The following is a 72,089-nucleotide window of genomic DNA, read 5'->3' on the forward strand; positions in this document are numbered from 1 at the left end:
ATCAGGAGTAGCTTCTTTTTGCAGAAGCAGACAGTCTGAGCTGAATACCTTGTAGAGACTTCTAATTTTGGCAGATAATGCATAGTGAGATAAAAATATTTGCCCGGGAGCACACACTATGGTTAAGTGGCTAAGCCTGGACTTAAGACCCGTCTGCAATTCTGACACCTGAATACATCTCTTCCCAGATGTAATTGGTGGAAATATTATTTGCAAAAGGTATTTTTGAAATTTTGCTTTGAAAACAACATCTGACTGTGGAAGGAATTGCAGAAATATGGTGACTGTGTTTTGCTAATTGAAACTAACTACTGTTGTTGCAGAAATATCACAATTGTTTTATTTTTATTGTGCATATATTTGACATTGCACAATATACTTTTTATTGCAGACGCTACAGATAAGGATTATTTTTACTGTCAAAGGAAATAAACTCCAAACAGTTTCCAAAGATGTCATGTCAGGGCAGGGATTGAGCCTTGTGCAGACCGGGCAGGTTTTTGGTGTCACTGAGCCTATTTACCTCGGAGGTCTTGCGGCAGTGAGAGTCAAAATTAACAGGGCTCTGAAAAAAGTGCGAGGATCAATAACATACACATAGTAGCTGAGTATAGAATGGCAGTGGCACCTGTTATCCTTGAACAACGGGGGAAGTAGTGTCACGTTTCCGCTGTGGGGATTCTGCAAAGGATTTGCATGGGGTGACCAAAAGCAAAACAAATTCCAGATTGAGTGCAGTGCTCTTTTATATCACTGTCTCCTCTTCTGCTGGGTTCAGACTTGTTGGCATGTTAGCATGAATCTTGCCAAATGATCAAGTGCTGTTCGCTTCAAAATGAGAAGGGAGCCTCATCAATGTACCCCTTGAGCCTTGATTGGAGGGGGTGATCAGGCAAAAACTGTTTGGTGGGCGCTGTAATAGCAGGGTAAAGGAAGCAGTTGATCCTATAGAAGAATTCTGCAAAAGCAACTCAGCAGGTTAGGTGACTGTTGCTGAGATGTTATAGGTTTATACCTTTGTGTAAATTATATGGCTTTTTGCCTATTCCGGCTGTAAATATGCTGTAAAATGGGGTGTCTCAAAATGGGGAATGGGTACAGCTCCCTCACTTGATATTGTGTAGGAACTTCTCTCATTGTGAAAATCAAAAGCTGGCACCCAAGAGTATATGCACAATAAGTAAGCATACCTTAAAGTGAAAGACACACATTTAGTTCAATTGACCTTTTCCCTTAGAAGAAAGTTTACGAGACAAAAGTGCATTGCCCTTTCCAAAAAATGAATTGTAAGTGACTTCAATCTAGTATTCCAACTAAGTCAATGCCTAGTATGGGATGTCCAATTGAAACCTTTATTTATATATTTTTATGTCAAAAGTTCTTTAAGTCTGGATGATGAACCCTTATATAACGCCCCTCTCTTTGAATCTCCCCGACCTCACTGAGCCAAGAAGTAGGTTTGTTTTGCAAATTAAAAGGTTTATTTTAAGAATTGAACAATATATATATATATATATCACACTTTTATGAAAAGAAGAATATCTGAATAGCACACTTATGAATATGAACGGTGATCAGCAATGGGTAATATTACAACATCAACAATCTCTTTAATCAGTTAGGAGTAGGAATAGGAGAATAATGTAGCAGAGAATACTTTGCATGAGTTCAAGGAAATGCAAGATAGGAAAGAATGCAACACAGAAATAAAACTGGATATGATTTCAACAAAAGACAATATAATCACTTTTTCCCCCTGTTACTACTCACTCCCCCCAGTATGCAATATGAAGAGATGGAAATGAGGGCACACAGGTTTCAGGAATACAATCAATAATGCAGTTCAATCCCAGTTTCCCCAGCAAGCTTAGAGAGAATAGGTATGATTTTAAAACAGGCAAAAATGCTTTTGAATGTGATTGGCAATGAATGGGAAAATATGCTAAAATTATATTAATTCACTAAAGGAGATTCAGGATGAGTGAGAGTTACTTTGGATTGGTTCAGGTCAACACTAGCAATGATTCATGAATGATTATCAGATTGAAAACGAATTTCAGCAGTTGAAAACAAGAAACAGATATTTTGACATGTGGTGAAATTGAGCTAAATTGAAATTCGCTGCAATTTTTCCATGTGCGTGAAACGCGATTACGGAAAAACTATAAGGAATTGGAATGGCCGTTGGAAAGCTTAGGATCTCAGCTTCAAAATGACAAATGTGCGGTTCAAAATTTACAGAGGTTCTTGTGAAGGTAGATTTTTCAGAAACAGAATCAAGATTTCATAATGACAGATTGCGCTTTAAAGATTCGGAATCAATATGGACTTATACTAAGGGGCTATGCAGAAGCAAGACACTCAACGGGCAGCCACCAGAACAGCGGCACCTCCGATCTGACTTCTGTCTGTCAAAACACTTGTCCCTCTTCAGAAAAATATCACCGCAAAGATTATTGCTAGAATTATCACAGACAATATAATGAGAAGAATTCAGGATGGACACAAGATTCTATAATGCAGTTATGGATAGGTTGGAATGGATGGAATAAGATTACTTTAAACTAAGAGATGACTATGTTCAGTTCTAGACTAGATACACACTCGTATGGCTTTGGGTTATAGTGGGCCCGGTCAAAGATCTGGTCAAGGGTTTGGCTGGGATTCTCTCGCCACTGGACAGGTCTCAGGCACTGGGTCTGCTCTCCGCATGGCACTAGGATCTGCGCGGCCTCTTGGACTGGATCTGACAGGTTCTGGATACAGCTCTGCTCTCTGGGTCTGGATCTGGGTTCTAGCACAGGGTTCTCAGCTAGAATAGCAAAACAGCTCAGCCAGGCTGTTGAGTGGTTTGGTTAGGCCCCTTGGAAGTTTAGGGGTTAGAAACAGGTTGCAAAAGATTCTGAAGGCCTGCTGAGAAGGGTTCAGCTTGTGGGTTAGGCCTCTCTGCTTCAAGGTTTTAGAGTTTGGTTCTAGAGCTTGGTTCTGGAGTCTGGTTGTGGATCTATGTCTGGATCTTCCTGCAGGGTGCTTCACCAAGAAATCAGTTGAGAAGTGGAAAGTGTGTGTTCTGCCTGTCCTCAGCAGTCCCTATTTATGTATTTCCAAAGTGGGTGGGGAGGCTGATTCTCTATGCCCAACCCTCTAAGGATCTTATAGGTCAGAGGATTCCCTGTACCCTGATTGGAGAAAGAAGCAGTGTGTCATCCTGTGTCATCATGTGTCATGTTTATGGCTTAGGGGAAAACCCTCCCCTTTGTCCCTGTACAGTATATCTTATTTTTCATAAAACACATATTTACAATATACACAACTTGTTAATTCTACATAAATTGCATGACAGATTGCCTAAGGTACATTTCTGTTCAACTCTCATCTTCCTAAGAGCTTTGGTTCAGAAATTACAACTTTTTCACGCTTTTGGTGTGTTTCTCAATATTATTTCTGCACCAATTTTTAGACATGCATGCACACCCCACCTGGGCATATTTCTGCAATTGTTCATGTTCCTAGCATAAACACAATAGCTACAATATGAATACACTCCGGGGTTCAGTCTCAGAACATCGCACGGATTCCAGCTTAGTCTTAAACTGTGAGCCAATTTTTCATTTTAACAATCTCAAGGTTTCACATTTTTGTCAGTTCAGTGCAATTTGCTATACGCATTTTTCTAAAACATATATTTAACTCAATATTAAATCCACATTTCAGTCTGGTCCGCCTCCAGAGCTGGGCTGACTCAGAGGGGCACATGTCCTTCTTCCTGCAAGCAGTTTGTTGTCAGTCACATCCGAATTAGCATTTCTTTTCAGCCCAAGGACTACTTTGTCTTTACTCAGAGCAACAGGCCAGGGTGCCTCTCCTAGTTCCTTTTAACAACAGCCTGTCAATCTCTTAGCCAAGGGCAGGGGGAAGTTTCCTTTGTTCAGGGAGAGGTGTGGAATTTGTTTGAAGCACAGTGTTGAAAACTTTAACTCATAAACCCAATGTCTAAAAATGGTCTTATAATATAACTCACAGTTTTAACACATACATCAAACAATTTCTTACTTCAAGCCCATTCAGAATATAGTTTTCAATTGTCTCCACCTCTTAGGCTTCTAATAGCAAGTCTTCCTTTGGCATAGTTTGGGTTCAATATACAACTTTACACAAAATGGTTTTAAATCGCCGGCTTCTGATAGAGGTGAGTAACGGTGCTACACCCATTTTGACAGATTTCTTCCAGCAAGCAATCCTCAAAAGTGGGCTTTGTTCAGATAACACATAGTTCTGTGGACCTTATATTTATGTAGATTCTTGAAGGAGAATGATGTTGACCACCCAACAAGGAGGTTGGATCTTTTTGGGTGGTTTGTGAGCCATGATTTTTGCAAATTTGACACCAAATAAAAACAGATTTTTGAAAACAGCTCTGCTTCTTTTGCAATGATTTTGCTCTGTGGCAGCCAAATGATGGGTTTTGGCAGTGGTCTCCTGTGTTACCACTGACATAGGCAAAAGTAGATGGTGGAATATTTTTCAGATATTCACTGCGCACTTTCTGGTGATTTCTAGCGAGCAGCATGCTTTCCTGTGGCCATTTCAAAGGTTTCTGCTGCCAGCAATGCACAGTGATGTTGCAGGGCTTGGATTAGTGGGTTGAGACATCCCACAGAATCAACCGCAGAAGAATAAATCTGAGAAAAGAGATTTTCCAATAACTACGCTGGTAAAAGTATAAACCTAACAATCTATAATAAAATATTCCCTGGAAAACAAAATCACAATATGAGACATGTGCTTGGATAACAGTTTTACGTGGTTTTGTGGGCAAGCGTCAGCACTGGGGAACATGATAACTTTGGTGAAATCTGGGAAGTCAAACACTGGAACAAGCTTGGCGGGCTCAAACAAACCCAAGGTGGGATGCGTCCACCCTATGAAAAAAGTGGACTCTGTTCATCCACATGTATCCTCTACTTGTGACCTGAAAAAGAGCACATGGCACAGGCAGGGAAAAGGACCTCTCGATTCACCAGGATTGCAACCTCCCTTCCCACATTGTGGCCAAATATTCATGACACAATTGCCCTTCAAAAGTACAGATCGCATAGTAGGGTAAATCCATATAGAAATATGTTAGACAGAAAGTGTACAATTGTGGCATTATTCTCCTCATCTTGAATAGACAACTACAAATACCAGAATGCATTTCAGCAGTTGGCCCAAAATGGCCTTTGGCTTTTGAAAATGTACTTTCAAGAGTTAAAGACTCATAACTAAAGCTAATGTGTGAAAAGATTACCTGTTACTGTACACATGTTTGACAAATGCAGGCTTCATATGTTATGTGATGACAATATTACACTCCACCAAAAAAGAAATGCTTTTTAGTGTGTTAAATATGAACATCTGAAAATAATGTAGCTAGTTGAAAACTGTTTTGTGTGATATATTTTAATTGGCCTGGAGGAGGACGCAGATTTAAGCGTTTAACTGGTTCTTGGTGTACACTTTCAGAATAAAAATGCACCTTTGCATTTCTTAACACCGAAGCATTAAGCCCGTCTTGTTAAACACAATTATCTCTTAAATGAGCCATCACTAATCGCTCCCACTAGAAGAAAGAAACGGATGAGTAGTCATTAAGGGGCCATCCAGCGTGTGTGTCTGGGAGAGGGTCGTCAAACTATGGGGCGTGCCCCCCAGGGGGCGCCTCTGCATTCTAGGAGGTGGGGCGCGGGTCATCAACCTGAAATTTAAAAATGGGTTTTTTTAAATGGAGGAAATGGCCAGGGGCGGCTTACAGTGTCAGACTGGAGCATACAATTGTCTCGGGCACCAATGAAAAAGTGGCCCACAGTTGCAAATGGCAATTAATTTATATAGTGACAGACTGTTTGAATAGTACCCAAAGGGGTGTTTTTTGTTAAAATGTAAGCAAATTGTGATATTTAAGGAATAGTTATCAGCAACAACGGTCAAATCTACAAGCTGCATAGTGAAGTAACTCATCAGACTGGCCCACATTGGCCAAAAAACTGCCCCATTTAGACCAAAAAACTGGCCCACACTAGCATTTTGTATTTTTGATTCAGGCATTGCCCTGTTTCGTCTTATCCATAATGGGTGAGAGGGCCTCGACCCAGTGGCCCCCTCACACATTATGGATGAGCCAAAAGGCCAGCCCAGTGAAACACCAAAAACTCCCTCACCTTCTTTTCCCAGCTGAGGGAGTGCTCCGGGGCTGGCTGGACTGTCAAAGGGAAACACTGTTTCGCTTTGACAATTCAGTTCCCCAGCCACACATGCTCACAGAGCCATGCAAGGCTGGGGGCGTTTTACTTCGCTAGCCTTGCATAGGTTATTGGAAATGCTGGCTGGGGAGAGGGAGCTATGGCACATCTAGGGAAATATTTATGCCTTCCACTTTCACAAGCCGCCACTGGCCCTGCAACTGTGGTGGGAGCATGGTGGGGGAGCCCAGGGACTGTGGTGGGAGCAGGATAGGCAGGAGCCATGAGATAGTGGTGGGAGCAGGGTAGGGAGTGCCCAGGGTCAGTGGTGGGGTGGGGGGGCCCAGGGACTGGGTAGGAGTGGGATGAAGGAGCCCAGAGACTGTGATGGAAGCAGGTGGGGTAGCCCAGGGACTATACTGGTAGTAGTGTGCAGTGACGGGGCGCAGTAGTTCATAGTCATTTGGACTTACTGTCCATTTGACATTTTTGGGAGGGCCGGTCTGCCCACATCTTGCTTGGGGGGGCAGCCTAAAATGTTTGAAGACCACTGCTCTAGAGTGTCGTAAGGACTGGAGGATGACATTGTTGCCTCACTCAGACAAACAGAAAAGCGAGCCTCGTACATGGAAGCAGCACAGCTTCTCTTTAAAACAATGATACTTGGTATAGTTGGGGCAGGCTCTAGTGCCTGTGCGGCCCTGGGCCACCTCACATGCCTCGGGCTGCCCCTGTTAACGGTGCATTTCGCGGGGGCTTGCTGAAACGATAATGCCCAGCAGAATACAATTCTGTGTCAGACCAGTATTCCCTGTCATGGTGACACGCACACAAAAATAAAATGCATTTCTATCCTTGCAAAGAGTAAATAAATGCAACTGGGACTGCAGCAGAAGGGAAATGTGAGATTTTTTGACACGTGGGAAAGTGCATTACTTCTGTGAACATGGGATGTGCTTTTTATGAACTGTAACACACCCAGTACTCGATAAGGCAATTGTGCATCTGTACTAAGTAAGTGCTATGGAGTGTGCTCCTCAGAGATGCCGGCATCCCCCCACCCCTGATAAATCACCCGCAATGTCCTCCTGCCTACCTGCAAGAGGCGGAATGCACGAGTGCATCTCATTTGCTGGAGAAAAGGTTTTAGAATTGGCTCTAGCGTGCGCCTGAGATACCTCCCTCAGACCTGGGCAGCATTTGCAGGTGTCATTTTTCCCTATAGCTTTTCTTCAAAGTATCAGGAAATTATCTGTTTTGGAAACATAAGTGCTAAAATGATCCAGCCATTGGATAGTGGCATGCGGTTTGCTTATTGATGTTTTGGGGATTGATGTGATCACCAATATATCACAATGTGTGACTTTATTTATTTATTTATTTATAACACGCCAAAAGCCGGTAGGCATCAGGGCGCCCAAAAACACATAGGACAAAACATCAAAGTCGAGACAGAGGAAGAGCCTGATCTGCGAGAATAGTGGTCCTGGTTTAATTGAACAGGCAGTTTTTTAAAAGTCTATGGAAAGAGGAGAAGTTTTCCTTCCGCCTTATATTCGGAGGTAGCGCGTTCCAAACAGGTCTTGAAACTTTTCGTTTGCTCCGTTTAAATCGAGGCAACGCAAGAGATTAGTATTGCAAGATGGCAATTCTCTCTTCGTTTCGTATTTGACCAACTTTCCCTGTAGATGAACAGGGGCTTTGCCATGAAGACCTTTCTGTACCAGGTGAGTCACCTTAAATTGCATTCTGGCGGCCGCTGGCAACCAATGCATGCCTTTTCTTACGTTGGAGATGCAAGTTCTGTAAGGAACGTCCTTCACAATGCAGATGCCATCATTTTGTAAGCCTTGCAGTCTGTGCAGACAGTTTTTATTTGCAACCGGTTAATGAATATCACTGGAAAAAAGTTCAAAGAGCTACTTTTTTTGCTACAGTTCAGACCCTCGAAGTTGCAATATTTTTGCAACAGAAAAACATTTCATATTGCAGTTTCATCTTTTGCCATTAATAAACAAACACTGGATGTTACTGTGGCAATAAGCCACAAGACTGCGGGCCAATACCGCCCCAGGTAATGCCCCCGGGGCCGTAGTTAGTTTAACGAAGCCTGGGCATTACCTGGGGCGGTATTGGCCCACAGTTGAGGGGCTTATTGCCAATAGTACCCTGGCCCATTAGACCAGGGTACTAATTGCTTTTTTTCTGTTCCCGAAACATGTTTCGGAACAGAAAAAAAAAGGCAAAAAAATGGCCGCCGGGAAAGGGAAAACGTAGTCCGTTTTCCCTTTCCATGGCAGCCATCGGGAGCGGGCGCACTGGGTACACTCTGTTCCCAGCGCGTCTGCTCCCGAGATAAGAAGAAAAAAGAAGGTAAGTGGGGTGGGGAAGAAAAAAAAAAAAAAACATCGCGGTCTCCGCCGGGGGACGATGGAAGCCTCAGCGATGTCGAGGCTTGGAGCGGGGATGGTCCCGCTTCGAGTCTCTAGGCGGCTGGAGGTTTCCATCGTGCCCCACCAGAGACTGCGAGATAGAAGGTAAGTGGGGTGGGGTGGGAGGAGGGATGAGGAAAGGGGAAAAAAAATTCTTACCTGAGTCCCTGGCGGGGACGAAGGAAGCCTCCAGCCATGGGGAGGCTGGGAGCGGGGATTGCCCCGTTTCGAGCCTCCTCATTGGCTGAGGGGCTGCCACGCCCCTCGCCGGGAACAGAGTAGCCAATCACCACACAGTATTCCTGTTCAGCCGTGCATCCCGGGTACTAATGAAATGTATGGGTAATTGTATGATAGCTGTTCCTGGACCCACAGTGCATGGATCTTGATTCACAGATGAGCTGTTCTGCAACTTTGTGAGCCTTTGCATATGCCAGACCCAGTGGTAGAAGTGTACAGCAAAAAGTAGTGCAACTGTGTGGTCTTGCAGGGGAGAGGGTAGGCGGAAGCATAGTGCAACATGAGACAAGGTTTTGCAGGCGGGGAATCGCAATAGTCTAAGTGACTAGTAACTAAGGCTCCTAATACAACTTTACACTTGCACAGGGACATGAATGGACAAATCCTCCATAGAGAATGGTGAATATGGTCCTAAAAAGTAGAGGAATGATAAACAGAAAAAATAAAAGTAGTGGAACACCGCTCTCGACCGTTCCCGCTCACTTCGATCACTGGCCAGCCCAGAGAAAGCCTGAGCGCTCGCCCAGCTGAGGAAATGCTACCAAGCTGGCTGTGTTGTTGGTGAAACAAGGTTTGCCTTTGCATGGCGTAGCCCAGATGCGCATGGCCAATGATCAACGCAAGGCCAGGGATGTTTTGCTTCTGCAGCCTGGCATGATCCATTGTCCATGCTGCCTGGGGTACCGCAGGCTGGAAATTCCTAGTTGATGCTTCTACACGTAGGTGTGCCTGGCATGGGGAGTTCCTGCAGCTCTGCACGCACCTCAGGAACCATGTGCGACGAATTGACTTCTGTCCTGCAGGAGTACAAGTACGAGTAGCGGGAAAAGCTCCTACTCAGCACTTACGCTTCTACCAACCAAGAGTGAACCCAATCTTAAAGGTAAAACAGGCTCAGTGAAGAGAAATACCTCACTCACCTTCTGCGGTATCGTGGGCTGAGGGCAGGCTGCACACTCAAGAGGGTGTGAAAGTGAAACAGTAGCAACCCAAACAGCGAAGCACACCTGTGTAAAATAAAGGAATGTCAGTGCCTTGCCTGCAGCGGGGCAGGCCTGACCTATGGCAAGGAGCCGCAGAGAAAGAACCACCCATTATGAATACAGTATGCCACCCAGAATGCTCCCCTGGCATGCCGTACACATGCAGACTTCATTTGAGGACCCAGCGTGCATGCACATAGGTATTTGCACATGTAGTTTCTTTCTGTGCTTGACTCATCGCACAAAATGCATGCATGTTACCCACTTCTATGCACGTTTTCTACATGAAAGTGGGCAAAAATGTTAGAGAATAGGGTGCCTGTTCTTTTTTAGCAAGTGCTTTTATTTAGCTTCTAAGACAATCAGTAATGTAACGTGGCTTGTTGCACATTACATGGGTTAAATAATAAAACCCTCCGATCAGCTTTACAGTACAATGGAATAAAATATGTATTTAGACTCCATTTTAGTTCTGACTTTCAATGGCACACAAGTGCTACTAGGAGTAATGTTTTCATTTGCGTTGCTTCGCTCAATGGACGTCAACCAGAGAACAGCTTTTCAGCAAACAAAATGCAAAACTATTTTGTTTCTCAATGCTTGTTTTGTTAATATCCCCTCAAAAATATCGGCATGCAAAAATATCACCATATTTTTGCGGCAATATTAAGCCATGGAACCTATGGGGGGCACCCCTACAACCGGATCACTTTTTTTAATGGAGCAGGCGATCACCCCAGCATCCCCCAGTCCCAATAACACCATAAAGTATCCCCACAAATAATATCGCCTATGGCCTTACCCCACGGCCATATAAATGGCGATCTTATTGGTGGGGATAATATTACCTGATACCATGTATACCAGCACAAGTTCAATTCTCTCTACAGGTGTCACAACAGAAATTCCACTTTACTTTATGCGCACTGATGATTGTGGTGGGATAACTGCTGCACAGAAGCGCATCTTTGAAAGGCAATTTCCAATGAAGAACAATTGAATACAGGTAAACACAGACGTGCAGTAGTTAACTGAGATTAAGGACGGTGCAAACAGGCTGGTGAAGTGCTGGGTGTCAGGTCGCCAGCTGGCTGCTCAGATGCCTAGCGCGCTGCGCAGGTCGCTGCCGAGCTGGCTGCTCAGGCGTATCTTTGACTTGGGTCATGTACAGGGCAGCGCGCAAGCAGAAAGGAACAAGAACTAGGAAGAATGGCTTCATGGGAAGTCCCTCACCTGGGCCGCCTGCTATGCGAGCTTGTGCATTAGCTGCCCGGTCGGTTAAAAATCTGTTTCTCAAGTTCACTTTCAAGATCACAGCTCTGAAACACGACGCCGTGTCACCAGAGTTCACCCCCGAGTAGCCATCATGTACCTCATTGTCATCTCGTTTCCAAAGTCTCATTTCCTGCCATGTAACCTGCAAAGCCATTCACCTGTAAGAAAAGGGGCAGTATTGTCATTCGGCCCATTATAATGCTAACACACTGTAATTGAAGCCAGCTTGTAACTACCTGCAATCATAGATTACACAGTTGATCAAGTGGTACCAGAACACCCGTTTCCCATGGGAGTCACTAGCTCGTTTCTGTGCGAACAATAGAATAATTCAAGCGCCCTGAACAACACTTCTGTCCTCTGTGGGTCTCATTCAAGCAGCCTGGCTGCCCTGCCGACATGCTCGGCGGGTTCCGAGGATGAAAGCAGCCGAGGGCAGATGTAGTTACATGGTGGACGTGGAAGACGCCTGTCCTTCAAGATTTCAAAAGGCCTAGAATGGTGCTCATTCATGGACAGACTGAAAGGTCGCAAATGCAGCGCTCCATGAAACTAGATACAGAAAATGGACTTCATCAATGGAACTCTAGGCTGTTTAAAATGTCTACATGATTGTTTAGACATATATTGATTAACCATCAACAAGTTTGATTGTTGAACCACGTTTTTGGATCAGAATACCTAGTTGTTTTCCGTACGCCGTGACATCAATTACAACATGTGTTTTCTCTGACTGAAAACGGTAAATGTAAACTTTGCAACAGCGAAAGTGATGTCTTTCCATTCATACCAATGCAAACATTTCCCCAGTGCAATATTTCAAATATGCCTTGTGAATCAATGCTCATTAAGGCCCAGACAATTTTTCACCCAGTGCAAACACTATGATATGTTATAAGTAATTTATAACGCGCCTGTGCACAAGTCTTTCTAGGCGCGACAAGATAAGGAGGGGGAAACAGAAGAAGGACAAACAACGATCTTACTAGGCCTTGTGTCATTCAGTTCACGCAAGTGAGGGGAAGATGGGAGGGGGAGAAGTGACAAGGGGCTTGGGGGTTGCGGAGAAGTGCAGGTGACTCAATAAGTGCTGCCAGAGGGTGGCTCTTAAGTGCAAAGAGAAGGGATTGTAGGGTTACAGATACAGACCCTTAAGTGCTGGGGAGCCCAGAGGCAGTGCAAGGGCAATGGGACATGCAGGAGCCTGGGCCCAAGTTCAGGGCTGGCCAGGTGACCTGTATGCGGAGCTATCAGGGACATTAGCAGGGTAGAGGAAGAGAGAAAGCGGAAGCGAAAAGGAGGGTCTTGAGTTGCTTCCGGAAGCGGAGGTGGTTCTGCTCAGGTTTGCACAAGCTTCAGCTTTATGGTCCCAGCCGATAGAGAATGGATTTCATTTAACAATAAATCCTTCCCCAAAACAAAAACATGCAGAATATGTTCTTACAATGCTGTTTGTGTTTTAGAAGTAGCATTATAACTTTGCTTAGTTTATGTACACTATTAACATTCAGAGTTCAAAACCAACCAATAGCTGGCAGCAAACAAGCACACTCTACCATCGCTCTGCTGTACGCAGCTCTAGATTATCCTTGTGATAGCCTATGCATACATGCCGAATGAGTGCTCACCAAGCATCTATGTAAGGTCAAATGGAACATTAATATACATCCCATCAAAATGGTCAAACTAGTTGAGCACTCAGAGTTGAGCTGTTTTGCCAAACCAATGCTCAACAAACCCCTCAGTTTGTACAGATGAGAACTTGTTGAATATGTAAATTGCTCTCTCCATATGTCTTTTTTTAGTTTGGGCTGTTAGGTGTAGCTTGCGACATCTATAAGCTGAAACTGTTGCATTAAAGTACAGTTAGGGGGAAATAGCATATGTGTAGAGACACACAGCTTGTAGGTTTTTCTAGGTTAGTTGCCCACCCATTGACTACTCATGGTCATGCTAATCCCTATTGCCATTCCCACTCAGTTCCCGGCCTCCCTGCACAAAACACTGCCTCCTGGGAACTCTTTAGCTCACTTTAGTCAAGCCTAACCATCAAACGTTGCACTCCAAGTGCCTAGCAGTGTTATTTTTAAAACCGTTTTTTCCTGAGAGTTAATGACTTTGTTGGAGTTGTAAACCCGCAACTGGTGTAATACACATTTCTTAACAAGGTCTGCCTTCAGCCCCTCGATTTATAAACACTGTGCATGTCCTTCACTGAAGTCCTGTTAAAAAACAAGCATTGGCAAAGCCAACGGTTTTGCTTATGTATACGTTTAGGGCATTTACCAGGCTCTGCTAGCAGATGCCCAGGTACTCATACCATTTTGCTCCTGCTACCATCAATGGCTAGTGAATACCACGACGGCTGTGTCTGGCAAGTGCCATTCCCATGCTTACACAAAAGCCCAAACAGTTCACATTGCCAATGCTTGTTTTTGGAATTGTTGTTGAGCTTTGATCGAGTGCTTATAAAGAGTGATTAGATGGAGCGTACTTCTACATTCCCAGTTGAGGGCTTAGTACCCATTTACATTATTTGTTTAATTTGTATTTGTTAAGTGTTGTTGAACACTGATTGGACACATCAGCACTGAGAATAAGTTGAACATAGATTGATATAGGGTTTCGTTTTCATTATTCACTGTCATCTCCTTACAGTTTAGATGTTCACTGTCAATCCATCCATGGAGGTCAAGGGAGTCCTAAGGGAGCCTGTTATGGCCATGGCAAAAGGTGGGCAGAGTGATTGGCTCATGCTGTTTTTTAGTGAAAGCAATTATGTCCTTGCGAGTAAGGTGATCTCCTTGGGAATGCTCAGTTCATGTATAGGTTTCAGGTGTGAACATCTGCTCCAACTTCTGAAGGAAAGGTAAATGCATATCTGGACTCAGTATTGCTACATTTGTAAATAATGCTTTGCACACAGTTGCCTATTGTGCAGTGGGTCATGAGAATATGGGTTCCGGCATGCAAGGGTGGAGTGTGAGGAGAGAATGCTGGAGAGGAGTGAGAGCAGCAGCGAGAGGAGGAGGCTGCAGAAGGCAGGGCTGCTTTTAGGTTGTAATTTACTACGCGATAATAAAGATGTGAAACGTATTGCTGGAGTGAAGCGTCAACTTAATAAGTATCATTGAGAACAGGGCACTGCGAAGGGCTTTTATTCATACGTTTAAGCCCCCTGTTTCAAGCTCTGCATCTGTTTGTGGATGACTATTGTATACTGTGTCCGTTCAAAGTTATTATCTGCCTTGGTGCCTAGCTCTGGACCCATTTTCCACTCGGTTCCCAGTTCTGGCTCTATTTTCAAAAAAGCACTGGGCTTAAACCCCATTTAATCCCGAGTCAATCTGCGGGTACATAATATCCTCATACTTTATGCTCCATCCTATCGGTATCTTGAAGTAGAAATTGAGCCGTTGGGCGATTATCTCATGTGCCGGCAAGGACGTATAACCAGGGCGATGCAAGTGATAGCATTAATATCTTCATTCAAAAACAAACAGGGCGGCTTTACCTTGTGGGGGACCAGACACTTATACACCCAAGTGTTTGCGCCCATGATTACCTACGGCCTTGAGTCTCTACTCTCTTTCGATCTTGCCTGGCTGCAAGTGATGGAAGGTAAATTCTGGCGCCGATACTGGGATTACCTTCGAGTGTCCCAGTGGCCCTGATTAGGCTTGAAATGGGCCTCCCCTCACTCAAAGCATTGGTACTTAAAAGGAGGGCAGGATTTTATCTTAAAATGAAGGGCAGCCCTTCCAACCCGTTACTGGCTGTGATCCATCAAGAAGTGAGTAAAAAACACACCACTTCTCCCTTCCTGAAAGACATGACCACATTTCTCATGGATATAGGCTGGACGCAGAGAGGGGTGATTGCCTACAAGGATGTTCTGAAAGCACTTAGCAAAAAGGTGGACCTATGGGACTGGTTAGAGAATTTCTCACACCTGAGCAGCCTAAAGACCTTTCATTTTGTAAAATATAGACTTTATAATTTTATGCAACCACAAGCATATCTGTATCTCTGTCCCACCAAAAGGCTCAGACATTTCATTATTTTTTTCCGTCTGGAGCAATTACCGACCCTGTATAACATAGGAGCCAGGGAAAAGATCCCTGCCAGTGAGCGAGTTTGTCATTTGTGCAAATCTCCTGAATGTTTGGAGACAGCCAAGCACTTGTTGACTGAGTGTTCGGCTCTGGGGTGTTCAATCTCCAAATATCTTGGGGAATTTGTACACGATCCACTAACCATTTGTGAAATGTCATTCTGGCTCTATTGCACCAACACCTGCAACATGCATTTGTTTATTGCATTGTATAATGTGTGGCAGCTGATTGAAAAAAACCTGGGCTCCTTGATCTGAAACAACGCATCATGGTGGGTTAAGATTGCTTGTGATACCCTGATCAGGCAGGAGTTTAATACCTTCTGTACCTTTATTATCACTCCAAGGCAGGGTGTTTTATGTTGAGACGTTTATTGCTTACGTATATGGCTAAGATTGTGCTGATGTGTAGACAAAGACTATAAACTACACATAATTGTTTTTATTTGAATATTTTGTTTTCTTTCAAGTTGTAAATATTTAAAAGAACATTTTTGCTTTGCTACATATTTTCTTCTATATATGATAACTGTTGATTTGTTTCTCTTAATGAGTTAATATAATGTATGTTATTTGTATTATGTGTAAAGTTTGAATTTACTTTCAATCTGTATCACATTAAAGAATTATTATTATTATAAACCCCATTTGCCCAACAGTGCCGAGTTCTGCTTCCATTTTATCCTCAGTGCTCAGTCTACATCCTATTGCCCAGTTATGCGTCCACTTTCACCACAGTGCCACGATCTGATGCCATTTGCCACCCAGTGACGGGTTCTGGATCCATTTGTCCCTCAGTAAGTACCCAGTTCTGTATCTATTTATTTTTCAGTTGCACTTTCTGGACCCATTTTTCTTTAGTGACCGGTTTGGCGTTTGGGCGTTTTGGTGGAATACTCTAAGACTGTTCCTAGAGCGAGAGACATAAACGTGGTAGGGCATGGAGCACCGGCCTGATTGAACACTACCACCTACCCTTGCTAAGTGGGACGCAAGTAGCAGAACCTGAGCTGACTTGGCGTTTGGGGGAGTGGCGGTTTTATCTGGCAGTGCCTAGAGTGCCTCTATGGACGCCCACCTGGTTTGATGAAGCCGCTGGCCTCTCCTGTCATTTAACTGAGGGGCCGTCTTTTTGGGGGCTAGAGTGAGTGTGCCCCTAATCCCCTTCAGTACATCACTTTGCTTTTGTTGGGGAAAAGATTTTGTTTCTTTTTGCTGCTGCTGCAGGTGGCTTTGTTTTTAGGGATCCTATATTAGCCCAGACAGCCGCCACAGGCAGCAATGGACCACCAACAGTAATAGATAGGAAGGAGCGGGGAATGATAACATAACACCACTACCTAAGTAGGGGTTATGCTCGCCCCCTGGGTGTACTAAGCTCCGTAACTTAACTGCTGGCCAGCCGCACCACTGCCCCTGAAACTAGACAGTCAAGAAAGGGAAGGGAAGAATATACTACCTAATGGACTACCAACAGTAAATAGATAGAAAGGAGAGGGTGAATGATGATATAACACCACTATCAAACTAAGGAATAATGCTTGCCAAACCGGGGGTACTAATCCTATAAATCTGCTGGAAACCAGCCACGGTTTCACCAGAAACTAGACAATCAGTAAACCAAGAGAAAGAATATACCTACTCAGTATGACAACCTGAGACATAAACTAAACTACAACGATTCAGACATATAATCCACTAACCAAACCCTCACATTTCTGCATACTTAATTCACACAAAAACCCACACACCCACTTCTCTCACAGCAAACCGAATAGACTTCACCACACCGCAACAACAAACAATCAACGACTGCAACAACAGCACATGAGGATTTGCTTCGATCCTATATTGACACCGAAGCTCAGCGCACAGTGAAAACCGAACTGAAGCTGCCAACAGTGCACCACCTTCTCACTTTCCTACACCCTCTTCGCCCACTAACCCATCCCCCTCCTCTTTGTTTACAGATCCACCTGAGCGCCTGGAGACCAACTCTGTTGGTGACGTTGAGCTATATAAATACCTTTACCATTAACATTAACATTAACTTGCAACTGTAGCTGAGCTCTGGGTCCGGCCCGGGGGCCACGCAGTTTGAATAATGTCCCAGAAACCAGCTAAACACGATGTGGCTGACTCACAAGGTACGGTGGAGTGGTCAGACAATCTAGGGAGTAATCGTACGCAACATACCGCACAGAAAACCCTGAGAGCAGCTGTGGAGTTAGAAGAGGACTGGGCTCTCGAGGTACAGAGGGGTAACCTTGGTGACCATCGCACCGTATCTGACAGTTTGCTTTTCTTTGAGTCTCTACCTTGTACCTTACTTTCCACCACCCAAAGATATTCGGGGGGATCAGGTGGCTCTGAAGCTCAACTTGCAACACGCCTGGATCCCGGCTCACCTCTGTGCGCGGCAGCCTTGACCCGGTTGTGGGCTATCCTGTGTAGAATCAGCATGGAATCTGTAGATGCTGGCGGGGTGCATAGCAACGGTGGAGAGGCCGACCCAGGAGCAGGGGTGGACGGTGCAGGCACCAGTGGCTCTGGTGCTGGCTTCACAATAGTGGAGTCCTAGATGTCTGACATAGTGAGGGAGGCTTGCGGTGGTCTCACCAAAATACTCGACAGCTTGATGATACGGGCAGGGGGTGTGGCTCCTGCCTGTGAATTGTCCATTCTGGAGTCAAAATGCCAAGGGTAGGTAGGTAAGTCTACTTCTCTTGGGCAATGAGTGAGAGGGGCAAGAGGGGGCTCTCCCCTCTCTACCACGAGCCCCATCCTGTTTCCATGCCTGTCAAGGGAAATAGCCTCCTTCACCGACCTAACTGGAAAGAAACAACTGGCCACACAGACGTCCTTGGCCCCAGTGAAATGGAAGTGGAAGTGTGCCAAAAATATGAATGTTTGTGCAAGTGGTCTTTTGACACCCTCTGGGATGTTGGATGACCTGGAGAATTCCAAATCAAGCCGTCCTCGTCCAATGACATGTTGAGCAGGCAAATTTGCCCGAAACTTAGGGCTGGTCAACCTACTGAACTTACTGATGTGGAACTTCTGGAGGGCTTGGTGGGATTGGGGCTCCAAGAACGATTGGCAAGCCCCTCATCATCCAACAATCAAACCGACTGGGGAAGAACCGCTACACTGAAAATACCATGACTGCACTCATTAAATGGCTGTTGTGATGCAGAAGGCAACAATCCTAAAAGCCAGGGCTGGAGCATGGCATGGCCCAGCTAAAGGCCGGGCTACCTAAAATAATGGCTTGATCCCTTAATATGAGGAAGGAAGGACAATTACAGCACACCAGAAGGTGATGGACAAACAGACCAAGAGCCTCGCCCAGAGAAGATTGGGCCAACAACCAGACGGCTCTGGGTTGAGGAATCTTCAGCCAACCCCCTGAGCCCACTAACGGCCCTGACCTCCTCTGAGAAAGAAATCAAGGCACCTCAACTAGCAAGGTGGGAAAACCTATTAACATGCCTTATCCCAAACCTCTTCCTGTACAAAATATTGGATGAAGAGACGACCCAACTGACTATCTTTTAGCAAGTGGGTGTCAAGGGCCGTGCAGGAACAATGTCTCCAGTAAGAGGTCCTTGTCAGGGGCCTTAGCTAAAAATCTTGAAAAACATCTTTCTCTTCCTGTCTCGAGGTCTACCAACAAGATAAATTGCTCGATAGTGGGACATGAAAGACCCAGACCTAGAAGGAGAGAAAGTGACCACTCAAGAAAATCTGGGCAGGACCCCTTTAGTTAGATGTCAGTAGTGACTATTGCATTGGCCTCCTTTATGAAGCTATATGAATCGCTAAACAAAACACTAAAAGATCAAACAACTTTGTTAGCAATGCTACACTCTAAGATGATCTTCATAGAATGATTGGGTGGGATGACAAACCTGCGGATAATGGAAGGTGCTGGAGGGATTCAATAGCCCAAGGATATAGCAGTTATGCTTAGGTATTGTTCATGGTCAGATACGAGGAGTCGTATTGGTGTTTATAACTTTTTGCTTTATTGGTGCTTTTGCAATTCCACAAGGCAATTCAGAAACATCATAGTGGCGGAAAATGCCAGTTGTTGAACATTGGTGAGTGCAAACAGCCGACGCGCGTTTCGACCTAAGTCTTTTTCAGGGCTGTGAAGTGTGAATTGTGGTTTAGTGCAGAGATTGGCGCAGTGACATTTGTATGGATCACAGGTGGATTTCGAAATTTCAACATTGATAGCGAAATCAAATAATGAACACATGTAGGTATGAATGAGATGGTAATGCATGAGATGATTATGCATTAGATAATTAAAATTCAGTCATGGTAAAGAACAAGGTAAGAGGTTGAGCCGTTAGGGGGTGAAGGTGAGTGACAGTGAAGTGGTTTATAACAGAAGTACAATGGTGATCAGTTAATGAATATTTACATTGATAACAGATAGTCACATTTGTTAAAATAGCACACGAGCAAAGTACCAAGGGAGAGAAAGAGAGAGAGCAATTCGTTAGTTGAGGGAGTGAGTCAGTTGAATTAGTAGGCAATGGGTTGAAGGGTAGTGGAGATTACCCAATTAAGTAGTGTGGTGCACTCTGATTAGGGCTGATAGCTGGTCCTCCCGTGTCCGGGTGCCAGTGGGGCTAATTAGCCTGATCTGTGAAAAAATTATTATGGATGAGGTTTGATTCACAGAGAATTGCTTGGAGAACACAATTGAAGGTGGTCCAGGAACAGACCTGAGTGGGGAGAGAAAGGAGAGTCGGAGGAGCGGCAAGAGTGCCGTGCAGATGGTGGAATGAGGAGGCAGCCAGTGGCAAAAATGGGGACAGGGGCTCCTGTTATGATTGCATGGGGGGCAGTGCGGGGGCCTGTGAGGCCAGTTATAGAAGTTGTGGGAGTGCCGGGCAAGTGAGGTAGTCAGCGCGGCTGACAGCGGACTCGGGAATGTGGCTAGCGAGTCCCTAGGTTCTTAAGAGGTGCTGGGGCAAAATTGGACCGATGCGGTCAGTGGCAGTGGTCGAGTGCAAGGGCAGTAGCCCCTCTGATAATAATGGGGTGTCAGAGCTGTCACTGGTACTGGATGAAGGAAGAGCCCGGTGGCGCAGTGCTAATGCCATGCGGGTGCGGGCAGGGGGAATGAGGAGGTAAAGTCGGGTGAACCGGGAACGCAGGAGAGGTGCGGTCGTCGAGGTGGTCCCGTGTCGGGCAGGGGCATGGAGAGCCCACTCAGCCTGATCCCCCCCATACTAATATGCCCCCTGTTCGCTCAAGGGCTCCTCCCCCTCACCCCTCCCCCGGTGCCTGGCTTGCTACCAGCCCAATGCAAGTCTATCCTGCTTGCATTTACATTAACCCTCCATGGGTCTTGGCCTTCCTTGACCCACGTGATTACACAGGTTGGATGCACCTCGTACATCTCTCCAAGCATCAGCTTTCTCCGCCCCATTACTATCACCGACTCCTTAGAGACACACTGTTTCATCCCCTCTTGACATGAGTCCTTCCCCCCTTGCAATTAACATGTATGTGTTCACTCCTTCACCACTGGGGCCACCCCCCAACGGCATTTATATTCCACCCTGTTTCCTCACGTAAATCTTACAGGGTTTTCACCTCCAACATTGCTCGCGTCAATTTTCCTTTTTTATCATGTTCTACCAACACGCATTGTCAGCAACAGGCTGGACTGTTTACCTTTATCAGGCATTTGCAGGACAACCAATCAGGGCCACCCATTCAACTTCCAACCAGCTCGCTTCTTCCGCGACCAATCATATTAAGCTGTGGATATTAACCAGGAAGTTCTCTAATCCATTTCCACCTACTCTTCGGGAAACAGGATCAACGCTCCCCTCCGCCGATCGCGGCACCAGGTAAGACCATGGGCCATCCCGGCATGCCCACCACACCAATCAGGTGCCCCGACCACGCTACTGGGCTCTCCATGCCCCTGCCCGACACGGGACCACCTTGACGACCGCACCTCTCCTGCGTTCCCGGTTCTCCCGACTTTACCTCCTCATTCCCCTGCCCGCACCCGCACCCGCATGGCATTAGCACTGCGCCACCGGGCTCTTCCTTCATCCAGTACCAGCGACAGCTCTGACACCCCATTATTATCAGAGGGGCTACTGCACTTGCACTCGACCACTGGCACTGACCGCATCGGTCCAATTTTGCCCCAGCACCTCTTAAGAACCTAGGTACTCGCCAGCCACATTCCCCGAGTACGCCGTCAGCCGTGCTGACTACCTCACTTGCCCGGCACTCCCACAAATTCTATAACTGGCCTCACAGGCCCCCGCACTGCCTCCCATGCAATCATAACAGGAGCCCCTTTCCCCATTTTTGCCACTGACTGCCCCCTCATTCCACCATCCGCACGGCACTCTTGTCGCTCCTCCGACTCTCCCTGCTCAGGTCTGCTCCTGGACCACCTTCAATTGTGTTCTCCAAGCAATTCTCGGTGCATCAAACCTCATCCATAATCATTTTTTCACAGATCAGGCTAATTAGCCCCACTGGCACCCGGACACGGGAGGACCAGCTATCAGCCCTAATCAGAGTGCACCACACTACTTAATTGGGTAAGCTCAACTACCCTTCAACCAATTGCCTACTAATTCAACTGGCTCTCTCCCTCAACTAACGAATTGCTCTCTCTCTTTCTCTCCCTTGGTACTTTGCTTGTGTGCTATTTTAACAAATTTGACTATCTGTTATCAATGTAAATATTCATTAACTGATCACCATTGTACTTCTGTTATAAACCACTTCACTGTCACTCACCTTCACCCCCTAACGGCTCAACCTCTTACCTTGTTCTTTACCATGACTGAATTTTAATTATCTAATGCATAATCATCTCATGCATTACCATCTCATTCATAACTATATGTGTTCATTATTTGATTTTGCTATCAATGTTGAAATTTCTAAATCCACCTGTGATCCATACAAATGTCACTGCGCCAATCTCTGCACTAAACCACAATTCACACTTCACAGCCCTGAAAAAGACTTAGGTCGAAACGCGCGTTGGCTGTTTGCACTCACCAATGTTCAACAACTGTCATTTTCTACCACTATGATATTTCTAAATTGCCTTGTGGAATTGCAAAAGCACCAATAAAGCAAAAAGTTATAAACAACAATACGACTCCTCGGATCTGACCATGAACCGTAACTGCTATATCCTTGGGCTATTGAATCCCCCCAGCGCCTTCCATTATCCGCAGGTTTGTCATCCCACCCAATCATTCAGCCAATTGGGAACCCTGGAGTTGGCCCCAGACAAACCAGGAGCAAGGCTGCAGGCTGACTCACCAATTGACCCTATAGAAAGATGCGCGGAAGGTAGGGAGTCCCGACCAAGACAACTCCAACCAACTGTAAACTGATCTTCATAGAAGGCTACATCACATCGGGAAAGAAAGCAGGTGAGGGGAGCTACCATGACAATCTGTATGTGGAGACCAGTTTAAAAAAAAACATCAACTTGGATGCCGTAGGAGGCGACAAAACCAGAAATGGGCTGGTTGAAACACCACCAGCAGTCAGTCTGGCCCAGGTGGTGGAGCAGAGTCTGACTGTGGCGGTCAAACCCTCAGACCTCTGCGCACCCATGATGGAAGTTACAACTGTCTAAGAAGGGTGATATCATTGGGACACCAGCATGTGAGGAGGCTGTAAATCTAAAGACAATAACTACAGCCCTAAAACCAAACATAGAAGGTAGGCCAACAAAAACATTCCCACTCTTTTCCAGGAAAAGAAAGAGAAGTCTCTTGAGGCCGTCATTGCCCAATTCTCAAGTATATATCCCAATGGCTAAACCACAGGGTTTTCGAATCTTCTTCATAAACGTCTTTCTCCCGCAACCGGTGAGACCAACGCAAGAGAACATTAATAAAAAAATGATAGCTAATAGGAATGTTGACACAAAGAGGGCTGAGGACCCAATTTCAAGTAGAGGAGAGGTTGCCTTGGATGCGGAGGCCTTAAAAACACTCCTAAATGGATTCACCTATTTTGGGGAGGGGGAAGGAGACACCCTGAGCTGCATCCCAGATAAAATCGCAATCTACTCAGGGTCTCTGGATGACAGTTATAGGTCAGCGAACATTAACGTTGTGGAGCCGTACAAACCCTTCCTTACCATGGCTGTAAAAAGAAAGATAGCAATGACAAAGCCTTGGATCAGGGTAACAGAGACAATGAGGTCTGCTTGCACCAAGGAAGAAACTCAGCCCCCACTTCAGACCAGGAGGGTCCACCTACATTTTTTTTACAAGAACACAATGCAATGATGACCATCTGTATTTCACCAGAAAAGGACCAAACGGTCCGGCCACAGCCTTTAACTCTAGGCCCCACACTCGTTCTGTGGTAGATTAGGTGGAAGCTAAGCTCTCCTGAAAGAAAGAAGTTTAACCACCTTTATAGACCTTATTTGAGATGCCAGAGATTAGAGAGGGTCGTGGACAAAAGAGTGGAACTTATCCTAAACAGAGCTAACATCTTGAGGTTATGTCACTGTATCCCAGCCCTTCGTCAAATCTACACTGATGATCTTGCCATTGTGGAGTTTATAAGAGAAGAACGTTTGGACTAGGTACACCTTCATTTTTGCTCTACTGTGGTAAAGAACTTCATGCTCTCCATCACCCCGAGGGTTTGTGCTTATGGGTTTTGATCTTACAGACCTGAATGATGGGGGGTGCTATAGATATCACCCAAGCATCAACAAAGAGTCCCTGTCATGGGAAGGTTGGGATCAGTAGCTCCTCTACACATAACGCCAGCAATATTCCCTTATAAAGGCAGCCCCGAAGGTCAAAAGGAGTGACTCCTTCTACAACCGCCATTGACCCTTCAGTCACTGAGAGCTTCCCTCGAAGTCATCTGAGGATAAACCTGACATGGACAATAACACACCAAGGAGGTACAAACAAGGATATATTTGGTGATTTAAAAAACATAAATCATCAGAACTGCTGGAGGACGGACCCTGGGTGTGGCTGACGGTGGCCCTATTAAATGAAGATAACCACTAGGTGATCCCCCAAGGGAAAAGGGAAAAGACCCTCTTGATGGCCTCATGTAACACACAGGGTGTTTCTCATCTTTTCTCTAAAGGGGATCTAAACTGGGGCGCCCTCGACTTTGCATGCCTACAAGAAACATGGCTAAGAGAATGTCCAGTATTGGATGGGTTTACCACGCTCTTGAACCCTGCTATAATGGGCACATTCAAGCTGGCCTACAGACCCAGGAAAGTGTTTTGAAATGAAGTCTCACATTAGAAGAGGCCCCTATATTCATCAAACCACCATGCTGAACAAGGGGAGATGCCGGAACTCAAAGGAGGGGCGGTCTAAAAACCCGATAATTAGAAACATCTGCTGGAACCCACTACAAACTGTTGCAAAAGACATTGCTTGAAGAAGTCCGCCAGGCAGTCAACGGAGCTTACAGCCAAAACACAGCCCAGAAGAGGCCGATGCAATTTTGAACTCAATAAGAGACACGGGGAGAACTGAAACCATAACAGATCCAAGTACCTAAATTAAGACCTTAAAAAGGTTAATTCGAAAGGCGATAAACAGAAAATTACATGCAGTGACATTGACAAAATATTATGGAGCACAAAGGATCCCTCAAGGTTTAAGGATTCCCATGCGACCAACTTTGCGTAAAGAGAGCCGGGATTTTGTTTGGAAATGGGAACAAATTCTGAATAAACGTTCTTTAGATTTGATATTAATAAAGTACAAGAGCTTTCTAAAGAAATAGATAAGCTTGTGATGAAAATCTCAGAAATATAAAGAGAACTGACAACAACATTTACAGCTTCGGACCTAGAGAACACTTTGGAAGATATAAACAATAACCTCACAGAATATCTTACGGAACTTGAAAATAAAAAACTACGGAAATTTTGAAGGGACACATACGACTATCTTAATGAAGAAGTATACAGTTGGATGAATAAATACAGGCAGAACCAGATCTCCAACAATTCTACAAGGTCCTCAGATCCAGATGACAGTGGACAAGGAACACCTGGGACAGACCAACAAGAGGCAGGAGAAGGAACTAGTACGAACAACAGATATCCTACAGGAAGAGGATCCACTACAGCTAGGAACATTTTTTAGGGAGAGGTTCAAGAGGAAAAGGACCAGGAGAGTACAGAGGCAAAGGTCAGCAATGACCAAATACTCGACAGAACCCCCAGGAAAACTTAGTAATTCATCTTTCTAGCTATCCACTAAGCAAAGAAGAAATCACTCTACTACAAAAGGGATTACACTTCGTTCCAACAAACAACTCAAACTTGTTTGAGAAGAAAATGGAATTATTCAAATTCGCAAGAATATTAAGACTACAGGCTTTCGGCGCAAGAATGGAAGATCATTCCTCAGAAAGACAACCAGATGACACAGATTATAAAGAATTTAAGCCGAAGATTACTTTTATACCACCGACAAATTACCCCATAATTGACCTATTTCAAAGAATGGTGACCAGTGACCTCAAGAAACTATCTTACAAACCATCAAAAATTAGTAACTGTCACAAAAAGGATCTGAACATCATCCAGAAATTATTCTGAAATGAGAACATCACTTTCAAACCTGCGGATAAAGGGGGAGCATTGGTTATACAAGACACAAAGGACTATAATGAAGAATGTTTGAATCAACTAAAGGATTGATCAGTATACAGTCAAGTAAACTCGGACCCCACCAGTGGAATACAAAAGGATGTATAATACATACTGGATATAGCAGAAAAGAACAACTGGATAACAGAAAAAAACATGCTGATTCTTACCAACCACATGTCCAAGAATACTGTCTTTTTATACAATTCCTAAAATCCACAAAACACTTATAAAACCACCAGGCAGACCCATTGTGTCAGCCACAAATGGCATCCTTCAACGGGGACATATTTGGACTATTTCCTCCAACCCCTCATACAAAGTACAAACACTTACATCAAGGACACAACTCATTTTCTGAATATTCTAACCACAATACAGACGCAAGATAACATTATTCTTTTCACGTCAGATGTACGTAGCTTGTACACTTCAATACCACATAATTAAGGACAGGAATCAATTAAATAGCTACTCCTAAACACTGGGGAACTAGCAGCATCAAAGGAGTTATTAATGATATTGCTAGAATTCATCTCCCAGAATTCATACTTTAGGTATAAAGATCAATACTATTTACAAACTAGTGGTACCTCTATGGGAGCAATCATGGCGCCAAGTTACGCTAATGCCTCTATGTACAAGTTCGAAACGGAAAACATCACTAATCATGACACTTGTAAACAACATCTCCAATATTGAGGTAGGTATATCAATGACGTTTTTGGAATTTGGCAAGGAAAAGAAGAGCAGTTCAATACATTTGCAGAATTTCTCAACACAATTGACAAACGCATACAATTCACCATGACCCATAGTCAGCAAGAGGTTAATTTTCTGAATGTCACCATCATGTACAAAGATCATAAACTCATAACAACACTCTACCTCAAACAAAGTGATCGTAACAACTTATTACATCAAGTTTTCACCCTCCAAACACCTTGAAAAGCCTTCCATGCAGTCAATTTTTACGTGTGAAGAAGATAGTACAAGATGAAACAGAATGTGCTAAATTAATGAAAGAAATGGCCATGAGGGTATCAAATGGAGGAGACCAACAGCTCACTGACTAAGATTGAGACCATCGACAGAAAGACAATACTAGAGAAAGAAAAAAAGAAAAAAAAGAAATACCTGTTATATATGTAACTAAATATTCCACAGAAACTAACAAGATAAAAAGAAATCATCAGGAAACACTTGCATTATCTGTCAGAAGACAGAACCCTGGGAGATCTTTATTCAACCATACCAATGTTTACATACACTAGGAGTAAGAACATTCAAGGTATGCTAATAATACGGAGTGACGTGCAATCCTATAAGAAAAAATCAGCAAGCAAAGGCACATATCCTTGTTTGAATAGGTCTAATTGCAACATGGTCCAAAAAGGAGAGATTATAGTCCATCCAAACACAGGAAATAAAATGTATTTGAAGAAATATGCAACATGAGAAACAGCCAACGTAATATATAGTATCAAATGCCCTTGCAGCAAATATTACATGGGACAGACCACAAGAAAGGCAAAACTATGGTGGAATGAAATCGGTCAAATATACGCACCGGCAACATTAAATCTCTGGTATCAAGACATTTTAAGGAAGCCAAACATCAGATTTTGCAAATTAAATTCCAGATACTGGATGTAATTGAGACAAAAAAAGGCACAAACATGGACATTAACAGACTTTTAAGTAAAAAAGAAACCTACTGGATAGACAAACTTAATTCACTACACCCAGGAGGCCTCAATGAAGAATGCAACTACACATGCTTTCTTTAAGTTCAAATAGGAAGACATTGTAGATCAGAAGAACGTTGAACATTACAGACCCTATAATTTGAATACAACCTGAGAACTTATTATTCATTAATAAGAGGAGAACACCACAGAATGAGGTCGTACAAATTACTTTGTTATTGTCTTGACTTGACACGTCGTGAAGAATATATGGGGGACAGAGGTCCCCAGGTTCCACAGAGAGAGAGAGAAAACTACTCCCTATGCGAGCCTTGAGGCCACAGGTGGTTGTTGTTTCACAGGATCAGACGCCGCCGAGGACCCCAGAGCTGTTGGAATGAATTCAGGTATTAGCACAAACAAGCACAGTACTGGAAACAATGTAACTGTTATTGAAAAGGGGCTTACATAAGGGTAATTGAAAGGTGCTAGGAACTCTGAGGCTGTGGTGCAAGGAAGCGTCAGCAATCCATAATGCCAGGCGCCAGAAACTCAGCGCTGGCTACACAGCTGATGATTCTTGGATGTATTTGTGACACTGTGGTACTCGTGGACTACTTGGAGGCACCGTAGCAGTTCAAGGAACCTCGAAGACAGTAGAGTAAATGACAAAGAAGAGAAGGGTAATCCAAACAATCCGTTAACCGTTAGCCAAAAATCCAAAAGTCTGTGAATCCGAGCAGAAACCAAAACCACAAATCCAAGGAGCAAGAATAACCAGTCCGTAATCCGTAAGCTTGAGGTCTTTTTCCAATGAATCCAAAACGTGAATCGAAAACGCCAAACAGTGTTGTGAAACAGCTGTGAAGCGGCGAGTGATTCAAAGTGCGCGGCTTTTATGTCTGCCGACTCCCGATCACGTGAGCGGAGCTCAAGGCATGTGATCGGGAAGTCGGCCCGGAACCAGGAAGTGGTTGCGGTAGGCTGCTCCAGCCCGCTCGCAATCTCCATGGCAGTTGCCACTGGAAACGAGGGAACAAACAAAATCACCCTCTGACAGAGCCTTGGAGCTGATGACGCTTCCTTCGCACCACAGGTAGTGTGACCTTATGAAGGACTGACTGTGACTTGGGGAGTCTAGCTGTTTTATGTGTCGGGAAGTCCCCGGGGGTATGAGTGTTATGTAAAGCCATGTGCCTGAGGGTAACCTTCCTTCTGCACATGACAGAGCCCCCCCCAATGGCCCACGACCACATGGGCATGCGGGATGGTCCAGGTGAAAACGAGAAACCAGCCGCGGGGCATGGACATCTGCCGCAGGAACCCAACACCGTTCCTCTGGGCCAAAACCCGCCCAGTCCACAAGATACTGGAGACCACCCCTAACCACACGGGACCCCTGAATGTTTGACACCTCAGACTCCTCAGAACCACCCACAGAAACGGGGCCAGGGGCAGACCGGAGACGGGTAGGAGTGGGACAAGTTTTCAATAGGGAGGTATGAAACACGGGATGGATGCGCCAAGAAGCGGGAACAGAGAGGCGATAGGCCACCGGGTTGATCACTGCAGAAATCCTATAGGGTCCAACAAAACGGGGAAGCAATTTGCGAGAGCCTGGCAGTCGGAGGTAACGTGAAGAAAGCCAAACCCTGTCCCCCACAACATAGGAAGGTGCCACAGCCCTCCGTCTATCAGCCGCAGACTTCGCCGACGCCTGAGCCTCGTGAAGATGAGTGAGCGTCTGGGCATGGACAGCCGACAGATCACGGGCGCATGCAACCGCAGCAGGATTAACAGAAAGCGTGAAATCAGGAATATGCAAGGTACGGGGGTGCTGACCATACAGAACATAAAAGGGAGAAGAGCCAGTAGAAGCGTGCAAAGAGTTATTGTATGCAAATTCAGCAAGGTGCAAGACACTAAGCCATGATTGTTGGTGCTGTAAAATGAGACAATGTAAATACTGTTCCATGGCCTGGTTCACCCTCTCAGTCTGGCCATCTGTTTCCGGATGATAGGCGGATGAGAAACGGGAATCAATGCCCAGGAGTCCTGTGAGCGCCCGCCAGAACCGAGATGTGAATTGCGACCTCCTGTCCGAGATGATAACCGTGGGTAGCCCAAAAAGACAGAAGACAGATTTAAAGAAAAGGTTGCCCAAGACTGGGGCGGACGGAATTCCAGAACAGGGAATAAACCGAGTGACCTTAGAGAAAGAATCCACCACCACCCAAACTGTGTCGAAGCCCTTGGCTCGAGGCAAGTCCGTCACAAAATCCATCGAAACCGTGTGCCAGAGTCTAGGAGGTACAGGTAAGGGATGTAAGAGACCCGCTGGGCATCCCCGGCGATGTTTACACTGGGCACATATTGCACATGTGTTCACATAGCCTTCAACATCGCGTTTCATGGAGGGCCACCAACATCAGCGTTTGAGGAGGTCCAAAGTCCTCTTTTGTCCAGGATGTCCATTAATGGCTCTGTCATGGGACCATTCCAGAGCGAGGTTGCGGGTGTCTACTGTTGGTAACCATAATTTATTCTGGATGAAAGGTAAGCCATCATGAAACACCGGATCCCACTCGGAGACTTGTTCAGGATGTAGCGAAACCCATGTACGAATCGATTTCAGTAGTGGTAAAGGAGGTGTACAGAGACAAATGACATGTTGGACTAATAGGGTTTCAGGAAAAACAGGTAAGGAGACCGCGCCAGGGGAACGAGACAATGCGTCTGCCTTTCCATGGGACAAGCCCGATCGATGTTTGATTTGGAAGTAGAAGGCCGCAAAGAATAAATGCCACCGCACCTGCCGGCTATTGATACACTTGAGCGAGGCCAAATCTTGGATATTGCGGTGATCTGTGAATACCGTGATTGGATGTTTTGCCCCTAACAGATGATGTCACCAGACTTGAAAGGGATCCTTGATGGCCAATAATTCTTTTTCCGTAACAGTGTAATGGCTTTCGGTAGGGGAAAACTTTCGGGAATGAAATGCCACCGGATGTAGCTGACCTGAAAAGGGACAATGCTGGGATAACACTGCGCCAACAGCAAATGAGGATGCATCTGCTTCCACTATGAAAGGGAGTTCTAGGTCGGGATGTTTTAGAATGGGGGCAGTGGGAAATGCTGTCTTTAATGCATCAAAAGCTCTCTGGTGTTCATCTAGCCACACACAAGGCATCTTTGGGCTGGTTAATGCAGTAAGGGGTGTTACAATGGAGGAAAATTCCTGAATAAAATGCCTGTAGTAATTTGAGAAGCCCAGAAATGATTGTAATGCCTTGAGGTTACTGGGCTTCAGCCAATCTAACACAGCACGGACCTTGGAATGATTCATGGATAGACCTCCGGGCGTAATATGGAATCCCAGGAATTCCACACTGTCATTATGAAACTGACACTTCTCAGGCTTAGCGAAGAGTGAATTTTGACGAAGACTAGACAAAACCTCGCAGACGTGTATCACATGTTCTTTTACGTTTTGTGAGAAAATTAGGATATCATCGAGATATACCGCTACACATACGTCCAGCAAGTCATGGAATACCTCGTTCATGAAACGTTGAAACGTGGCTGGAGCGTTACAAAGCCCAAAGGGCATAACCACGTATTCAAACAGCCCATAACGAATACAGAAGGCAGTTTTCCACTCGTCTCCGGGGCAAATCCTAAGCAGGTTATATGCTCCACGGAGATCGAGTTTCGTAAAGACATTGGCGTGACTTAGTCTATCCAACAACGGGGTGATCAAAGGGATTGGATACCGATTTTTTACGGTGATGGAATTCAAGCGCGGTAGTCCGCACAGGGACGTAAGTCGCCCTCCTTCTTGGGAACAAAAAAAATAGGGCTGGCCGCCGGGGAGGTAGAAGGGCGTATGTGACCAATTTTTAGGGCCTTTTGGATATATTCCTTGAGAGCCTGTTCCTCCGAGGGAGACAGTCAGTAAATGCGTCCTGAAGGAATAATGGAATCAGGAATTATGTCAATGGGACAATCATAAGGGCGATGTGGAGGAAGAATTTCAGAAGAGCCCTTATCGAAAACCTCCTGAAAATCTTGGTATTCTGCAGGAATACCGGTTGCAACAGATCCCACCAGGTGTGGCTCTGATGGAGAAGGGATGTCATCATTCAGCGTGGGCTGCGCAATGGCCCCAAAACACGTGGGGGTGATTCAATGCCTTCGGGTGCGGTGACCACAAAAGTGATGGGTGGAAGGTGAGGCAATCATTTTGACCTATTTCTGACTCAAAATGAACATGCCCAGACTTCCAGTCAATCAGCGGATTATGTTGTTTCAACCACGGGATACCCAATATCAAACCAAACTGTGGCATCAAAATTAAATCAAAGGAAATCCCTTCCTGATGGGTGTTCTGTATATTCATGGTGATTGGGGCAGTTTGTTGTCTGATCGGACCGGAAATCAGTGCCGTGCCGTCCACTCCGTGTACAGGTTCTTGGTGTTGTTTGGTAACCAGGGGTAGATTCAATGACTTGGCCAACATTATATCAACATAATTGCCTGTGGCACCTGAATCAATAACAATGGACACTGTATGAACAACATCTGGTGTGGGTTTTAAAGTAGCCTGTACCACCACTGGCCTAACCCTCCCAAAAGCGGGTATCATTTCCGAGAGAGTAGATGAACTGCTCGATCCGGCCCTCGGATCTAGGGTCGAGCAGTCCGAAAAACCGGATTTTTTGTCTTGGGACGCCGAGGACAGGTCTTCACCTAATGACCGTTTAGGCCACAATAATAGCAGGCGTTATCAGTTCTACAGCGTTCTCGCTCGGTTTGCGAAATCGGGCTGCGGATTCCGCCTATTTGCATGGGTTCACCACCTGTATCTGTGGAAGGGGAGGTCTGAACTGTATTAGGAAACCCTGCTTCGGATTTGCGTTCAGAACGCCGTGCGTCTATCTGTAAGGCGAGGTCTACTAATTCAGTGTGTTGTGTGGGCAGAGAGGGGAGGACGGCCATAGCATCCTTCATGGAATTACTGAGTCCTCTATAAAACACCACTGCCTTTTTTGTTTCAGGCCAAGAAGTCTCAGCGGCCAATTGATTGAACCGGGCAATGTATTCTAGGAGTGAACTCTTTCCTTGAGATAATTCCTATAACTTGAGATCCCGGGACTGGGCCTTATGACGTGTGTCAAATACATGAGACATTTCTGTGACTAGTAAATTGAAATCATAAAGAACGGGACTGTCATTTTCCAATAACGGGTTAGCCCAAGTGGCAGCTGTACCAGCTAGATGGGATAGGGTAGACGCTGCCTTTGTGGTGGCATCGGTGAAGGCCTGGGGTCTACAGAGGAAATGCATTGGTTTAGGAATGTACGAAACCTTCTGGGATCTCCATGGAATCTTTCTGGAGCAGCCAAGGGAAAGGGCGTTGGCACGAGTACGGGAACCTGAGGTGCTGCCGTGGGAACGACAGGTGGCGCTACTGGGGGTTGGGCAGCAACATCACCGAACTCTGCATCAGCGGGTAAGGGATTGTGAGCACTTTGGATGAGGTCTAATCGCTATTTGTATAGCGGTATTGGCGGCTGTCATATCAGCCCTCAACACTGTGATTGCCTGTACCAACGCAGCCACAGTCCTTCTTTACTTGACGCGTCGTGAATAATATATGGGCCTCTGTCCCCAAGTTCCACAGAGAGAGAGAGAAAACTACTCCCTATGTGAGCCTTGAGGCCACAGGTGGTTGTTGTTTCGCAGGATCAGACGCCACCGAGGACCCAGGAGCTGTTGGAATGAATTCAGGTATTAGCACAAACAAGCACAGTACTGCAAACAATGTAACTGTTATTGAAAAGGGGCTTACCTAAGGGTAATTGAAAGGTGCTCGGAATTCTGAGGCTGTGGTGCAAGGAAGCATCAGCAATCCATAAAGCCAGTCACCAGAAACTCAGCACTGGCTACACACCTGATGATTCTTGGATGTATTTGTGACATTGTGGTACTCGTGGACTACTTGGAGGCACCGTAGCAGTTCAAGGAACCTCGAAGACAGTAGAGTAAATGACAAAGCAGAGAAAGGTAATCCAAACAATCCGTTAACCGTTAGCCAAAAATCCAAAAGTCTGTGAATCCGAGCAGAAACCAAAACCACAAATCCAAGGAGCAAGAATAACCAGTCCGTAATCCGTAAGCTTGAGGTCTTTTTCCAATGAATCGAAAACGTGAATCGAAAACGCCAAACAGTGTCGTGAAATAGCTGTGAAGCGGCAAGTGATTCAAAGTGCACGGTTTTTATGTCTGCCGACTCCCGATCACGTGACCGGAGCTCAAGGCATGTGACCGGGAAGTTGGCCCGGAACCAGGAAGTGGTTGCGGTCGGCTGCTCCAGCCCGCTAGCAATCTCCATGGCAGTTGCCACTGGAAACGAGGGAACAAACAAAATCGCCCTCTGACAGAGCCTTGGAGCTGATGACACTGCCCTCGCACCACAGGTAGCATGACCTTATGAAGGACTGACTGTGACTTGGGGAGTCTAGCTGTTTTATGTGTCGGGGAGTCCCCGGGGGTATGAGTGTTATGTAAAGCCGTGTGCCTGAGGGTAACCTTCCTTCCGCGCATGACAGTTATGGTTTAATTGTTTTGTTTTTTAATTTTCTTAACTTTTAATTAGTCGATTTCTGTAATTTTTCATTTTTTACTCCATCCTGATTAGTGACAACAATACGTTACTTGATTTTGAAGTACAAATTACTGTAAATATTACAATGATTCGGTACACCAGTAAGAAAACTGTGCATACCCGAAGAGTTTAAATTATCATTGCAAATAATTGTTCAACAAGCAACACAGCACAATCCTTTATTTATTTTTTGTCAATCAACCAGAAGATTTGTTTAAATTTCTTAAGTTTGCCTTAACATAAAAGATACATAAAAATCAATATCATATTGTCAATAGCTGGTGGTTCCAAACACATAAAATAAGAAAATAACATTAATTTTGAAACACATAAACACTATGAAATTGCTGAAAAGTCCATATTCAGTTAACAACAAATCAAAATGGCAGCTGGCATGTGATGATGTCATCACACTGATGACGTCATCACGTTACCCGCCAGCACCATTTTAAAAAGTACATATACAAGCAGGAACACAAGTAGCACGCACACACGCAAGCCTGGTGCCCTGCTGCCCTAAATTTCACCTGAAACAAGTAAGAATGTCCCTTTTGGGAGAAGAAACTTTGATCTTGAATTATCTGTATTTTCATTTGGATACTGGAAAATATTAGTTAGAATATGATTCATACTTTAACACACAGGCTATCTGGAGTAGCAAGACCAGAGGATAATTAATCAGACACCCGAGAAAAGGTATGAATTATACAATTCTTCCATATTAGTTTTTTGAGCATAGTGATGAAACAACTGTGGTATCATAAGAATTAGCCGCACATACACGAATTTGTGCTTATTTACCATTACACAGATATAAAGGGTACCATAAAGACAACCATTGAAAAATGTATATAAGTTTCTGGAGCATCATTAAGAAATGAGTATGAAAAATGGAAGTGGATTATATAAAAAATAACTGCAGTGGAATACCACACAGGTCCTTGCAGTCGACTGGGGAAATTAACCCAGTCTTACTCTTGTCATTATTTTGAACCACCCCATTGTGCAAAAGGGGAGCAATCTGGCGACAGGACCAAATAACCGTTATACTTGAAACATTGACTTAGTAATCAAATAACAAGGAAGCATAAGTAAACAAGCGGTGCCCACCAACCCCCATTCCAGCTACAGCCATAACGATCCATCAATAATTCTCTGCAGAGACCTGAACTTGTCCTGTACCGATGAAGATGGGAAAGTGATCCCGGGAGATTCTAACCCACGTAACATGCATGTCCAAAGAGGAATCTTTTGGTTGGCCCTAATGGAAAGGAAGAATCTCCACATCGCAAATGGGCATTTTGAAACAGCTGTGGATTGTCATCATTTTTGGGAATCGGGTTCGCAAAGATCGTTCATCGACTACATCTTTGTCTACAGGGACCTGATTGGCAACATGGACACCCTAGGACTACTTACTTTTAGTTCTAGTGACCACAACATACTAAAGATGACGTGGGTCACTCAAGTGGTGACACACCCACAAATGCTGAACTTGAAACTTGAGGCAGTAAATAATGGGCGCCGCCTGACAATGATGAAACAAGATGTAGAATACGCAAGTGCCGACTTCTATGCTAAACTCGGGGAGATGGACTCTTTAAATCCACTGCACGCTGTTAATTACATGCCTATTTTGGCACAATTTTTGGTTAAGAACGGAGCAAACAGGAAAGTACCCGGTGGACACCTGCATGTATACAATCAGCTGGTAGCCTAAAAAAAACAAGAAATAAAGAGTGCAGTCCGGATGGTCAAGAGAGCTAGACCATTGGCCTGGGAAACTGCCGAGAGAAAGATCAGAAACAACTATAAAAACTGCATCCAGGCATACAAAGGGTCCATTGTTCAGCAGGACACGGAGCGGATGCTGAAAGCTATCATCACTAAGAACACAGCTGAGATTTTGGGGCTTGAAAACTAGTCAAGCCAGGACTCTAACCTCACTCAAATAAACAAAGTGGCAGAGGGAGTTTGGCCAGACTTCTTTAGGTCCCTATATTCGCCCCCTCTTTAGACGAGAATGCTCAGCGGCTCACATCTAGTCCTCAAGAAAACCTTCTCAACGTAATTGGTCGTGCTTACCCACGTGAGGCCTGGACGGTCTTTCAAACGCAATCTTGAAAGAAAATCCAGATGAATGGGCCCTAATGCTTGAACTGATCCTGAAGAATGTTCTGGTGGCTCAAAAGATTTGGATTCTTGGAAGTCGGGCAATGTGGTGCCATATTTTAAGAATGGTAATAGACAGGTCCCTAACAGCTACTGGCCTATTGCCCTTTTGGGAAAAGCCTTTACAGCTCTACTTCTAAATAGAATGAACAAGTGGTCGAGCAGCATAGGCTGCATCAACATCTTCCTGAGTGGATTTGTCAAAGGACTGGGCACTGCCCGCCTGATCTTCTTGCTATCGATTCTGAAGGATGAAAGCACCAGGGCAAAGGGCAAACTTTATCTGGCCTTTGTGGACTTTAAAAAAAGCCTTTGGCAGCATCAACAGATAGCATTTATGGAGTAAATTAGCTGCTTGGGGGTGCCTGGAAGGTCTTGTGGCTCAACTATGGTCCCTACATACTCACACAATGATAAGAGTATGTTTAAATGCTAATGGGTGGCTAAGCGAGGAGGTCCCAACCAGAAGAGGAGTCAAGCAGGGGTGCCCTCTGGTTTTAGTTCTCTTCAATCTCTTCATCTCCCACCTGGCCAAGGAGATGGAAAATAACAGATGTTTCTCACCATCAATCGCTGATATAAAGGTGCCTGACCTTCTATATTCAGGCGACTTAGTCCTCCTAGACCAAACAGACATTGGACTGCAGATACAACTAAAGGCTCTGAATAAATACACAGTGGAAAAAGACCTCCAAATGAACACTGCGAAAACAAAGCTAAGAATAATAAAGAAATTAAAGCCCATCAGGAAGCATCCATTCAGATGGTCTTTGGAGTCTGAGGAGATCAACGTTGTGAAATCATTTAAATATCTAGGGGCTCATATCTCCAGCAGTGCAGTGGAAATGCATACGTGGTCCGCCTTAAAGGGGAAAGCTATCGCCCTAGCAAACCAGTCTCTGATCTTGAAACAAAGATACTGTTGATACTCTATGTTGCCCATACTGGAGATGTACAAAGCAAAGATGGTCCCAGTGCTAACTTAGGGAGCAGAGACCTTACTCAAATCCCCTAAAAAGCACTGGGCCCTTTTGGAAGGGTCCTTCTGGAAACGGGTGTTGGGTCTACCAAGATCAGTTCCAATTCAGGTAATCAGATGTGAGCTGGGTCTAGCCTTCTTGAAAGCAGCAGCAGACTGGAAAACCTTCAACTTCTTTAGAAAATATATGGACGAGAACTCGGCACCAATTTTGAGCATCATAAAAGCAAAACTGTTGAAGGAAGACCGGAGCGCACTGGCTGCCTGGGGAACAGACTGTAAAGCCATCTTGGGATGGCTAAGTGTTTCAGTGGAAGATCTCTGCCATACTTCGGGAAAGGTTAAGAAGAAGTTATGGACTCTAGACTTCATTATGAAAAATTACAAAGCTAACAAATACAAACTTTTGTACAACTTAGCAAAATAATCCAGATATAGGGGTAACATACCAGAATACCAGAGGATCAGACTGAACCTGTTCAAAACAATGGAAATCCTGTCAGCCAGAGCCTTGATGGGCTCAACTGCATCATTCTGCAGATTCTGTAATCACACTGGTCTAGTGGAAAACCTGACTAATCTGTTTACTGAATGCATGGCCATAACATTGATCAGGACAAGACATTTTGGGCGCTTCCTGGAAAGCTACACAACAATATGTGCTGCAGAGTGGTGGTCTTTGCTGCTGAGAGGGGAGAAGACCGTTCTGACCATCGCAGCTGTAAAATTTATAAGGGAATGCTTCATCTTATTTGATGATGATGGGGCTGTGGGGGTATGAAATTAAATTTGGAACGTTACTTTTTCCCCTTTCTTTTAAAGATTTTTACTTTGTGAAGCAGGAAGAAGATTTCTTGTTCTTTTTGCAAACATTTTTTAATTAAACGTATATGCAAATAAACAATTTTTTTTAAAAGTGTCCCATTCTGGACTCATTTGCCCCAATACCCAGTAATGCCTCTATCTGTACCTTCCTAGGTCAGGCTCCATGTGCCCAGTTGTGCCTCCATTTGCCTCATAGTGCCATTATCTGGCACACATTCTCCCTCAGTGCTTAGTTGTGCCCACATGTGCTCATTAGTAACCAACTCTGATCCAATTTTCCGATTGGTACCCAGATCTGATGCCAGACCTGGTGCCCCAATTTGCCCTGTCCTTCCCCATTTGCCCTGCAGTGCCACAGTCTGACACTAGTTTCTTCCGAGTTCCCAGTCATGGCCCCATCCGCCCCCCAGTGTCCAGTTCTATCCCATTTGCCCTACTCTGGCTCCACAGTGCCCACCTATGTTACCTTTTCCCCCTCAATGCTGCTCATAGTCCCCTTATGCTCCCCAGCCCCAATTCTGCCATGATCTTCCCTCAGTGCTCTGTTCTGATCCCATATGCCCATAAGCACCAGGTTCTGGCCCATTTTTCCAAAGTGCCCAGTCCTAGTCCTATTTGCCCTGGTGAAGAATGCTAGCACTGGGTGCAAATGTGTACTAGAACTGAAGGTCAGTCAGACTACTACCTGTGAAGGTCATTTAGGGCATTTGTACCAAGAGTCATTGGGGTACCGGCACTGATTAACACAGGCTTACTGGCAATGATGAGAACTTGCACCAATGAGTGAAAATAAATGAAGTGGGGGTACTATCATTAACGAATGTTCCAGCCACAAAGACAATCAAACTGTTCCACAACCCTCTTTACTTTCCTCACTCTCCTGAATGGCAGTGTGGCCTAGCCATAACCACATCACAACCTCATCTACCTCCCACTCACATGATCTGAAAACATCATCACAGCCACATCCATTTCAAAATCATATCATAATGTAAACGAGATCAATGCCACATATGCATCACAATCACATCCATGTCTTAAGCAGACCATAACCACACATAACACAGCCACAACTATATTCAAATCACAACCACATTCACAAACACAGATTCATCATGACCTTATCCCCACAATACATTGGGTCTCATTGCAAGATTGACAGTAAATTGGTGGGAAAATCCACTGGCTTTCTGCTAAAATAATGTATTTGTACGACCTCTTGGCTTGATGGTATTATCATGGAATTCTGAACGGTGGTATGGTGGTGTTAATAGGATTGCATGAGAATTATTGGTGGATTTACCATGCGCAGTAATACCATGCAGTACATTTACTGAGTTTTGGGAGTAAAGGTGAGGATCTACCTCAAGTAAAATACTGGAGGTGCATACTCTGCTTTAACTCCAAACCTTTATTAGAGCCACTTTACCACAGTTTTGTATCACAGTTATTACCACACCGATATATCCATAATGAGGCCCATTGTCACTATCATAGCCACATCCAGATTATACTAACATCCCAGCCACATCCACATTAGAGCCACACCTGCATCCATATCAAAGCCAAATCCATATCTCAACACTAAAACACAACATAATATAAAAAAATGTATCGGCATGGCTAAAATATACAACTATTGGCAAAGGTAGGGGCTGCAAGTAGTCGTTGGCCAGCAACTCTTTTTTTAAATCTAGCCTACACTTGTGATCACGGAGAGATAAGTGCATGTTGTGGCCATTTATTTTATTTTTATTTTATTTATCATTTATATTGTGCACCACTGACCCAGAGGCTTTAGGGTGCATGATATAGAAGCACAGAGCACAAGCATATAACAGAGATCAGAGACTAAAGGGGAATAATTCCAACCTCCCTATCTAAAAAGGTAAGTCTTCAGTCTATTTATAAATACAGCTGTGGATTTCTCCTCCCTTAACCCGAGGCAGTGTGTGTGCCAGGATTTTCAGTTGGTATGTATCATTATATCTGAGGTTACAAATATTAACTTTCAACCCACTTCACTAAGATACAATGGTGAGGGATCTGTCAAGCATTTCTGCGTTATCACTAAAAGGTGAAAAACAATTCTGACCTCTATTGGAAGCCAGTGCAGGCTCCTTCTAGCATCTGACACATGTTCCCTTTTCCTAATGTCCATAACAATCCTGACCGCATTATTTTGAATAACCTGAAGTCATCCCAACTCGGTTTTAGCCAGACCAATACATAGGTGGCCAGAATAATCTAGCCGTGAGCAAATTAAGGCTCTGACAAGTACCTCAAAAATTTCTTTGGATATGAAAGGGCGATCTTGGGATAAAGGTTTCATATAATATGAGGGTGATAATTTCATGCTACTAACCTGAGCCGTCATATTAAGATTGCAATTAAAGTAGACACCCAAAGTTTTAACTTTGCTTGTGGTGTCTATAACACAGCCATCAATACAAAATTCAGCATTTTCTGAGTCCAGTTTCCTCGTTTTTGCCAGGGTGCCCACCACCATAAGCTCGGCTTTGCCACTGTTCAATGCCAAACCATTTTCACGCGTCCAGTGTTGGATCACTAGATACGGCTGATTAATGACTCTTTGGTCCTCTGTATTATTACATGACAGATAAATGACACATTGCGTGTCATCAGCATAATTTGGAAAGTTGATTTTCTTTTCTTCAAGAAGATCAAGAAATGAGACAATAAAAATGTTATAAAATGTGAGAGACAAGTACGCCTCTTGTGGTACCCCATGTGTAAGTAAAATTGGGGTTGCCTCTGCCAAAGTAATGCTGACTGTACATCAACAATTGGACAGGAATGATTGAACCCATTGTATTGCTGGATCAGAAAACCCTGCCACCTTCCATAGACGATCAAGCAGTAAGGTATGATTTACCAGGTCGAAGGCAGCTGAGAGATCAAGCAGCATAAGAAGTGCTATTTGTCCTTTATCCATAATCCAAAGTAGTTTGGACTTCAAGTCCAGAAGAGCAGTCTTCGTAGCATGGTTTTCCCTGAACGCGGATTGCCACTTGTTAAAAATTTTGTTATTCTTTAAGTGTGTCAGAACTTGCGTATAGGCTACATGATCAAGTATTTTCAGCAAAAAGGGAGAATTAGAAAAAGACCTATAGTTCAGGGGATTGAGTGGATGTAGACCTGTTTTTTTCAACAGAAGCAAAATATATCTTTTCTTAATAGATTTAGGAACATTGCATTGACTGAAGGAGGTATTCACAACTATTCACAAATTCTATACATGGAGTCAAAGATCCATATCCAAACTCTGCCGAATCAGCCGCCCATACCCCATGATCAATCAAATGAGGACCACTTAGCCGAATGATGACTATTCATATTGTTTTTGTTTAAGTTTATTAGTTTTCTAAAGTACCCATACAGCTATTATTCATCCATGTTGTGTGATTATTGTACTTTTGGGGCTTTAGGTTTTTGAAGAAAAAGAGGTGAAGTGGCTCTGTCAGCTCGAAGGGAAAATGTGAAGAAATGTCATTGTATTACTCCAATGTGTCCTGGCTGATGCTATCTGCTGTGAACTTGGGCTTACTTCTGTAATGCCACATAGCAGGAAGATGCAAAGTGCATTACACTTGAAACTTCTTGGCCAAACAAATTCTTCTTCTTTGCTTACACTGTTTACTTCAATGTTATGTGGTACCATGTGGTTAAATTGTACTATGATGAAATGTATTGAGGACGTCCAACAGTTTCATGAGTTGACTGACTTTAATATAGAGTCTCCTGGTAATTTAGGTGTATGTATAAAACAAATGAAATGTAAAGCTTTGGGGAAGAGGAATATTGGTGGAACAACTTAGCCATACACCCAAATACAGAATATATGCCAGACAAGGCATACTTTTCCTCAACCCTTTTCTTATATTATAAACACGCAATATGGTTGTTTGAGGAGGTTCATAATGCATACAAGGTTTAATTTGTTGACTACGTTTGAATTGCTGGTGATCTGGGAACAAAATCCCTTTTGCTAATTATAAGTTTAGGTTGTGTGACCTGGAGGTAGAGTCTGCAAGACATGTATTAACTGGCTGTCCCATACTGTATGACAGATATGTCAAGGGGTATTCTTCATTCGTGAATGATATAGCATTCATCAAGACAGACCGGTTCTGGAGTAACATCTATACAGGTGACTCTTTAGTTAAGATGGCGGCAGCCTTACATATATGGAAGAAATTTGAAAAATTATTTTGATGGTCTGATTTTAATGATCAGAAGGTTGGAGTTGGAGGTTAAAGCGGTCCCCTGCATGACCTGAAAGTTTTAGTTGGTGGTTGTAGTATAGCCTGCGACCTGGCACATGGTTTGTCGGGGAACAACTCAGAGAAACAAAAAGTTTACGTAAAAGACTCTATAGACTGTAGAGAAAATACTGTATTCATATAATGTACCCACTAACAACCTAAAGTACATAAACCAGAGATGACACATTCACATAAAAGTGAGTTTCTTAAAAGTTCCTCTTTTGGCATCTGGCAGTTTGTAAAACAATCTAGCGCAAACTACGTACGTGTAATGTACAGTAGTGATGGCCATCTCCATCTAGCGGCCAACGTGCACACAACTTAGTTCAATGTTATCCCAGGGGAGCGCACGCACAAGAAGTCTCCAGAAACAAAGCTTTCTGTGAGTTAGTGTATCGCAAGTTCCCACCGACTCCAGACCCTAGTAGAATATTTGCGAGTAGAAGCTTCCCGGTACCCGATGTCTGCGTTACTAAGTTAGCTTTTCTGAGATATAATGAAGTTTGATTAACTGCACTGTCTAATTTCTATGGTAACAGAATTAATCTATCTTGTTCAGGCACTTTCACTCATTTTTGGCTGAAACTTAAGAATGTATTAATTTTCTTGAGCAAAGCGTAAAAATTGTTTGTCGTTGTTGTTTTGTAGACCCATAATGTCAGCATCCAAGAAAAAGAGGCACCAAACTGGTGCAGAAAATTAAAAATGTATCAGGAGATAATTTGCAAGGGGGGCCCCGAAATATGACTGCCTAGGGTCCTTACATAGGGTCTAATCCGGCACTGACTCTCAGAGTAGCGGTTCCTCCACACCTACTCCCAAATCTCCAGGACTTGGGGTGTACAAAAGTGATGCCATAGTGGTACAGCTTTATCTCCCACAAAAAATACATGTGACATGTGTAGCCAAGCTGCTGGTGTTTTGAACCTGTACACAGCAGAGTATACCTACAGTCACTATATGGATGACACTGATTATGTTACTCACTCTCTGAGCATCAGCCCCATCGTAACCACTGACACTCCTTTCTAACTAACCACAGAGAATAGACAGCAAGTATGTCTGTCCAGCAGAGCACACTTTACCATGTAGAAAAACAACTTTACTTTGTGTTACAAAAAGAAAAAGTCTCTTCAGAGTGTATCGTCACAGACAGCCTTCTGCCAGACTTATGGGATAATCATCCAGTGTCTCTTTTTCATTTTCAGCAAGGGTACACGCCTGACAAATTTGAACCACTAAACCAGGTTTTCAATCCATAGCACAATTATATTTTATTTGCAGTGGAAGCATTTGATTCTTTTGCCTATTGAATGTACCCACCGATTTAGGGGCCCTCTTCCAAACTATCCTGCTTTAGTTCAGGACCCAGAAGCCAATCGCAGTAAAACAATTATTTTCACAAAATCCATAATCGCAAAACTCGCAAACCAATTACTATAAGGATCATGACTCTTCAAATTTCAGGAATGAACTATAAACTAGGAGACAATAATAACTCAAAATGCTGCATACTCCTATGATTCACAAGCCAAGCACCCACTAGCCTAGACTCAACTGGTCCTGAAGCCAAAATACTCCAAACCTCTACATGGAAAACTGCAACCAGAGAGTCTGTTGCCACGGGGACTAAAATTTCTTAACCCAGTTCTGATGTATATCACTGAAGCACCCTAATCCAGCGATACCTATGTCTCAAGTGTATGTCTGCAAAAGGTTGAAACAAACGTCAACATCAATGAAAACCTGTGAGAATTAGAACCTCACTTACCGTCTGAGTTGCGCAGACTGAGGTAGTTGGAAGATGCGTGGGCCAAGAGGGCAGTGCCCTTCTCCTGATCGTCTTGAAAAACAGGTAAGCAGGGAAAGGTCCAGCCGCCAGGTCCCAATGAGGGAAAAAGGCGCTAGCCCAGAAAAAATCCCTCATAATGAATTTCCTTGAAGCTTGATGCCAGAGAATCCAAGGCAGGTTTGACCACAGGATACTGCGAAGAAATAAGGATTGTGAGACCTGGAGGTAGAGTCTGCAAGACATATATTAACTGGCTGTCCCATACTGTATGACAGATATGTCAAGGGGTATTCTTCATTCATGAATGATATAGCATTCATCAAGACAGACCGGTTCTGGAGTAACATCTATACAGGTGACTCTTTAGTTAAGATGGTGGCAGCCTTACATATATGGAAGAAATTTGAAAAATTATTTTGATGGTCTGATTTTAATGATCAGAAGGTTGGAGTTGGAGGTAAAAGCAGTCCCCTGCACGACCTGAAAGTTTTAGTTGGTGGTTGTAGTATAGCCTGCGACCTGGCACATGATTTTTCAGGGAACAACTCAAAGAAACAAAAGGTTTACGTAAAAGACTCTATAGACTGTAGAGAAAATACTGTATTCATGTAATGTACCCACTAACAACCTAAAGTACATAAACCAGAGATGACACATTCATATAAAAGTGAGTTTCTTAAAAGTTCCTCTTTTGGCATCTGGCAGTTTGTAAAACAATCCAGCGCAAACTACGTACGTGTAATGTACAGTAGTAATGACCATCTCCATCTAGCGGCCAACGTGCACGCAACTTAATTCAATGTTCTCCCAGGGGAGTGCACGCACAAGAAGTCTCCAGAAACAAAGCTTTCTGTGAGTTAGTGTGTCGCGAGTTCCCCCCAACTCCAGACCCTAGTAGAATATTTGCGAGTAGAAGCTTCCCGGTACCCGATGTCTGCGTTACTAAGTTAGCTTTTCTGAGTTATAATGAAGTTTGATTAACTTCACTGTCTAATTTCTATGGTAACAGAATTAATCTATCTTGTTCAGGCACTTTCACTCATTTTTGGCTGAAACTTAAGAATGTATTCATTTTCTTGAGAAAAGCGTAAATAGTGTTTGTCGTTGTTGTTTTGTAGACCCATAATGTCGGCATCCGAAAAAAAGAGGTACCAAAGTGGTGCAGAAAATTAAAAATGTATCAGGAGATAATTTGCGAGGGGGGCCCTGAAATATGACTGCCTAGGGTCCTTACATAGGGTTTAATCCGGCACTGACTCTCAGAGTAGCGGTTCCTCCACACCTGCTCCCAAATCTCCAGGACTTGGGGTGTACAAAAGTGATGCCATATTGGTACAGCTTTATCTCCCATAAAAAAATACATGTGACATGTGCAGCCAAGCTGCTGGTTTTTTTAACCTGTACACAGCAGAGTATACCTACAGTCACTATATGGATGACACTGATTATGTTACTCACTTTCTGAGCACCAGCCCCATCGTAACCACTGACACCCCTTTCTAACTAACCACAGAGAATAGACAGCAAGTATGTCTGTCCAGCAGAGCACACTTTACCGTGTTACAAAAAGAAAAAGTATCTTCAGAGTGTAACTTCACAGACAGCCTTCTGCCAGACTTATGGGGGATAATCATCCAGTGTCTCTTTTTCATTTTCTGCAAGGGTACACGCCTGACAAATTTGAACCACTAAACTAGGTTTTCAATCCATAGAACAATTATATTTTATTTGCAGTGGAAGCATTTGATTCTTTGGCCTATTGAATGTACCCACCGATTTAGGGGCCCTATTCCAAACTATCCTGCTTTAGTTCAGGACCCAGTAGCCAATCTCAGTAAAACAATTATTTTCACAAAATCCATAATCGCAAAACTTGCAAACCAATTACTATAAGGATCATGACTCTTCAAATTTCAGGAATGAACTATAAACTAGGAGACAATAATAACTCAAAATGCTGCATACTCCTATGATTCACAAGCCAAGCACCCACTAGCCTAGACTCAACTGGTCCTGAAGCCAAAATACTGCAAACCTCTACATGGAAAACTGCAACCAGAGAGTCTGTTGCCACAGGGACTACAATTTCTTCACCCAGGTCTGATCTATATCACTGAAGCACCCTAATCGACGATACCTATGTCTCAAGTTTATGTTTGCAAAAAATTGAAACAAACGTCAACATCAATGAAAACCTGTGAGAATTAGAACCTCACTTACCGTCTGAGTTGTGCAGACTGAGGTAGTTGGAAGATGCGTGGGCCAAGAGGGCAGTGCCCTTCTCCTGATCGTCTTGAACAACGGGTAAGCAGGGAAAGGTCCAGCCGCCAGGTTCCAATGAGGGAAAAAGGTGCTAGCCCAGAAAAAAACCCTCAAAGTGAATTTCCTTGAAGCTTGATGCCAGAGAATCCAAGGCAGGTTTGACCAAAAGATACTGCGAAGAAATAAGGATGTCAGAACCCAGGGATCCGAATGACGAGTACGAGTAAGGCTGGAAGTAGCAGGAAGCAGGCGGTAAAACTGAAGACAGCAGGAGCTAGAAGGATGGGTAAAGCTCAGGAAGGTATGAAGAAGGGGATGAACTGACGACAAGGAACAACAGAAAACAGGGAGTGTAAAGGAATCAGAATACCTGTATTGAGATGCGGTGCTCCGGAGGTTCAGGTGGAGTATATATCGCCAGGACGCCAATGCACTAGACACCAGTGGCCATCTTGGAAAACACTAGACTGCGCAGCTGTTAGCGGTCTAAGCCGTAATGGCAATACGCAACATGCGCGGTGTGCCAATGGTACCAGGGTGTCCGTGTTCTGACAGAATGCCCCCTCTCAAGGACCACAGGACCCAGCTTCCATGGGTGCAAATGATGAAAGTGACAAAGCAGATCTGGGGTATGGATGTTAGACACAAGCTCCCACGAGAGTTCAGAGACATCGTAGCCCACCCAATCGACCAGGTATTGCAGCCGTCTCCTGAAGTGCTGGGAGTCACAAATACAACGGACGGCATACCCAGGCATACCATCAACAAGCTAGGGTGGAGGTGCCCTTGTCTCTGTCTTTTCGGAGTGAAGGCAGGCAAGTTACTTCAGCAAGGAAGAGTGAAAAACCAGGTGAATCATTTTCCAAGAGACCGGCAGGGCCAACGTAACTGCAACATGGTTGATGACCTGTGTAATATGAAAAGGACCCAAGTACAAAGGAGAAAAATTAGATGGAGACAGCCTCTTGGGCAGGTATTCTGAGGATAACCATACCATATCCCCTATCTGATATTCAGGTTGTTGGGAGCAATGCGTATCAGCATACAATTTGATCTGTTCCTGGGTACGTTGGAGATGATTCATGGCATGCTGTTGTCCTACAGAGATGTTGGTGAGATGAAGGTCGACTGAAAGGACAGATGTAGAAGAGGGCAGGCGAAATGGAAAAGCAGAATGGTGAAACCCATAGGCACAATGGAACGGCATTATTTTGATTGATGTATGATAAGCATTACTATAAGCAAATTCTGCTGTGGGAAGTAAGGCTATCCAGTCATCTTGGGCTGAGGTGGAAAAACATTGCAGATATTGCTCCATAGTTTGATTGGTCCTTCCAGTGAGACCATTTGTTTGTGGTTGATATTGAGAGGAAAGGAATCACTTGATATTGAGGCTGGAACAAACAAGAGACCAGAACTTAGAGGCATATTGTAATCCTCTCAGAGCTGATGGAAGTTAGTAGGCCATGAAGACAGATTATATTCTTCAAAAAGACTGAAGTCATTTCAGCAGCGGAAGGAAGTTTAGGAAGAGGGCTAAAATGTGCTTGCCTACTGAAAGTGTGCACAGTTACCATTATGGCTGTACAGCCATGAGCTGGCGTATGTCGACAACAAAGTCTGTAGCGATAGTTTCCCAAGGACGAGAAGGCAAAGGAGGTTGTTGCAACATCTCGATCAAAGCCTGGGCGGTCCTTTTGTTTTGAGCGGAACAAGTCTTCACAAATTGTTTGACGTCTTTCATGGTCTGCCACCGAAATGATCTTTCAATAAGATGGATAGTAGGTAAAACACAACAGTGTCCTGCCGACCAACTGTTGTGATAAAGAAATTATTTGTTGCTGAAGAGCAGTATTAGGCACAAAGACCTTGTTTTGTTTACGTATTAGTCCTTCCTTTAAAGACACTCCAGGTTCTAAAACAGCATGAAGATTGACCATTAAGTAGAAAGCTGTTCCATCTTGAAGTTCCTGAATAAGGGTATGGACATGAAATAGGAAAGTCTTGGATCCTAGTACCTTCTCCAAAGGTTGTTGATTAGTTGACGTGTGAGTATCCTTCGGAGATGGGGCGTCGGACACAAGATTTTTGGAGCCCAGTATACAGGTAACAAGAAAGTCTAATTGCACAAAAATGTAGGACCAGCGGGCCTGCCGACTGTTCCTACATTCAAGGTTTTGTAAAGCATTAAGGTTCTTGTGATGAGTCCTGATAGCTACTGGATGCTGGGACCCCAATAGGAGATGTCTCCATTCTGTAAATGCTGTTTTGATGGCGAGAAGTTCCTTCTCAGGGATGATATAGTTCTACTCGTGACGAGACAAGGTATGGGATAGATATGCCGAAGGATTTTCTTCGTTGTCGGGCTGTTTTTGTAGGACAACGGCTCCTAAAGCACTATCAGAGGCATCAGCCTCAACTATGAGTGGCCTAGCCTGGAAGGATCTAGTTGGAAGAGGATGGGAGCTGAGGAAAAGGCAGTATTCAAGAGAACAAAGGCTTTGTCAGCAACCGAAGACCAGACAAAGGAAACATCCTTCTTGAGCAGATTAGTTAATGGAATAAATGATAGCGGAATAGTTGGAAATGAATTTCCTGTAAAAATTTGAGAGACTGAGGAATTTCTGAATATTTTTCAAAGATTTAGTTGTAGGCCAGCCTTCACTAGGATGGATCTTGCATTGGTCCATTTGGACTGCCTTGTTGGACAGTATAACCCCAAGATAAGGTACACTTTTAACTCCAAAAAGACATATGCCAAGTTTGACCAAAAGCGGGTTTTCTCAAAGCCTAGGCAGCACTTCTTTCACGTGGAATATGTGATCTGAAGATTTTCGGGAATAGATCAAAATATTGTATCAGTAAATAATCATGGTATGAAAAAGTAGGTCTGAGAAGAAGTGATCCACAAAATAATGGAAAACTGCTAGAGCGTTGGTTAGCCCGAAGGGCATAACTTTGTACTCAAAGTGGCCAAACGGAGTATGAGAGGTGGACTTCCACTCGTCAACGTCTCTTATTTGCAGCAAATGATAAGCTCCCCTGAGGTCAAGTTTTGGGAAAAGGACCGCTCCGCGGACTGCCTCTACTATATTGTGTATAAGTGGAAGGTAATACATGTCCTTTATGGTGATGTTGTTCAGGCCCCTGTAGTCTAAGCATGGCAGAATTACTTGCAGTCCTTTTTTTGGAACAAAAAAGTGTGATACTCCACACAGTGCCTTAGCTTTAGTTAGAAGGCCATTCTGCAAATTGATCTATAGATATTCCAGGAGAACTTATTTTTCAGATTCTGAGAGCATGAACATGCTACCAAACAGAACCATTAATCCAGGAACAAAATCAATAGCGCAGTCCTACTCCCAATGAGGTGGTAGTGTCTTGAGAGGTTGATCCCTGAATATGTCAAGGAAGTCATGATATTCTTCCAGTACTAACTGAATGTTCCAGATGGGCATTTTTTAAATGTTTTCTTGGATCGATGTAACAGGTTAAGCAACCACTGTGGAGGGAAAACAATGTTCCTTAAAGAAAGGAGATGAAAGGTGCACAAGATGATCTGTCCAATCTATAGCAGGATTATGTGACTGTAGCCATGGCAAGACCAGAACAAGAGCGTAGTGCGCAGCCTTGATTAAGTCAAACACAATGATCTCCTGATGGTTGGTGATTTTTAGTAGAATGGGAAGGTGTGTGTTGTAATTGGTCCAGTAATGGGGTTGGCCATCGATCGCTTCCACTGGTTGTGTTTCGATCTTAATTTCCCAGGGGATCCTATTCCTTTGTGCCCATTCCGTATCCATAAAACAACCATCAGCTTCACAATCTATGAGAGCATATGTCTCTATGATGCGTTCATTGATTGCCAGAGATACCCGTAAAATGATCAATGACATGGTGAAGTTGGCAGATGAACATAATGGGCCTCATTACGAGATTGCGGTCCGGTAACAACAGTACCGGTACGCTTGCCGGTACCATTGTTACCGGACCAGCAAACTCTGAGTTGTGCCGGGGGTGCCTTTCATTCTGCCAGGCATGCCCTGGCGGAATGAAAAGCACCTGCGAGCACAACATGCCTGTAGCACAGGCACCGTTATGAATGGTGAACAGTGCTACAGGCATCCCCATTCCCACTGAGCCCTATGGGCTGAAATGGGAATGGGGATCTACCGGCACCCGCGAAAGGGCAATTAACGGGTCTGGCGGGGTCGGAATACCCCAGTAATTGCCCATTCACGGGTGCCGGATTTTCTTGCCGGTATGGAGGTAGCCTTGCCAGTAAAACTGGTAAGGCTACCTCCAACCTCGTAATGAGGCCCAATTACTTGAAAGGAACAGGTAAGGCATTCTCCCATTCAAACATCCCTATTTTGGATGGGGATATTCATTTCACAAACACCTCAGCGGAACCAAAGGGCAATCTTTTAGCAAATTCGTGTCAACACCACAATACATACACAGGCCCATTTCTCTATGCCTCTTGCATACGAAAGTCAAGCTGCATGACTAATATCAAAAGTTTGGGAAAAGAAGGACGGGGTACTCTTGCTAATTCATTCTTCAAATATTCTTGCCAATCACGCCTGTATAAGGCAAACTGTGCAGATTCTGGCCACACTTGTCTCCACAGCAATCTGTTTGAAGCGGGTGATATACAACGATAAGCCTCCCGAACCCTGGGTAATGTCCAAAAGTGTTTCCTGACCCGAATATGTTTGTTTGGGTCAGTCAAACATTTATGTGAGTGAGCGAAGAAAAGTGGGTAATCCCTCATAACGGGAATATCAAGTGAAATCAGTGTGGTAGCCCAAGCTATAGCATTCTTAGTCAGGTTGGAAACCATAAACCCGATCTTTGCCCTGTCAAACGAGAAGGATAGTGGTCTAAATGAAAATTAAACTGAACATGCATTAGTAAACTCAGTCAGTTTCTTTGTGTTTCCATCACATTATTCCATGTTAGGGAAATCGGTCAGGGGTTCAACCCCTAACATCTCACGCGCAGCCCTCAATTGCCATAGTGTGGAATTCTCCACCTTTAAGGATTGAACCTCGTGAGATAACGACTGGATCGCATTCATTAACTCCTGTAGCTGAGACAGTCTTTTTTTTTTGCAGCGTCTCAAACTATGAGAATTAGAACCTCACTCACCATCTGAGTTGTGCAGAGTGAGGTAGTTGGAAGATGCGTGGGCCAATCATGCAGTCCCCTTCTCCTGATCATCCTGAACAACGGGTTAGCAGGGAAAAATCCAGCCGCCAGGTCCCAGTGAGGGGAAAAGGGGCTAGTCCAGAATAAACCCTCGTAGGGAATTTCGTTGAAGCTTGATGGGAGAGATTCCAAGGCAGGGATGATCACAGGATAGTCCAAGGAAATAAGGATGTTTGAACACAGAGATCAGAATGACGAGTAGGAGTGAGGCTAGAAGTAGTGGGAAGCAGGTGGTAAAACCGATGGCAGCAGGAGCCAGAAGAATGGTGACAGCTCAGGAAGGTAGGAAGAAGGGAAGCATCTGAAGACAAGGAACAACAGAAAACTGGGAGCGTCAAGGAAGCAGGGTACCTGTATTCAGAGGTGGTGCTCTGGGGGTTCAGAAGGAGTATATGCTGTCGGGACGCGATGCACTAGACACCGGCAGCCATCTTGGAAAACACTAGTCGGTGCAGCTGTTGGTGGTCTAAGCCGTGCTAGCAATACGCAATGTGCACTTTGCCAATGGTCCCAGGGTGTCTGTGTTCTGACAAACCCCCACAAATATTGACTGGGGTAACTAGACTGGCTAGCCAACTGGGGATGATAAAGTGAAAGACTCTTCTTTCTCAAAAGTGGTAGTTCATCTTGCTTCTCAACAACCACGTGGGTGGACAGAACAATCTGTGAACAAATGTGAGATCTGACCACAATATAGGTTCAGTGTCAAATGCCTCCTCCGATCCGTTTCTTCATTGGCAAGTAGAGAGTGGAAGTTAGACTGGAGACTGTGGTAGAAGAATCGGAGGCACCAGATTTGCTTCAATACTTCCCCTCTGTCTTCCTATCCTTTAAGTAAAAGGACATCTGCATGAATACCCCAATTAACTAATGGAAAGAGAGAATTGGCATACTATCAGGGCCAACACATCCTTAATCCTCTGCTTATATCTCCTAAAAAAAATAGATATTTTGTTCTTTTGAGCGACATTGTTCCATCAGCTAACTGCTTAAACTATGGGAGGAGGATAGTGTTTTGCTGCAGATCACATTAAGCCTCCTTTGCAGAAAACTCATCAGCAGGATGTTCAAACATCTGTAAAAAAAGCTGCTACAAAAGCAGAATAATTATGACTACTGGGTCAACAGCTGTTAGAAGAGACATAGCACAAGCTAAAGCATGAACTGCAAACTGTGATATTCCCTGTCTGCAATGAATAGGCCAAGCTTAAATGTAAACTGAATGTTAATGTTAAAGGACAATTGTACCGCGCACTATCACCACCGGAGTGGTCCCCTTGTGCACTGGCGCCTCTGAAAGAGGAAGGGACGGTGAGTTAGTGGGAGGAAGCAGGAAAGTGCAAGAGAGCAGTTATGTGCTCTTGACGGCCACAGCCCGGTGGGTCTGTTGGCTAGTCCTGGGGTGTTTGCGGCCGCTAGTCGTCGTATACTGTTGTGGAAGTCTATGTGTGTTTTTGTTTTGTTGTTGCAATGTAGTGAAGTTTGTGTGGTTTGTTGTGCTGTAGGTTTGTGCTTGTGTTTGGTTTGGTGTTTGATAGGTGTGTGCAGAGGTGGAAATTGTTAGTGGAATTGGTTAGTTGGCATCTCTATCCTGAATGGAGTTGTTGGGCTTGCAAAATCTCTCTGGATGCTCCTCTGTCCTGATCTGGGCCCATCTTGCATTGAGGTCCCTTTCACATCTGGACCCCACCTCAACCAGCCTCCCTCACATATCCACCTGTCCTCTCTTCCTACTCTTGTGGCCAGTGCACCTGCCAATGTTCACCACTCAGCTAGTGTGGTGATTGCCAGTGTCTCGAACAAATAAGGAATCAAGGAGTTCATTGATCTTGCCTTGCTTCTTCCTAAACCAAACTAATCCAAATGGACTCAGTACTTTTAAATCTGTGGGCAGTACACAATGTTTTCAAAAAAGCAATATCCAGTGGAAGCTCGTCAATATGGGTTGCTAGGGCACCACTCTTACTATGTTGGGACTCTTAGCGGCTCATTAAAGTTGACCAGTTCTGGAAAAAATGCATGAAAAAATGCCGGTAATTCTGGCACCAGCATTTTTTCCAGACCGGGGAAACACAAGTTTTCCAGTGGGGACAGAGATCTACCAGCAGGCCTCACCTGCCAGTAGTTCAGTCCCCTACAGCCAAATAAATGCGCAATCACTGACACCGGTAGTACTGGAGCCGGTAATGTCAGCAATCTCATCTCATGGAGTCTGATGGGACTCCATGGAATGAGAATTTACAAGCGTCTCCACTGCCCGTAATATCCCAGTAATACTGGGACATCGGGTGGCGGAAACGTTTTACCGGTATCCTGCCGGTATTTCCGGTGGGACACAGTCAAAACTGTAATGAGGGCTGTGAGGAACCAGGGGCTTCCTCACTTCTTTTCCCCCAGTATCCGATTCTCAGGTGGCCAGGGAAAGGCCATCATTTTTGGATTTTGACCCTGGGGGTGGATATGTTAGGGAGGATCACCTGGGTGGAGTAGACCAGGGGAGTGGGGAAAGGATCTGCTTAGGCGAGACATGGTGTCCCCCATTTCCCTTTTACCACAAACCCTCCATCCCTCAAGCCTTAATAGGCTTTTGTCAGCCCTTTCTCTATGATTCCCCTAAAGTATCCTACTGGAATGAAGACGAGGACAACTAGACCAACACATCTTCATTTCAGGAAAACAAACAAATAGCACCAACTAAGGACTGGGACGAGAGAGGAGGACACTTAGAGCAAAGCAGGACTACTGCTTTGCTAGTGAGTGGTCCTTGTAATGGAAATGGAGGCAGGAGCTTTAAAAACTCAAAGCCAGACACAAATGGAGTCAGCTGTGGAAGCACAGTCCGCAGCAGGAGCATAGTCCGCTGTGTGCAAGGAGACCTCTCCGGTGTGGCGGCATGGCAGGAGAATCCCTGGAGGCCCGGCAAGCATTGCAGAGTGTATGCAGCAGGAAGCAGTGGCAGAAGAAGCTGGAGGCGTTAGAAAGCCATGAGAAGGAGGCCGGCCGGACCGAGGGAAGTGGTCTTATGTATCCTGTTTCACTGTGGAAGCATTGCTGGGTGTGCGCGAGCCACAAGACCACCCCCAGGAGAAGGTGCGAGTGCCCACACAGAGAAACTGGAACCGATGGCAGCGGAAGGACGTGCGAGGAGCCGTAAAACCGACCAGTGAGTGAAGCCTTAGAGGGGAAATACCAGGCAGGTATGCGGTGATGTTGAATGAAACAAAAGCATTTGTTGAATAATGAATAAAAGGAAAACAAGACATTTTGAATACTGAATGAAACCAAAGCAAGTTAATGCACATTTTGAATATCAAACAAATTGAAAGCAAGGCATTTTAAATTTGGAACAAACTGAAAGCAGGTTGGAAATACTTTGGCATATTGAAAGAAGTGAACGAAAGATTGTGCACTTTACTGAAAGGAAAGTTTTGAAAAACATGAAAATAATGTACCGCATTAACTGCAACAAGTGCTAGTAAAGCCAAGAGCCCATGCAATATAAGGTGTGACAGGTGCAAGGTGGTTAAACAAGCCACAATACAGTATCAGGAGAGTATGACACGTGTGACCGAGGCAATCCTCACTGCTGAGAAGAAGCAGTGTACTGATGTCCAAGAAGAAACAGTCAAAGAAGGGTACCGGTTGCGTGTCCTGTAATGGGTGGACCATGTGGTCTGACAACTGCACCTAGACCAGATGCCCCTGAATGGAGAAGCGACTGAAAACACATATAAAGAAACTTTTGCTGTGCAAAGACCCTGTTGTGATATTTAAGTCAAGTGTTGGTTTGAAAGCTGGAAGATTTGCACTCTTGGGGAAGGGAAACCCTGTATTTGATGAACTACCTTGAACTTGGGGAAGGGAACCCCTGTATTTGATGAACTACCTTGAACTTGGAGAAGGGAACCCCTGTATTTGATGAACTACCTTGAACTTGGGGAAGGGGAGCTGATTACAAGCCAGAGAGCTAGAAGAAGCTCTGAGCTTTACTTTGAACCATATTTGAACACTATTCCTTTTTGATGCTGACATCCCTACACAATGTATGCAGTTAGATGTGAGGGCAAGTATAGGTTTTGGACACAGACAGACGTTTTACTTTGGCCTTCCTAACGTAGACTATCCTTAGTTTTCTTTAGGTAGGGAAATCTCACCTTAGCATAGGGAAAGTTAGACATTCAACAACCCTGCCTTTTATGTTGAATAAAACTTGGTTAAAAAAACGTGAACCTGTTGTCTGTGTCTGAATCATGATGCCTTCATAGGGCCTTATTATCCCATAAATGAACTTTCGTCACATGTGTACTATGGAGCAAGTGAATTTCACTGGCTCCTTAATGCAAATATGGTTTTGCATTTGCAAATAATCTAAATATATTTATATTCTTGCAAATACAAAGATTGTTAATGTTTCCAACACCATTAACAGAGTTGTGCATGGGAAAGGGTCAGGGTGCATCAGCGGTCCAGAGGCACCACCAAGGGGGGCCATGGCCACCCTTATAAAAACGCTGGCTCCTCCAACGGCCCACCTGCCAGTCATGTGTTTCTATAGGCCACCCCTATAAAAAATGTCTGAGGGCACCACTGCCGCTCCCATGGCCTATCATATTTTTGCTTATATGCCGGTTACAAAAGGCCAACTTTGCGGAATATATGTGGGTATGGCTCACCCTGCAAAGTTGGTCTTTTGTTCCCAGACCCCTCTCCCAGTGCTTTTCAGGAGGGTCTGCTGAGGTCATCCCTGCCCTGTGCATACCTGCTTCTCCTCTGTGTGGTCCTCCACTCCCCCTTCATGGCCCCTCCACTAATCTGCTGTCGACTCTGCCTGCCATGCTCATTGCTTGGAAGAGCGCAAACATAGAAGCCCCACACACAGCATGCGATGCTTCTCTATGCAACCTTTTGTACATCAGGCTTCCGTGTTCACTGCATACCGATGTAAATGGGGTCCAACACATCAATAAAGACTTGCCTGATGTCACAGTTTTGTTTCTCCTCCATTGGCTCTAGAAATTCAGTTCTTAAAGGCCATTCAAGGCCTCCTCATCCCACCATCTCCCTACTTATCACATGCCAGTGGCTGGATTAGAATATGGACCCTATCATGAGCCTGATTGCATAGCAGGAAAAGAGAGGGATGAACGGAGGTCATGAACACCTGTACCCCCTGTATGGTTGTGCTGCTGGCACTTGTAGGGAGCCTATGCCGATGGAAAAAGATATCACTGATGCAGCCCAGGTATGTATTTAGCAAAAAAATGTATATATATCTGTGTGCATATTTGGGTGAATGTGTGTGTGTCAGAGAGAGTTTGCTTGAGTGGCTGAGTACAATAATATGTGAGCTTGCATGTAGTATGTGTAGATGTGTGTATGGCAGTGAATGAATGTAGTGACGTTTAGCCTGTCATTCATACCTGTTTCTAAATACCATCAAGATTGACAAGGCTGTCTGCTTTTTCTTTTTTACAGTGCAATTATTATGGCATTAAGTGCAAAGCAATATGAGTGTTCTTGTGTAATGATTCTGGCCTTTACAACCGGCATCTACAAAGTTCCTTAAAGTGCCATAATTACTGGCATTTAGGGACAAACAACACCAGTGTTCTTGAGTGCAGATACCAGTCTATATTGGTACAGGCGAAATGGGCATGATTTCTTACAATGACATTATTACTGGCCTTAAAGGCAAACAAATATGAGTGTTCCTGCAGGCAGACTAGCCTACAATGGGCACAGTCTGCATGGATATGGTTTCTTACAGTGGCGCTATTACTGGCATTAAGATCAAAGCAACATGAATCTTCTTGTGTGCTAATTCTAGCCTATATTGGCATAAACCTAGAAGGACTTGTTTTCATACCTTGGAATTTCTACTGGCATTAAGTGCAAAGCAACATGGGTTTTCTGTCGTGTGACTTCTGGCCCACACTGGCACAGCTTGTATGAACATATTTTCTTTCATCTGGGGATGCTGGCCTATTTGGGAATACTGGGAACTATTGGGACAGCCTACAATGACATGGCTTCGTACAGTGTCATTAGTACACAGATTAAGAGCGAAGCAACATAATTGTTACTGGCCTATATTAGCACAGGCTGCATGGGCACGGATTTTTAAAGCGACATTATTTTGGCATTGAGGGCAGCGCAACATGTGTGTTTGAGGTGTGAGGATAATGGCCTATACTGCCATTAGCTGCGTGGACATGGTCCCTTACAGTGCCATTATTCCAGACATTTAGGGCAAAGAAACATAAGTGTTGTTGCATGCAGATACTAGCCTAGATTTGGCAGAAGCTGCGTGGACTGGTTTCTTACAGTGGCATTATAATTGGCGTTAAGAGCAAAATAAAGTGAGTGTTCTTGCATGTGGATACTGGCATATATTGACATGGCCTAAATATACATTATGTGTTACCATGGCATTATTTCTGGCATTAAGGGAAAATAAACTTGAGTGTTTATGTGAGAGGGTAGTGGCCTATATTGGCACAGCCTGTATGGACATGGCTTCTTACATTTGCATTATTACTTGCATTAAGGAAAAATCAGTGTTCTGATGTATGGATACTGCCATATGCTGTAGCTAAAAGGGCCACAGAAAAACTGGGAGTACCAAACATGGATAATACACAAAGAAGCAAGGCTAAACAGGTTTTTTATAATGCACACAATAAACAGATACACACAAATGGTCAGCTGAAATGTGGGGAGTACATTATAACAAGTTGTAGAAGCGCAGCTGCATGCCTATGCAGGGAACCTCGCCCCCCCCCCCTTCCTCCCATATGCTGGAGACCTGAGACCTTGCCGTGTTTGACACCAGTAGTTATGCCAATACCGCAGCGTGTGTTCGAAAGAAGATACCCATTGAGACAACCCTACCGAATGTATCCCCGAAGGGATGACAACCTAAGGGAGGTACGCCCTGTAGGAACATGAGAAAGAGCAGAGAAAAGGAGCTGGTGATGTCACAAAAAGTATGCACGACGTCCCGAGATACTGACTGAAGAGAATGTATAGACTTTAAAGAAACTAATGACGAAGTAAAGAATCAAGTGAACTTTAAAATACAAAGAAGCTGGTTATACGTAGTGAATAAAACGCAAGCAAAGCCGCCATTATATAGAAGCTGGACATCAGTATCATGAATTTAGTAAGCCAGGACCCATAAAGCGGGAAGGGAAAACTGTGTTGCAGCAAGAATAATTATAATTGTGGAGTATGATGTGTTGTATGCAGGTGATGGATCAAAGGCACCGGAATCTAGCAGAAAAGTAGCGTCTTCCATTTTTTCTTAAAGGCTTCTGTGGATTCCGTAGTTCTAATATCTGGAGCAGGGCATTCCAGGTTACTGGGGCTGCACAATTGAATGTGCCATTACAGGTTTTAGCAAGCTTACATCATGGATTATTAAGGAAGTTCGTGTTGTTAGATCTTAATGTTCTACTAATTTGTTTCTTTTCAATTGTTTTCAGAGAATGAACTGGCATTTGGCCTTTCAAGCATTTGTGGGTGATGAGGATCATCCTGAAGCGCACTCTTGCATGCATAGGCAGCCAATGCAGGTTGCGTCTGGCATCTGATATCTGATCCCTGTGACTCAGACCCTTCACCGCTCTCAGTGCTCCATTTTGAATAACCTGGAGGCGGTGAAGGTTAGATTGTGTGATGCCAACCAGGAGGCTACAGCCATAGTCCAGTTTAGAGCCAATGATGGCTCTAGCTAAGACCTCTGCATTCTTCTCTGATATAAAAGGGCAAATGTGTCGTAATAACTTAATGAAGTATGAAGAGGATGACACCAGACTATTAACCTGAGATTTCATGGTCATATTCTTGTCAAGAAAGATGCCCAAAGTCTTGACTTTCTTTTCAACCTTTTCAGCCTGTTGTCTGTCCCGACCATCAGAAGCTCAGTTTGTGAGCCATACCGTTCATCATTGATGGCTTGGTATATGTTATTGATGTATATTTTCGTCTTCCTCATGTGATCCTGAAATGGAGATGACACATTACGTGTCATTTGCATAGTTGACAAAGAATATCCCTTCCTGTTCCAACATGTGAAAGAAGGAAATGATGTAAAACGGGGATACACATGCCCCTTGTGGAACTCCAAATAACAATGGTATGGGTTTGGCTCTGCCATCTCGCTTGCAACTCTCATCTGTCTTCCACTTAAGAACGACAAAACCCATTGTGTGGCTTGGGCTGAGAAATTGGCATAATGCTTTAACCTGGTGGACAAGATGGCATGGTCCACCAGGTCAAATGCTGCGGATAAATTCAAAATCATCAGAAGGGCTGTTTGGCCTCCATCCATTGTTTGAAGTAGTTTATTTTAAGGATACCAGAGCAGTCCCAGATCCATGGATGAAAACCCCACTGAAATATATGAAGAATCTGTGATTTATTAAAGTGCTGTGAAATTTGATTGTATTGAACTCTATCCAGTATCTTCAACAAAAATGGGGTGTTGGTAATCGGTCTGTAATTAGAACGGGTGAAGGGGCACAAAATTTGGCTTTTTTAAAGCGGGTTGATCCATGCATTTTTAATATTGTTTGGTACGCGCTTATGCTTGAAGGAGGCATTCACACATTTTGTAATAGCCATTATAAGTAACGGTGAACATTCCTTAATAATCACTGCTGAGCAGGGATCACCCTTACAGCTTGTGATTTTTAGCTGAGCAATTGTTTTTGCTAATTCTGTCTCTGAGATAAAAGTAAAATTGAAAGGCTGGGACTTGTACCATTAACTGAAGGCAAGGAAAGGGGTGCTTCTAATTCCTTAGTGTTAAGGAGCAATTTTTTCTACTCAATGTAGACTTTTATCTTTTCTAGTTTGCCATTTAGCGCATCCTGTATGTTGTTACACCATCTCTCATCCGTTAGGAAAGAGTCTTGGTTAGCGCCCTTTGGATTTTCTTGCTCTTTTAAAATTTTAAAGAGCTCTCTACTGTTAGATGCTGCACAAGCAATTCTAGAATTTAACGATTCCTTCTTTGCTTGAATAGTAGCCATTTTATATGTCTTTCCTGCTTCTTTATCAGCTTCCAGACTGAACATGTCTCTGCTTTGATGCCACGCATAGAATAGTTTAACTTTGTTTGACTTTAGTTTTTAAGGTTATCATTGAACCAAGAATTACTTATGTGTTTCCTCTGATGAACAATCTTAAGAGGGGCAAGCTTCTCTGTCACCACACTTAGCAAATTCATGATTGTGGCTGAGATCTCATCCATCCCTTCTGTATTAGAGATATCTGTACTAAGGTTCGTGGCTCAAGTGCTCAGATTCTCTAGTGTCAACTTCTTAGAGCTTCTAACAGGCAAGATGGTTTTGGGCTTGACCTAAAAATGGGGGGAAAGAGGACAAATTACCAGGGTAATGCCCTTACTCTATATACTTTTTAACACAATAAATCGGACAAAACACATCTGTCTCATGATTTGTTACAGCCAATTCAAATCCAGTTTACAAAAAACCACAGTGGTAAGGGCAAAGATGCAAGAAGAACAAGGCTGTGGTGAAGGACAGAGAGGATACAATGAAGTTGTAACTGTCCCTACCTCCTATGCACACCTCCAACTAGGTAGCGCTGATGTGTCGCTTATCAAATAGTGATAGAAAAAGAGATAAAACAAACAACTTCTATACGTGGTAATACATTCAGCATTGTTTTTTCCCTAAACCACTCTCTTCCACTATGTGTGCATATTTGGAAGAGACAAGGAGCCAAATGAGTAAATTAAAAGAAACAGCGCATCAGTGGTTCATAACTCAGACATCTACTAGGGTGTATCTGAGTTTAATAGCCTAGAGATTGCCTGTTGACCCTGGTGTGCTGAGGTTTAAAAAGACATGAGCTACAAACAGACCATGTTTGTATGACAAAACAACATGAAAACACTACGAACTCCACTCTCCGTCTCAAGATGCTATTAGTTGTTGGAGGGTGGGGTTGAGTAAAAAGGTTGCTCAAACTACACAGTAGGTCAATTTGATGCCTCTTAGGTGTAGCAACCACCATCAACCGGTTTTAGTGGCATATGTAGCAATGGGGCCACTTTCATCAGGACAGTCTTCAGTTTCTGTAAACTTGTTAAGTCAAGAAAGTACTTGCCAAGTTATGGAAACATAAACAAGACAGATGGATATATACTTTACCACCTTGTCAATGCATCTTGCATTGAGGTCCCTTTCACATCTGGCCCCCACCTCAACCAGCCTCCCTCAAAAATCCACCTGTCCTCTCTTCCTACTCTTGTGGCCAGTGCACCTGCCAATGTTCACCACTCAGCTAGTGTGGTGATTGCCAGTGTCTCGAACAAATAAGGAATCAAGGAGTTCATTGATCTTGCCTTGCTTCTTCCTAAACCAAACTAATCCAAATGGACTCAGTACTTTTAAATCTGTGGGCAATACACAATGTTTTCAAAAAAGCAATATCCAGTGGAAGCTCGTCAATATGGGTTGCTAGGGCACCACTCTTACTATGTTGGGACTCTTAGCGGCTCATTAAAGTTGACCAGTTCTGGAAAAAATGCATGAAAAAATGCCGGAAATTCTGGCACCAGCATTTTTTCCAGACCGGGGAAACACAAGTTTTCCGGTGGGGGCAGTGATCTACCAGCAGGCCTCACCTGCCAGTAGTTCAGTCCCCTACAGCCAAATAAATGCGCAATCACTGACACCGGTAGTACTGTAACCGGTAATGTCAGCAGTCTCATCTCATGGAGTCTGATGGGACTCCATGGAATGAGAATTTACAAGCGTCTCCACTGCCCGTAATATCCCAGTAATACTGGGACATCGGGTGGCGGAAACGTTTTACTGGTATCCTGCCGGTATTTCCGGTGGGACACAGTCAAAACTGTAATGAGGGCTGTGAGGAACCAGGGGATTCCTCACTTCTTTTCCCCCAGTATCCGATTCTCAGGTGGCCAGGGAAAGGCCATCATATTTGGATTTTGACCCTGGGGGTGGATATGTTAGGGAGGATCACCTGGGTGGAGTAGACCAGGGGAGTGGGGAAAGGATGTGCTTAGGCGAGACATGGTGTCCCCCATTTCCCTTTTACCACAAACCCTCCATCCCTCAAGCCTTAATAGGCTTTTGTCAGCCTTTTCTCTATGATTCCCCTAAAGTATCCTACTGGAATGAAGACAAGGACAACTAGACCAACACATCTTCATTTCAGGAAAACAAACAAATAGCACCAACTAAGGACTGGGACGAGAGAGGAGGACACTTAGAGCAAAGCAGGACTACTGCTTTGCTAGTGAGTGGTCCTTGTAATGGAAATGGAGGCAGGAGCTTTAAAAGCTCAAAGCCAGACACAAATGGAGTCAGCTGTGGAAGCACAGTCCGCAGCAGGAGCATAGTCCGCTGTGTGCAAGGAGACCTCTCCGGTGTGGCGGCATGGCAGGAGAATCCCTGGAGGCCCGGCAAGTATTGCACAGTGTATGCAGCAGGAAGCAGTGGCAGAAGAAGCTGGAGGCATTAGAAAGCCATGAGAAGGAGGCCGGCCGGACCGAGGGAAGTGGTCTTATGTATCCTGTTTCACTGTGGAAGCATTGCTGGGTGTGCGCGAGCCACAAGACCACCCCCAGGAGAAGGTGCGAGTGCCCACACAGAGAAAATGGAACCGATGGTAGCGGAAGGACGTGCGAGGAGCCGTAAAACCGACCAGTGAGTGAAGCCGTAAAACCGACCAGTGAGTGAGGGGAAATACCAGGCAGGTATGCAGTGATGTTGAATGAAACAAAAGCATTTGTTGAATAATGAATAAAAGGAAAACAAGACATTTTGAATACTGAATGAAACAAAAGCAAGTTAATGCACATTTTGAATATCAAACAAATTGAAAGCAAGGCATTTTAAATTTGGAACGAACTGAAAGCAGGTTGGAAATACTTTGGCATATTAAAAGAAGTGAACGAAAGATTGTGAACTTTACTGAAAGGAAAGTTTTGAAAAACATGAAAATAATGTACTGCATTAACTGCAACAAGTGCTAGTAAAGCCAAGAGCCCATGCAATATAAGGTGTGACAAGTGCAAGGTGGTTAAACAAGCCACAATACAGTATCAGGAGAGTATGACACGTGCGACTGAGGCAATCCTCACTGCTGAGAAGAAGCAGTGTACTGATGTCCAAGAAGAAACAGTCAAAGAAGGGTACCGGTTGCGTGTCCTGTAATGGGTGGACCATGTGGTCCGACAACTGCACCTAGACCGGATGCCCCTGAATGGAGAAGCGACTGAAAACACATATAAAGAAACTTTTGTTTTGCAAAGACCCTGTTGTGATATTTAAGTCAAGTGTTGGTTTGAAAGCTGGAAGATTTGCACTCTTGGGGAAGGGAAACCCTGTATTTGATGAACTACCTTGAACTTGGGGAAGGGAACCCCTGTATTTGATGAACTACCTTGAACTTGGAGAAGGGAACCCCTGTATTTGATGAACTACCTTGAACTTGGGGAAGGGGAGCTGATTACAAGCCAGAGAGCTAGAAGAAGCTCTGAGCTTTACTTTGAACCCTATTTGAACACTATTCCTTTTTGATGCTGACATCCCTACACAATGTATGCAGTTAGATGTGAGGGCAAGTATAGGTTTTGGACACAGACAGACGTTTTACTTTGGCCTTCCTAACGTAGACTATCCTTAGTTTTCTTTAGGTAGGGAAATCTCACCTTAGCATAGGGAAAGTTAGATATTCAACAACCCTGCCTTTTATGTTGAATAAAACTTGGTTAAAAAAACGTGAACCTGTTGTCTGTGTCTGAATCATGATGCCTTCATAGGGCCTTATTATCCCATAAATGAACTTTCGTGACATGTGTACTATGGAGCAAGTGAATTTCACTGGCTCCTTAATGCAAATATGGTTTTGCATTTGCAAATAATCTAAATATATTTAGATTCTTGCAAATACAAAGATTGTTAATGTTTCCAACACCATTAACAGAGTTGTGCATGGGAAAGGGTCAGGGTGCATCAGCGGCCCAGAGGCACCACCAAGGGGGGCCATGGCCACCCTTATAAAAACGCTGTCTCCTCCAACGGCCCACCTGCCAGTCATGTGTTTCTATAGGCCACCCCTATAAAACATGTCTGGGGGCACCACTGCAGCTCCCATGGCCTATCATATTTTTGCTTATATGCCGGTTACAAAAGGCCAACTTTGCGGAATATATGTGGGTATGGCTCACCCTGCAAAGTTGGTCTTTTGTTCCCAGACCCCTCTCCCATTGCTTTTCAGGAGGGTCTGCTGAGGTCATCCCTGCCCTGTGCATACCTGCTTCTCCTCTGTGTGGTCCTCCACTCCCCCTTCATGGCCCCTCCACTAATCTGCTGTCGACTCTGCCTGCCATGCTCATTGCTTGGAAGACCGTAAACATAGAAGCCCCACACACAGCATGCGATGCTTCTCTATGCAACCTTTTATACATCAGGCTTCCGTGTTCACTGCATACAGATGTAAATGGGGTCCAACAGATCTATAAAGACTTGCCTGATGTCACAGTTTTGTTTCTCCTCCATTGGCTCTGGAAATTCAGTTCTTAAAGGCCATTCAAGGCCTCCTCATCCCACCATCTCCCTACTTATCACATGCCAGTGGCTGGATCAGAATATGGACCCCATCATGAGCCTGATTGCACAGCAGGAAAAGAGAGGGATGAACGGAGGTCATGAACACCTGTACCCCCTGTATGGTTGTGGTGCTGGCACTTGTAGGGAGCCTATGCCGATGGAAAAAAGATATCACTGATGCAGCCCAGGTATGTATTTAGCAAAAAAATGTATATATATCTGTGTGCATATTTGGGTGAATGTGTGTGTGTCAGAGAGAGTTTGCTTGAGTGGCTGAGTACAATAATATGTGAGCTTGCATGTAGTATGTGTAGATGTGTGTATGGCAGTGAATGAATGTAGTGACGTTTAGCCTGTCATTCATACCTGTTTCTAAATACCATCAAGATTGACAAGGCTGTCTGCTTTTTCTTTTTTACAGTGCAATTATTATGGCATTAAGTGCAAAGCAATATGAGTGTTCTTGTGTAATGATTCTGGCCTTTACAACCGGCATGTACAAAGTTCCTTAAAGTGCCATAATTACTAGCATTTAGGGACAAACAACACCAGTGTTCTTGAGTGCAGATACCAGTCTATATTGGTACAGGCGAAATGGGCATGATTTCTTACAATGACATTATTACTGGCCTTAAAGGCAAACTAATATGAGTGTTCCTGCAGGCAGACTAGCCTACAATGGGCACAGTCTGCATGGATATGGTTTCTTACAGTGGCGCTATTACTGGCATTAAGATCAAAGCAACATGAATCTTCTTGTGTGCTAATTCTAGCCTATATTGGCATAAACCTAGAAGGACTTGTTTTCCTACCTTGGAATTTCTACTGGCATTAAGTGCAAAGCAACATGGGTTTTCTGTCGTGTGACTTCTGGCCCACACTGGCACAGCTTGCATGAACATATTTTCTTTCATCTGGGGATGCTGGCCTATTTGGGAATACTGGGAACTATTGGCACAGCCTACAAGGACATGGCTTCGTACAGTGTCATTAGTACACAGATTAAGAGTGAAGCAACATAATTGTTACTGGCCTATATTAGCACAGGCTGCATGGGCACGGATTTTTAAAGCGACATTATTTTGGCATTGAGGGCAGCGCAACATGTGTGTTTGAGGTGTGAGGATAATGGCCTATACTGCCATTAGCTGCGTGGACATGGTCCCTTACAGTGCCATTATTCCAGACATTTAGGGCAAAGAAACATAAGTGTTGTTGCATGCAGATACTAGCCTAGATTTGGCAGAAGCTGCGTGGACTGGTTTCTTACAGTGGCATTATAATTGGCGTTAAGAGCAAAATAAAGTGAGTGTTCTTGCATGTGGATACTGGCATATATTGACATGGCCTAAATATACATTATGTGTTACCATGGCATTATTTCTGGCATTAAGGGAAAATAAACTTGAGTGTTTATGTGAGAGGGTAGTGGCCTATATTGGCACAGCCTGTATGGACATGGCTTCTTACATTTGCATTATTACTTGCATTAAGGAAAAATCAGTGTTCTGATGTATGGATACTGCCATATGCTGTAGCTAAAAGGGCCACAGAAAAACTGGGAGTACCAAACATGGATAATACACAAAGAAGCAAGGCTAAACAGGTTTTTTATAATGCACACAATAAACAGATACACACAAATGGTCAGCTGAAATGTGGGGAGTACATTATAACAAGTTGTAGAAGTGCAGCTGCATGCCTCTGCAGGGAACCTCGCCCCCCCCTTCCTCCCATATGCTGGAGACCTGAGACCTTGCCGTGTTTGACACCAGTAGTTATGCCAATACCGCAGCGTGTGTTCGAAAGAAGATACCCATTGAGACAACCCTACCGAATGTATCCCCGAAGGGATGACAACCTAAGGGAGGTACGCCCTGTAGGAATATGAGAAAGAGCAGAGAAAAGGAGCTGGTGATGTCACAAAAAGTATGCATGACGACCCGAGATACTGACTGAAGAGAATGTATAGACCTTAAAGAAACTAATGACGAAGTAAAGAATAAAGGGAACTTTAAAATACAAAGAAGATTACTCATGCATGAAGTGCTGTAGAAAATCAACCCTTCAATAAATGTACAGACGTTGAAACGCAAGGTAGACTAAGTCATCATAGAAGCTGGTTATACGTAGTGAATAAAACGCAAGCGAAGCCGCCATTATATAGAAGCTGGACATCAGTATCATGAATTTAGTAAGCCAGGACCCATAAAGCGGGAAGGGAAAACTGTGTTGCAGCAAGAATAATTAGAATTGTGGAGTATGATGTGTTGTATGCAGGTGATGGATCAAAGGCACCGGAATCTAGCAGAAAAGTAGCGTCTTCCATTTTTTCTTAAAGGCTTCTGTGGATTCCGTAGTTCTAATATCTGGAGCAGGGCATTCCAGGTTACTGGGGCTGCACAATTGAATGTGCCATTACAGGTTTTAGCAAGCTTACATCATGGATTATTAAGGAAGTTCGTGTTGTTAGATCTTAATCTTCTACTAATTTGTTTCTTTTCAATTGTTTCCAGAGAATGAACTGGCATTTGGCCTTTCAAGCATTTGTGGGTGATGAGGATCATCCTGAAGCGCACTCTTGCATGCATAGGCAGCCAATGCAGGTTGCGTCTGGCATCTGATATCTGATCCCTGTGACTCAGACCCTTCACCGCTCTCAGTGCTCCATTTTGAATAACCTGGAGGCGGTGAAGGTTAGATTGTGTAATGCCAACCAGGAGGCTACAGCCATAGTCCAGTTTAGAGCCAATGATGGCTCTAGCTAAGACCTCTGCATTCTTCTCTGATATAAAAGGGCGAATGTGTCGTAATAACTTAATGAAGTATGAAGAGGATGACACCAGACTATTAACCTGAGATTTCATGGTCATATTCTTGTCAAGAAAGATGCCCAAAGTCTTGACTTTCTTTTCAACTTTTTCAGCCTGTTGTCTGTCCCGACCATCAGAAGCTCAGTTTGTGAGCCATACCGTTCATCATTGATGGCTTGGTATATGTTATTGATGTATATTTTCGTCTTCCTCATGTGATCCTGAAATGGAGATGACACATTGCGTGTCATTTGCATAGTTGACAAAGAATATCCCTTCCTGTTCCAACATGTGAAAGAAGGAAATGATGTAAAACGGGGATACACATGCCCCTTGTGGAACTCCAAATAACAATGGTATGGGTTTGGCTCTGCCATCTCGCTTGCAACTCTCATCTGTCTTCCACTTAAGAACGACAAAACCCATTGTGTGGCTTGGGCTGAGAAATTGGCATAATGCTTTAACTTGGTGGACAAGATGGCATGGTCCACCAGGTCAAATGCTGCGGATAAATTCAAAATCATCAGCAGGGCTGTTTGGCCTCCATCCATTGTTTGAAGTAGTTTTGATTTTAAGGATACCAGAGCAGTCCCAGATCCATGGCTGAAAACCCCACTGAAATATGTGAAGAATCTGTGATTTATTAAAGTGCTGTGAAATTTGATTGTATTGAACTCTATCCAGTATCTTCAACAAAAATGGGGTGTTGGTAATCGGTCTGTAATTAGAACGGGTCAAGGGGCAGAGATTTGGCTTTTTTAAAGCGGGTTGATCCATGCATTTTTAATATTGTTTGGTACGCGCTTATACTTGAAGGAGGCATTCACACATTTTGTAATAGCCATTATAAGTAACGGTGAACATTCCTTAATAATCACTGCTGAGCAGGGATCACCCTTACAGCTTGTGATTTTTAGCTGAGCAATTGTTTTTGCTAACTCTGTCTCTGAGATAAAAGTAAAATTGAAAGGCTGGGACTTGTACCATTAACTGAAGGCAAGGAAAGGGGTGCTTCTAATTCCTTAGTGTTAAGGAGCAATTTTTTCTACTCAATGTAGACTTTTATCTTTTCTAGTTTGCCATTTAGCGCATCCTGTATGTTGTTACACCATCTCTCATCCGTTAGGACAGAGTCTTGGTTAGCGCCCTTTGGATTTTCTTGCTCTTTTAAAATTTTAAAGAGCTCTCTACTGTTAGATTCTGCACAAGCAATTCTAGAATTTAACGATTCCTTCTTTGCTTGAATAGTAGCCATTTTATATGTCTTTCCTGCTTCTTTATCAGCTTCCAGACTGAACATGTCTCTGCTTTGATGCCACGCATAGAATAGTTTAACTTTGTTTGACTTTAGTTTTTAAGGTTATCATTGAACCAAGAATTACTTATGTGTTTCCTCTGATGAACTATCTTAAGAGGGGCAAGCTTCTCTGTCACCACACTTAGCAAATTCATGATTGTGGCTGAGATCTCATCCATCCCTTCTGTATTAGAGATATCTGTACTAAGGTTCGTGGCTCAAGTGCTCAGATTCTCTAGTGTCAACTTCTTAGAGCTTCTAACAGGCAAGATGGTTTTGGGCTTGACCTAAAAATGGGGGGAAAGAGGACAAATTACCAGGGTAATGCCCTTACTCTATATACTTTTTAACACAATAAATCGGACAAAACACATCTGTCTCATGATTTGTTACAGCCAATTCAAATCCAGTTTACAAAAAACCACAGTGGTAAGGGCAAAGATGCAAGAAGAACAAGGCTGTGGTGAAGGACAGAGAGGATACAATGAAGTTGTAACTGTCCCTACCTCCTATGCACACCTCCAACTAGGTAGCGCCGATGTGTTGCTTATCAAATAGTGATAGAAAAAGAGATAAAACAAACAACTTCTACACGTGGTAATACATTCAGCATTGTTTTTTCCCTAAACCACTCTCTTCCACTATGTGTGCATATTTGGAAGAGACAAGGAGCCAAATGAGTAAATTAAAAGAAACAGTGCATCAGTGGTTCATAACTCAGACATCTACTAGGGTGTATCTGAGTTTAATAGCCTAGAGATTGCCTGTTGACCCTGGTGTGCTGAGGTTTAAAAAGACATAAGCTACAAACAGACCATGTTTGTATGACAAAACAACATGAAAACACTACGAACTCCACTCTCCGTCTCAAGATGCTATTAGTTGTTGGAGGGTGGGGTTGAGTAAAAAGGTTGCTCAAACTACACAGTAGGTCAATTTGATGCCTCTTAGGTGTAGCAACCACCATGAACCGGTTTTAGTGGCATATATAGCAATGGGGCCACTTTCATCAGGACAGTCTTCAGTTTCTGTAAACTTGTTAAGTCAAGAAAGTACTCGCCAAGTTATGGACACATAAACAAGACAGATGGATATATACTTTACCACCTTGTCAATGGTGCCATGGGACTGGATCAGTCAAGGAGGGAACCTAGAGGCAGAAAAAATACACCACAGTCACCTATAGGCTAGTAACTGCCAAACGAATGGCTATGAATTAGCACACTATTCACTGCTATATTCAACAATTATTGGTATCAATGCCACACTTTACCAAGGATGGTTTCAATATGAACATTATTGTCCATTGTTTTAAAACATTTGTCAATTTAGGTCGCTACAAGGTTACCAAGTAGCTTCTGTGCCTGTTGATATCAGAGCCTCAGTTCTGCAAGATGTGAATCATTTCCTGAGTCCATTATTTGGGCCCCATCTGCAAGGACAGCGTAGGCAACATAAGACAGCAAAACAATTACCCACTAACCTTATTTGGGATATCCCTGTGGGGTCTTAAGTACAACAAGAGTTCTCCAGATGTGTTGGAGTTCGCTATGGTCCCAGTCAGGCACTCTCTATCTAGTAGAAAGGAGAACGCCAATGTCACAATTGCTCATGCAAATTGTTGTAAAGTCACAGCTAAAGCAGCATACTGGTCGTTCATGGTTCTGTGCAACATCACACCAAAACGGTGTTTCAATCCCCATGCATGGAGCATAAGCCGTGCTCCCGGGTTGAAAACTAACTGATTCTTTCATTGGGGGCCCGGGCACGTCAATTCCTCCCCCTCTGATTTCAGCTCTGTCCCGTCTCATCAAGCAGTAACCTTCTGGAATTGATAATGCTATTGAAGGACCTGCTGCCTCATCAGCCCAGGTCTCCTTAAGAGCGCAAATATCAAGGTTGTGCTCCTCAATATCCGTATCTAACTGTGTAGCATGTTTCAGCAGGGATCTTGTATTAAGTAACATGAATTTCGAGTTACATAGCAGAGGTGTCCCTACTGTACTGCCTTTCTGAAAGGTCTGGATGAGATCTGAATCCGGAATTTTTTCCGGTAGATTTTCCTGTCTCAACTCATGTTGTTGTTTATTGCCCAGCTTTGAAAGTGGTAGACTTGTCCTCAGCACTGGGATGCATGCAACTTTCTTGATTTGCGTCCCTTCGGCTCGCCCATCCTTCTCATTGACTTTACTAATGATCTCTCTAGAAGGGGAGAGACTTTGATGACTATCGTTACCCTGGTCAGCCCTGGCATTAAGTATGGAATTTTCTCTTCTGTTTACTGGGCATGAGCTGCTGTGCAATTGCCTAGTTTCACATCCCCCTGGATTCCTAGGCTAGTTTCATATGGGCTGGGAGTGGGGTCAGCACCATGCGAACCCCTATCTTTAGGCATGACCCCCCCATAGTTACCTTGCACTAGTGATATCCGACTGTTAGCAAGAGATGTTCCCCTTGCAATCTGAAGTGCATATAGGACTTCCTTAATTCCCATTATATAATCAGCAAGTACTTACTAAATATAACGTGGGATCTGGGCCT

The sequence above is a fragment of the Ambystoma mexicanum genome, chromosome 10 (genome assembly GCF_040938575.1).
Source record: "Ambystoma mexicanum isolate Mex_15411 chromosome 10, UKY_AmexF1_1, whole genome shotgun sequence".
NCBI lineage: Eukaryota > Metazoa > Chordata > Amphibia > Caudata > Ambystomatidae > Ambystoma > Ambystoma mexicanum.